This window comes from Leiobunum rupestre, chromosome 6 (assembly GCF_980474605.1).
Source record: "Leiobunum rupestre chromosome 6, qqLeiRupe1.1.hap1, whole genome shotgun sequence".
Lineage (NCBI taxonomy): Eukaryota > Metazoa > Arthropoda > Arachnida > Opiliones > Sclerosomatidae > Leiobunum > Leiobunum rupestre.
Window position 1 is genome coordinate 1,148,489 of NC_143389.1, and position 72,089 is coordinate 1,220,577.

The window sequence follows — 72,089 nt, forward strand, 5'->3', positions numbered from 1 at the left end:
GCAGGGACGCACCCTCGGTGGTCTTGCAAAAAAGGGGATAAAACGAAAGAAAGATTTAAGAAATTTTGAACGAGAGGAGAGAGCGGGTTGGATGCGAAACGGCATACGAAACCAGGACGAAAGGGCCGAAGAATAGAAAGGGATATTAGAATTTTGAGTAGAGACATTTGATAGGATAGCTTCCGGAGACGGGAAACCGGGGAGAAAAGAGCCAAAAAAAGCGGTAGAGCACTTAATGTTGAGGGAGTCGCGATCGGTAGAATTTAGAAAATCGGTAATTTGTTGAACTCGGAAGGCCTGAATTTTGAGATTAACATTAACGAGACCAATGCCCCCCGCGATAGCCTGGGGGTATAAATAATGGGAAGGAACCCAATGAGTTCCCGCCCAAAGTAAGTTAATTAATTTAGATTGCCAATCGTGAATAAAAGAGGGAGGCGGGGAGATAATTTTTAACCGATGCCAGAGAATAGAGGACGCGAGTTGGTTAGTAAGTAGAACTCGTCCCGAAATGGAACAAAGGTGTTTAAGATGAAGCCAGCGGCCGAGAACGCGACTAAGGCGCGTAGTCAGTTCGGGCCAATTTCGTAATTCGTACTCGGGCGAGTTTCCCAGATGCTCGCCGAGAAACTTGCCGCCGTCAACGCTAGTGGGAAAAGGAACGGTGAGAAAGGGTGGGTTGGTATGCCATTCGCCACACCAAAGAACGAACGATTTATCGTTATTAACGATAGCCCCGGAAGCGAAACAAAACGCGTCAAGACACCCAGTCATGACGGCGAACTCCGACTCGTCTCGAAGAAGACCGTTTAGGTCATCCGCGAAAGTGGTATCGGTTACATCAAAATAACCAGGGCCAGAGGGCCTGCGTAAAGCGGCTCGGAGATGACACAAAAGCGGCTCGAGAGACAAAACGAAGAGTAGCCCCGAAAGAGGACACCCTGACGAATGCCTCTCGTGAAAGGAATTTCGCGGGTAAGCGTGTTATTTACACGAACCCGAAAAACGGGGTCCGAGTAAACCACGTTCAGTAAGTCAAGGAAAGTGGTCGGAAAGCCGAACCGAGCGAGTGTCTTAAAGAGGTAGGTGTGGTTCACACGATCGAAAGCTTTGCGGAAATCAATGTTAACGATAGCAAGTTTCTCGTTCTTCGATTTCGCGGGAGAAATAAGGTCGCGCAGAACCGCGAGTGAGTGGTATATGCACCTCCCCGGAATGGAGTAAGTCTGGGAGGGGTGAATTAGCTTAGCGATGATAGAATTTAGACGGTTAGCCAAAACTTTAGAATCAGAATTTGTGAGAGAAATAGGGCGCCAATTAGCGAGGTTCATAAGATCCCCCGTCTTCGGAAGCAGGGAAACGACGGAGCGGGATAATTTTGTCCAAAAAATGGGGCAAGTTAAGAGACCGTTGAAAACATCGACTAAAATGGGCCCGAGAAGTTCCCAAAACGCGATGTAATATTCGACGGGGATCCCGTCAAGGCCACAGGCCTTTCCACGAGAGAGCCCCTTCAAGGCGCTAGTAGTCTCAGAGAGGGAAAACGTACCGGAGATGGCATTTGCGTCATCAAGCTCGAGGGTTGGAACGTTGGCCGATAAATAATTATCGATGGTTGCTTCGCGGGTATCGGAAGGGTCGTTATAAAGGGTCTCGTAATAATCGGCGACTACTTCGCGAATAGTATCGGGATCCGACACGGTGATACCATGCGGGTCGTAGGCGGAAGGAATGATATTAACGGCGTTAGCTTTCTTTTCGAGCCTGTAGAAGTCGCGAGAAGGGGTGTCTATACAGTTGAAAAACGATTCTCTAGCACGAATGAGAGAATCGGTAGAGCGTTCTAATAGAAAAGATTTGAGGTTTTCTCTATGTTCCTGGTGCTCGGGAGAACCGGGAGCGCAAGCGGAAACCATCGCTTCGTAGTGGTGAATGGCCGCCGTATTGCGGAGGTTGCGGCGGTGCCAGAATAACATGTAGAAGGATTTAATTTCGGGTTTCAGGACACGGAACCACCACGAAGTCCAAGACTCCGTCGGTGGCTTAGCGTCGAGAAGACCCGAAAGTAAATCACGAGACTGGGAGAGAAAAACGGGATCTTTTAAACACCGCGGGTTCATACGCCAGAACGGCGGTGACCGGGGTATCGCGAAAGTATCAAAAAATTGGCATGAAATCGCATCGTGATCTGAAAAACCGGACGGGATATGACGAACGTTTTTTAAGCGGAAATTCGAACGAACGTACATTCGGTCTAAACGAGCGGAGATTAGTTTGCCGTGATTTTTCGCACGCCAGGTGAAACTTTGAGAGTCAGAAATTAGATGACGAAAAGCGTCAAAAAGGTCAAAATCGGAAACGAGGTCATTTAAATTTTGGCAAAGAGAAAATCGGTATTCGGTACAATTTTTACGATCAATAGGAGATAAACAACAATTAAAATCGCCAAAAAGAATAACGGTATCCGCAGGATTAATTTTGTCAATAAAATTTCGAATGTAGTTCAGGGTGTCAATCGCAACTTTATCACTCGAGGACGAAATGTAAACGCAAAATAGATGATCCGGGGTCTCCGAGGAGAGAAGCCCAGCGTTAAATTTAATATATATACAAACGTCGCGAAAAGAATTAAAGTAATTTACGTAAGGATGGAGAGAGGGATGAATCGCGATTGACACACCTGAACTGAGCGGCGCCAGTGAAGGCGCGTGGTAAAAAATGTAGGGCCATTGAGACCAAATGTAAGAGTTAGCGAATTTTGAATTTACGTAAGTTTCTTGAAAGCAAATAATGTCCGGATTAAAACGGGTCACGAAATAACGCGCGCGGATGGACGTTAAGTCCTGACTAATGCCGCGAACATTTAAAGACAACAATTTAAAAACCATAAATAAAATAAAAAATATATAAATAAATAAATAAGAATAACAAAAAAATATACGTTCGAAAAGTTAGTTCTCTTGAGAGGACTGCTCGATGTCTGAAAAGTTCGGAAACATGCCTCGAATGGCATTGGCAAGACGATAGTATTTGTTGCGTTCATTCCTTCTAAGGTCATTAGGAAGTTAGGAAATTTCAGGATCGGTGTGACCGATGACTAGAATTTGTCGAGATAACGCGTAGGTGTCGGTAGCGTCGTTAGTAACTTGTCGACAAAAATCACGAGCAACTTGCGCGGGAAAACCGAGGGTGAGGCTTATGCACTGCTTCACCTCGTCGCACGAGAAAGCGGGTTTAAAAAGCCCTTTGGGGTCAGCCCATTCATTAGTAGTAGAGTTAAAACGGTATTTCGTACCAGAGGTGCGCTTTTTCGGAGGTTGAGAACCAGGTGGTCCCATGTCCGTTTTTCGTTTGGTAGAAACTTCAGCAGAAGCTTTCGGCCGATTATTTTGGCGCTTTCTTCGAACCACCTTAACGGTGGGATCATTATCAAAGTCCATCTCTGCGTCTTGAAACTCGGTGTCCGAGCCAGAGACGATCTGCGATGGGGAAAGGGCAGGATCGGGAAGTACCTTGGCAGTAGTGTCGCTGGTAGTAGCGGGTGTTGTGACGATGACAGGACCAGACGCACTGGGGAGTTCAGTGCTGTCAGATGAGGTAGATGCTTTATTCTCAGTAGTAGGCGGTAAAAGCACTCTGGATTTGACGAAAGTAGTCGCATTGTCGGGGTTATTAGTAGCGGACGAAACGATTTTCTTTGGCGGCACTTTTTGGCAATCACGCACAATATGACCGGATTCTTTGCAATAAACGCAACGAACCGGTTCATTTACTGAAATCAGACATTTATCGTTATCAACGATAACCATAAAGTACTTTGGTAAGGCACGATAATCTTCGTCAGATTCGAAGATTACAGATACTTCACGACGGGCGCTCTTAATGTGTTTAAACTCAGGAAGAGACACGGAGGCAGGGAGGGTGCGGACCCTTCCCTGAACGAGACCAAAACGCGACATTATGGAAACAATCATCGAATCTTCGACTACTGGTGAGACGTTTGAGAGCAGAATCCTTTTCGGCGCTATGCCAATCGGGAGACATTCCAGACGTTCATTACGAAAGTCAAGGCCATCTGCGATCAGCTGACGAGCCCATGTAGCGTCAGAGAAATAAATGAAAATGAAGCCATTATTACGAAAAATATCGGTAATAATTTTTGATGGTACGACTTTAGAGATAGCCACTAGGTAGTCTTCAATAGTGGTATTTCGATACGCAGAACGGATACAAATACCTCTATCGTTCGGGTTTGCTAGGTGAGAAGGTCGACTAAACGAATACGTGTGTGGTAGTGTAAAACTCTCACTTGTAATACGCTCGGAGTTATAGTGTCGTGGCTGGACGGGAACGGTTGGCGGAGAAGGCGGCAGAACGGAAATAACTGGCGGTGAAGGACGGAAACATTTGGCGGCGGTTTCGGTAGACGGAAATGTCTGGCGGCGGTACTGGTTGGACGGGATCAGTTGGCTGTGGTGGAGGCTGTACAGCAACGGCTGGCGGCAGCTGTGACTGGACGGAACCGCTGGCGGCGTCAGAACTCGTTGTAGAAGCGGCTTATTAGACTCGGAGTCGGACTCGTTCTCCCTCCCAAATAATATTTTATTATAAAAATCTGATTAGTAATTTGAGAAAGAAGACTAGGGAGTCCGTTTAAAGGGGAGAATAGGTATTCGGGTTAAGGGGGTGGCTGGGGAATCCGGTTTAGGGGTGGAGGGCAATCTGGTTAAGGTGTAGGCTAGGGAATCCGGTTAAGCGGGGGCCTAAGGAAACGGTTAAAGGGGAGGCTAGGTAATCGGGTTAAGGGGGTTGCTAAAGAATCTGGTTTAGGGGTGGAAAGCGAATTTCCGATTTGTTAAATCACCCTTTTGAAATAAAATAAATATATAAATAACACAAGAGAATGGAGGATAAAGATAAAATTTCGTTATTGTCGATGGTTAATTTATAAAAATTCTTGTTGTTTTTTAAATTCATAAAAATTGTTTTAGTTTACATCACGAAACTACAATTCACCCTTCGTCTGTTTCTCGCACTTTTTCTGTGTCGTGGATCATCCACTCTGGTACCTCTTCAGGCAAACCTTTTCTAGCGTCGTAGTCAACAAGAATTTCCGTGAAAGCGTCAATGTTTTTGGCTGCCACGAAAATTAGCCGCAAATGACCATTGACCATTCTTTTTTGGTAGGACATTAAACTGTTTTCTGCTGTGATTAATATTTCTCCCCAGGGGAGCAGTATTCTCGGTCGCAGCGAAACATACTGTTACATTATTAAAAAAATTGACAAAATAAAAAAAAAGTATTTCCCAACCGTTTTCTTAAAACGGGTTTCTCCCTCTTCATTGTTTATTAACTCGCCTCCATATTCAGTGACAAAATCACCTGGAAAAATAAATTTGTTAATGAATTGGACGTAATTGTTTTTTATCAGTTTCTTTAGTTTGGGCTTGGAGTTTGGTGTTAAAGTTTGGGTTTGGGTTGTGAATGGGTTTTTAAGTGTTTGAAATTTTGGAAGTTGTGGTTGGCTTTTACATTTTTAAAGGTCGGTATATAAGTCTACATGCCTTAAGTTCATAGGGGATAGTGTATATTTTCACTATTGGTAAATTAAATTGTTACTTATGTGTAACATTTATTTTATATGAATTTATAAGTTTTTAAATTTTATGATTAAATTGAATCCTACCTTTCTCAAAAGATTTGGTAGTGAAGAGACCACTCCCTTTCTGTTTCATTTTCGTTTCTCGGAAACTATACCCTTCCATTTCATTTGGCGTATTTTTTCGTTCAACTCTTTTTCGAGTTGGGCCGCTGTTTTCCTTACGGGTACTCTCTGAAATGTTTTAGTTCATCATAAGCATTTTATTTTATTAAGTCAATTGTTTTTTATTACAATTTCGTCCCACCATTCCAAAACCTTCTTAACTAGACCCTTTTTATTCCATTTGAAATTATTAGCAAATTTCGGCCTAGGTTGAAGGGATTTTTTGTATTTGTAACTAAAATTGAAACAAAATATAATATTTCTGTAAAGTTAACAGCTATTTTGGGTTTATTGAATATTTACCTATTAGCTAGCAGTTCTACCCGTTGTTGCATCTGCTTCGGGTACCATAGGTCCCTTAGGTTTTTGAATTTTCCTTCTTCAAGGTCGAAGTCGTAAACGTCTTTCAATGTTTTCTTTAAATTTTCCTTAGTAGGATATCTTGTTTGGGGACTTGGTGGCACAATGAATGAAAGTTCATTCCTTATCTTTTTGTACATCTGGTTGTCTGTTTATGTAAAAATTATAAAACAAATTAAACTTTGTACATGCACAAATATGGGTCGTTTTAAGCCTGTGTATGAGGGAGATAGAATCTATGATTACCACTCGTATTAGCGCTGCCTGTACTTTCTGAGGCGGTGCTAAAATAACAAAAATGTTGTAATATTTAACCTTATAAAAACTAAGTATAATTAAAAAAAATTGTTTAACCCGATTTCGACGACAATGGCGAATCCGAGTCGTTTTTCGTTACGACGGCGATTTCGTTTCCTGTAATTTCTACTGGTGAAGTTAGCTGCGCAGCTAAAATTAAAAAAATATTTATTGATTAATCAGTGAAAATTTCGATTGTTGGTTTAACAAAAATTATTACATTGCTGTATATTTCTCAGCACAGCCACTTGCTCAACCACTTTCTCCACGGTGTGGTGCTGGTAGAGTTTTTTGGTGGTTGCAACAGAATGGGATAAAAATCCAGACACCAGCCCTATTCGTTGGCTGGTTGGTTAATCATGGCCGATTGCAAGGCCTTCCTATTTTGGGTAGAGATTCGGCTTCTTGCAATCTATAATCCAATGTTAAATATAAAGAATATAAAAAAGAAAACCTTTTGTTACCGGTGGATTTCTTTTGATGCATTTTTAATTAGGTGCCACTCTTTAGTCACGAAAAAATGCGGATCCTTTTTACTTCCAGGTATTGATTTTCGAATAGCAAGGTACCTAAATATTAATTAATTAAAAATGAGTTAACTCTATAAAAATTGCAACTTATTTGAATTTAAAAAATTATCGCAAAAGTGTAGCTTATCTCAATTATTTTTATTAATATTTTATTTTAAAAAGGGTCCAGTAGAGCATTGCACCATTTCCCCCCAATAAAAAAGACTTGTACGCTACTACACATGTATTATTTGTCCGAAAAATTCCGTGACGATTCCGTTAGCGTTCAAAATTATATTATTCAGAAAACTGCCATGCCTTGCCTTTTTCTTCGAGGACATCTATGAGCCATCTAGAATCATACCTACTGATGGTATAACACGTGCAATAGTTCTCACAACTATTGTCCAAAGCCATTAAATTTAATTTCAATAATTTTAAAGGCGAAAAGGAGTATGCGACGGGTAAAAATTAAAATATGTTTAATGGTTGATCTGTATTTATCCGAAAAAATAGTTTTCGAAAATGCATATTTCTGCCAATAGCTGCTAAACTTTCGAACAAATATTAAACATAAATGAGGATGCAGTGGTCTACTGTTATTCACCCAAAAATTTAAAAAGTACATTTGTTCATTATATATTACTAACCGGTCGAAATGTTTCTTAATTTTTTTCGTCAATGGCAAACTTGCCAACTGTTGAAAGGCAAGATTTGTGGTCTTGAACATATACAATGAATGTTTTAGTTCCGGTTTCTTCAGTTCCCCAGGACCCTTTCTCGTATTCGGAAATTAATAAATTTGGTGGGATTCCGGATCTTTGGCCCGTGGTTAGCGCTGGGTAGCACGTAAGATATCTAAATACGGTGTTAAATATCAGTTTTAAATACTTGATTTGTTTAGTTTCTTCAATATAGATTCAGCGGCACTCGTCTAAATCTAATTTCTTTCACTAACTAAAAATACTGTTCTGTTCTATTAAATTTATTTTCCGTTTCCAAATTAAATTTTATTTTCAAGTACTACCTCGACGTTATTATTGAAAGAAATCAAAAATGGTTGTTTCTTACCTTCTTGCGGTGCAAAACATTTCCACCCCAAAACCCTCTTCGCAGACTCGCAGAGCGCCAGATATTTTTCAAGAACGTCTGCATTTGAAAAAAAACTCGGGAGTATAAATAATTTTCGGAGTTTCATTACTGGTGTTCACCAAAAATGGTTTTTTCGCTGATTCCCGCCCGATGCCACGAGAGATTCCCAGTGTTTGTAGGTGTTCGATGTGATTATAGAAAGGAATTTCTGGATTTAAAAATTTAAATGAATAAAATCATTATTATTTTAAAAATTAAAATTAATTAATTTTAGATAACCAAATTATTACCAGTCACAACCACATCTGTGCCAACTCTTATGTAAGAAAGGAAGCGCTTTAGAGCCAAGGAAATATTTTTGACACTACCCGCCAAGATCTATAAAATAAATTATAGGTTCACAATTAGAAATTAACTAACAATTGAGCTACACGAAAAGCTGTGCTTTGAAATATTCTACGAAAAGCAAGCTACTTGTTAATTGTCAATCAACAAAATCTAATTAATCAAAAACCCATTAAATAAAAATGTTTAAATTTATTTAAACTAGTTCAATCCAAGGATGGGCTTTGTTTGATTAAAAAAATTTTCTAATACTAAAAACTAACCAAATTTTAAAGTTTTAAGTTAGAGTTATAAATAATATATTTTAAAGAATAAAGCTAAATTTAGTTTTAGTGGTTTTTCAAATATTGTTCTAGAAAACGTAAACACTTGATAATAGAGCTATTTTTTATTTAAAAACGCTTGACAAAGGAACAATTAAAATTTTATTTGACTTACTTTGCTTTCTCTGTATTCCGGGATAAAGCTGTCAATAAGCTGTTTTTTTATCAATTATTTTCATGTGGCAGTGGTCCGGGTTGTCTAATTTAATTGCGATATATTTGAGCAGCTTAGCCATGTGCCGTACGTAGTTCTTTCTGGCGTCTAAGTTAAAAAAAATTGTTTTTAAAAGCATAATAAATATAAATGGTTTAATGTGAGAAGTGTAACCCTTCAGGTTCATTTTCCCCGCTTACTTACATTTTTTTTTTAATAATTTTTGTGTTTTATTTACTTTTGTTATTACGTTTTCCCCGCACTCTTGACCCTCCAGGGGCGGCTCAAGGGCCGGGCAACCCGGGCAACTGCCCAGGGCGCCAGTTTGAGAGGGGCGCCGAAATTGAGTTATGCGCCTTTTTGGTTTACCAAGAATTGTATTTGTTTGTAAAAAATTTAATGAAAGCATAACATAATTTGAAAAATCTTTAGCTAATTAGAAATACAAATCGTTTTCCCAACCAAAATGTCCAACATCGTCGATGAACGTTTTTTTTTGCGACTATATATTTTACAATATCAAATAAATCATAAAATTACGGTGCATATAGTTCTGACGGATGAAGCTTTATCCAGGTATTTTCATTATAAACCAGAGTATATAATATTAAGAAGAAAAAGTAGTAGCGATACTATAAGAATAGAAGTGTGCCAGAGTTTTTAGCCCGTTGTACCTAGCAACAGGGGCCATATCACCGGGGGCCTATCATCATAGTGCCCTACGCCAGCGTCCCCAAGCCCGGACAGGTGACAAATCCAGTACCCTACTACTGATGGTCGCACCTTTGACGCAAACCACTCAATCCAGCAGAAGGTGCAGCAATGGGTGGACCAATTCTCACTTCGCACACAGCGGTGGGATTAAGAGTGGATGCTATAGCAACTCCGGCCGACAGCCTACCTACGTAGGTCAAGAGTCATACCCTTTGGAGAGAGCTCCGAAAGTTGATCGATGGGAACACAGCGGTCCACATAGCCCGGCACAGCTGGTGTGCTCCAAAAAGCCGGGAAACAGGACCCCCGTGCCCTCATACGGAGGGCCGCCACCCCACAGCAGGCTACCCAATCCGCCGAGGTGGCCAGTTTGCACGGACCCTCTCCGTTAGCCTGAGCCGAAGATCAGTTTCCAGCCCTAACCTGACCGAAGTCGGAGGTGGAGGTAGGACCATTTGATCAGAGCTAACATCTCCCAGAGCGCCACCGCCCTTACGGGTTCCAAGAGCCGGACCCCGACTCCCCGGTAAAGAGAAAAAATCATCCCGGCCTTGCTTCTTAAATGGCGTAGCAAGTCCCTTCCTGTGAGAACCTTGCACAGGGGGCATTGGATGTTTGCCCTCCTTTTCGGCTGAGCTTCTATACAAAATAAAAATTAATAAAACTCCTTCATAAGTTTGTATCTATATTTCCAAACTAAGAAAAAACCATAAAAATCAAATATGGAATTTTTATTTTGTAAGATAACTTACCTCTTATTAAGTATTTGAAATATATATTTAAATTTAAAATATTATTTAAATAAAGCAATTAGCTTGATTTTCCTATTGGAATTAACATGGGGAAATATTTTGTACCTATTAAAAATTTGAAATATATATTTAAATTTTGAATATTTTTACAAGTAAAGCAATTAGCTGAAATTTTCTATGGAAATTAACATGGATAATTTTTATTTTGTAAATTTACTAACTACTTATTATGTATTTGAAATATATATTTAAAATTGAAATATTTTTAAAAGTAAAGCAATTAGCTGGATTTTCTATGGAAATTAACGTGAGGAATTAATATTTTGTAAGGTTAGCTAGGCTATCTTTTAAATATTTGAAATATATATTTAAATTTTGAAATTTTTTAAAAGTTAAGCAAATAGCTGGAATTTTCTATGGCAATTGACATGGGAAATTTTTGTAAGGTAACTAACTACTTATTAAATATTTGAAATATATATTTAATTTGAAATATATTTTAAATAAAGCATTAAGCTGGATTTTCCTATGGAAATTAACACGAGGAATTACTATTTCGTAAGGTAAGCTAAGCTATCTGTTAAATATTTGAAATTAATATTGAAATTTTAAATATTTTTTAAAAGGAAAGGAATTAACTGAATTTTCTATGGAAATTAACATGGGGAATTTTTATTTTGTAAGGGAACTAACTACCTATTAAGTATTTGAAATGTATATTGAAATTTTAAATATCATTTAAATGAAACAATTAGCTGAAATTTTCTATGGAAATTATCATGGGGAATTAATATTTCGTAAGGTAAGCTAAGCTACCTATTAAATATTTGAAATATATATTTAAATTTTGAAATTTTTTAAAAGTTTAGCAAATAGCTGGAATTTTCTATGGAAATTAACATGGGAAATTTTTGTAAGGTAACTAACTACTTATTAAACATTTGAAATATTTTTTTAAATAAAGCAATTGGCTGGATTTTCTATGGAAATTAACATAGGGAAATAATATTTGGTAAGGTAAGCTAAGTTACATATTAGGTATTTGAAATGAATATCTAAATTTTAAATATTTTTAAAAGGAAAGGAATTAACTGGATTTCTCTATGGATATAAACATGGGAAAATATTTTATAAAGGAACTTCCTATTAATTATTTGAAATTTATATTTAAATTTTGAATATTTTTAAAAGTAACGCAATAAGTTGGAATTTTCTCAACTAACACTAAAGTTACTTAATATAAGAGTTAAGTTTATTTAAACCAAAAACCTAATACCAATAACACCCAAAAATGCATAAAAAGTAAGATAATTACAATAATCAATAAACACTACACTATTAAAAATAAAGAAAATGCCCAAAAAATTTAAACCTCAATAATCCCAAAAATAACCTTTTAAAATCACCAAAATCACAAATATCCAAAGAGCGCTGTTAAAATATCAGATGCAACCCAACTAATGACTCGAGATATTTTTTCGCCGGCTATATAGCTAGATTAACCGGATATTGATCGTAAAACCCGAGAGATTGAAGATTCGAGATAAAGAAGGGCTTTTTTGGAAAAGCCAACAGGTGTTTTTACTCAAATCTTCCTTTTCTTGGATTTTTACGTGCCAGATATTGGACTGAGAGACGCTTCTGAAGAAGCTTCTAGATGTCCCGATTTTAGGAACATAAAAATGAAAAAAAAACAGCCCTTTTCTTATACCCGAAACTATAGTAAGATTACACCCTTTGATAAACTATAAATAAGTATGACCAGAAGTAAAATATATTATAAACATTGGTTTAATTTTTTAAATTATTAAGTATTATTAATTTTTAAAAGTAAAGCAATTAGCTGGATTTCTCTATGGCAATTAACATGGGCAACTTATATTTTCTAATCTAGCCGTGCGCCATGACACTATCGTTTAAATAACATTAACGTGTACGCGTAGCCCATTTCAATTAGACTCCCTCTAATCTAGCCGTGCGCCATGACACGTTATCTTTTTTAAATGCTATAACTTAATTTTGCCACTTTAAAACGCTGGTCCAAAAACGAACGCACTGGTGCGTTTTTTTCACTAAATGAAATTATTTATTAAAAATACGCGTTAAGTTACAATAAGGTTATTTAAGCCGAGAGGAAAGCTTTCTTATGAAGATTTAGTTGTTTATTGTGACAGAATGTTAATAAGTCAACTTTTAGGTTAACGCACATTTCCGATTTAATATAAAACCCTTAATTGAAGCTAAAATATATGCAAATTCTTGAAAAATAAGAGGCCCTTGTGAAAAGCAACTTGTTATCATTACAAAGAAGCCTTTATTTTATGTCTAATTTATAATTTCGTTTGGTTATTTAGGAAAACCAGATCAATTTCCACAAATTACGTCATCAAATAAAATTGATTAAAGAGGTAAAAGTTAAGATACACTATTTTAATAAGTTCCAGAACTTAAGAGGGCCATGTAATTAAGTTTCTAAAATGCTGTGAACATTTTCCATTAATTAATTTCAAATCAAATGACACGCGTATGTGCGTTAAAAGTTTAAAATAATTTTTTTTGTTATATTGCATTTAAACCCGTTTATTACCTTAGCTATGTAAATGTTATATATAATTTAAAACAAACTTATCATTATTTAATTGAGTTAATGTCATTTTCACATGTTTTGTAAAATACGAAATTATCAAAAATTCGGATTGTTCATTTTATTATTTTAAAATGCTATAACTTAATTTTACCACTTTAAAACGCAGCTCCAATAATGAACACTACGTATGCGTTTTTTTAAAATTGCTTTAATTAAATAATATAACTTGGGTTTAATGTTTAAACATTAATTAAACGTTTCGATGGTATTTATAAAGAATCTTTATCGAACGCACATGTGCGTCCATAGGAATAGCATTAGTAACGCGCATATGCTTTTTTTTTAAATTGCTTAAATTGAAAAACTCGAATTGGGTTTAACGTTTAAACATTAATAGAACGTTTCTATGCTATTTATAAAGAATCTTTATCGAACGCACAAGTGCGCTCGGTCCCGCACATTTGCGTCCATCGGAATACCATTAGGAACGCACATATGCGTTTTTTTAATTTCTTAAATTGAAAATTAATAACTAGGTGATTGGTTTGAACATTATTTAAGCCATTTAACCCCATTTCTTATAAAACTAATTTTGTTTACTCAAGGGAGGAGCTAATAGCGTCGTAGTAGTATAAAACTAAATATGAACATGTAAAAATCCAAGATGGCCGCCAAGATGGCCACCAAAATAACCCCCCACCCCCCCCCAAAATATTTTCAAAAACAAAATTTTTGTCCCTGGAAAAATCGAAAATATTTTTCACTTTAAATTTCACCTTGAAGATGATCTTTGACCTCGACGCCTGACACCTGTCCACAACCACTAAGCCTCGGTCTATCACCCCAACAAGTTGGGACACGATCGAACAAGGTCGAACCGAGATATCGGTGGTAATATGTAACCCCACCAAATACTTCCACTTATTTACTTTTGGTGTCATTTTTTTCGTTTTTTCGTTTTTTCGCCGTTTAAAATGCTAATTAGTTATTTGCGAGATGGGGAAACCTTCGCTTTATAGCCTTGGCAACGTTTGGCCACACCCAATCACGTAATATCCAACTTACCCCTGTTGAAAATTAAACTTTATTTACTTTTTGGAAATAAATAAATAAACAATAAATACATAGTTTGCATCCCTACGTCATCAATGACGCAGTTCCAAGTATAGATATAAGAACCAAGAATAAATATTTAATTTGAGCTAGAATGAACTATGCCGCCATTTTGCCGGTGTAGATTTCTTAGTAAAACGGGAGGGTTAACAGTTTCAATCGTCTGTTTGCGGATTTTAATTATTTTCAAATGATTAAGAAATTAGTTTCACGTTAAAACTGGTTATCTGCCTGGTTAAAAATTGTTCGAGTAGTTCAATTACCAAGGGAGAGCGAAAATTGTTTATTCGATAGCGAAGGTAATTGTAAAAAGGATGACTGCAAAGGCCTAACTTTGATAAGCTTTGTCAACTTCTTTTCGTAGATATTTCTGTCGTAATTTGATATTTTATTTAAATAACCCGGCCTTAGAATCTTATCTGACTTTGTTTAGGGCCCATTTAAAATGTGAAAGCATAAATCTAATTAGTTTTGTCGCTTTGACGAGATTACCAACAAAATGGCTACCTATTTAGTAGCTACGCGCGAAATGGTTTGAATTTTTGATCACCCTCCCAGTTTCCTTGGAGACCATAGGCCCCTCCCTTCGGTGCAAACTATGTATACACATTTTAAAACAAATTACAATGGGGCTGGTCAATATCCGCCCGAGATATAGCACCTTATGTATAACCCCGGTCGAAATAAAATACAATTTAGCTTACCCCTGTCGAAATAAAATACATATTTTAAAACACAACAAATTGCAATAGGTCTGATTGGTCAATATCCGCCCAATAACTTATGTTTTACCCCTGTTGAAATGAAACTTTATTTACTTTTGGAGATAAATAAATAATACAATAACGACATAATAAACAATCAATACATATTTTAAAAACACAACAAATTACAATGAATAAAAGCGGTATTTATTTAAGTAATTGTTTGTTTTTATTTAAATAATAGGCTTATTCACTTTCAATTATTTAAACATTTTGCAATTTTTATTAAACTATTAGTTATTTAAATAAATATTGAAATATAGCCGATCTTATTTTATTCATGGATTAATCTACTGCCGAGCACTAACTTTTGCAACTCGAAAGGCTATAATTTTACACAAAGGGATGTCTGGTTAATTTTTAATAGTAAAATAATATATTCTAAAGTTGGAAAATCATTTTTAAGTTACATAATCAATAAAAATTCCAAAACCATTTATTTAAAATAAATAAAAAATAATTAACTTTTTAAAACAAAAATAGCAACATTGTAGATAGAATTTTCTCTGACTATACACAGTAAACGAACGGGTGTTTAACGGTGGCTAAATTAAAACAACATTAAGTTTAATAATTTGAATTATTTTCAAAATTTAACATTACTTACATTGATTGATAATTTTAACTTTCTGCTGAAACACGTTACCAGAAACACGCTCTATGAAACTCTGCCGCATTGTGAACTATAAAAAATAGCTATATATCTTTAAATTCATAAATTAAAAAATTACCTCTAGGATAGAACAGGTTCAATTGCATTATCCTTGTAAAACTGATTTGATACCCACCCTTAATTATCGTCACGTGTAAACGTTATCAACTACAGTTACAGCCTTGGAAAACTAGTTTGGATTTTTCAACAATTGACTAATTATATCAATTAAACGCAAAAATGTTTATTAACATCTGGTATTATTGATCCTACTCTATTTTTTCCCAACTTTCGCATCTCCGCGCCAGATTGAATTAATCAATAAAATTATAAACGCAGATCACGTTTTGCCAGGAGACATTCCACAGAGCCAGTGAGAAGAAAAAACTGGTTTTTACAAACAAATGCTAGATATTAATAAAATATCAATTTATAAAACCTCTAATTTGAAAAAAATTGTAAATAAAATTGAATGGTTTTAAAAACAAAGCTTATTGACAATTTACTTTTTGAAGATAATTGTTTATATTACTTAACAACTATTAATAATAATAGTAATAATAATAATAATACTTCTTTCGCAAAAGACTAAATGTATTGGCTACCAGGATATTGCAATAAATAAGATAAAAAAATTTACACCAATAAAATTATTTTTTAAACAATTGCAAATTAAATTATAAAATTAATAAGCATTTTAAAAATAAGACAATCTCAAAATATGTACAAACTAGCCTATTTAATTAAGAGATAATTAGTAATATGAAAAAAATTAAAGGTTGTAAAAATAGAACATTAAAAAAATTATAAATATTATAAGGATACAATTAAATATATTTATATTTACCTTAATCCGTAGAAGATATTTCTTTACTACGAAATTAGGTATCAGGTTTGAAATTCGGGCTAAAACTTGTAATTGTTAATTAGTATAATTAAATAAATATAATGATAAATATTAACTAACAAATTATTTGATATTATGCTGTTGTAATGTGTTTACGTTGTTAAAAGAGCGGTTTTTATGCTGAATTCCCCTACACATTTGAACAACAGCATCATTGCTAATAATGGAATGGATTTGGTTTTGAATATAAAATGTTTTTAAATTTAATTGTTTTCTTAATTTTACATTAACTGTGGAATTCAAAATAGAAATATTAATTGCAGAAGCATGTTCCTTAAAAAAGAGGATATTTAAATCTATTTTTTTAATTTTAAACCTTAATTAACGTGTCATTATTAATTCTGTTTAATTCACAATGCGCTTCTGATTTGATCTGTCTGTTTTAAAATTTAAATATTCAGTTTTTCATGTTTGCAGATTGAATTTCGTCAAATAAAATTAAAAAATACTGGTAGAGATAAAAATATTAAATTAAAATTGATAAAAAGTAAATTAAATCTTATAAAAAATCTGGAGACTTTAGTTGATTGAAGAGTAGGTTGGTTTCTTCGTAGTACACCTCTGACAGGTGGCTCAAAAGTTCTTCCTCTTCTAGCAAAACGTATTCAATTAATATTTCACACATTTCAATATTAATATAAAATTACTCTTTCGTGTTTATAATTTCAATTCTTAAATTACACAACTTAACAATAAAGAACCGATATCATATTAGTGTTCTTTTCGGAAATGTGGTACTGTAGAACTCAGGATTAAACTTTTTAAAGGCTTAGACTACACTACAGTAAAACCCAAAATTTATTAATAGGGCGTGAATCACCAGATATTATCTATCACACAGATAACACTTCTATTTTTTCGAGTTAAAAGTATAAGAAATAAAAGGTAATTGCCATGGTACATACATACGTCTTATTTTATTTATTATTTATTTATTTATGGTTATTTACTGTTTATTGCTTTGAAAAGCAAGTTTTCTAAAACCACCTCAATTTGTCAACCATTGGATAAAATATTTATTTGAACCGTGTTGTATTTAATAACATTTTTATATAATTTCACCGCTAGGTTTAATTATGGATTCATATTGTACCCGATTAATGTTTTTATTGCATTTATCAGAATTACGTTAACATAACATGAAATATTTGACTTGATTTCATATTGTCTCGGATATATTTTAGAATAAAATGTTTTAATTTTTATTAATTTTGTGTAAAACATTATGGATTCATATTTTACCCGATTAATGTTTTCATTGCATTTATAACATGAAATATTTGACTTTATTCCATATTGTCTTCACGCGTACGGATATTTTTTTAGTATAACAAATTTGTATTTGTATTATTTTTGTTTAAAACATTTGCAGTTAAGGATATAAAAACAGATATAATTGGATTGAAAATATTGCAAGATAGTTGGAAGAGAGCAGAAAACTAGAAAGCGTGTTTACAAAAGGTTCTTTTAAACGTAACTTAGTACATTAATTAAGTATTTTTAAATATTTGAATATCGGAATTGTATTTTGTTTGCATTAAAAGTAGAGTTTAGATGTTTTTCTAGTATTTTTCTATGTATTTGGATATCTGAAATATATTTTAACCGATTTAAAGTAGAGTTAAGACATTTTTGTAATATTTTCTATGTATTTGCGTATTGGAAAAGTATTTTAACGTATTAAACGCCAAATTTAAGTGTTTTTGTAGTATTGTTCCACCTATATTTGCGTATTGAAATATATTCTAACGTGATGAACGTAGAGTATTTTCCGACCTTTATTTACACATTGGAAAGTTAATTTATCGTATTAAAGTTGATTAAAGAGTTTTTATAGTATCTTTCTGACTATATTTGTGTGTAAAAATTGAATTTTACCGTATTTAAAATATAGATAAGTGGTTTTTGTCTTATTTTTATAACTATATTTACATATTAAACATTGTTTTTAATTTTAATTTTCCTATTTACAACACTATCTTTAATATATAAGTTTATTCCTAAATTTATAAGCTTATTACAATTGACATATCATTTTCGACTAATCTTACAAAAATTCATTAAGAAATAATATTTGTAATAGGAAAATCGTGGATGTTAAATTACTTGAAATACCGTAAGCCTATGTAGTATTTTTCTACCTATATTGGCATTTCGGAAATATATTTCAACGTATTGAATGTAGAGTATAGAGATTGTTGCAGTATTTTTCTTCCTACGTGACTACATCAGAAACGTCAGTGTTATTCTCTTTATTAATCAAGCCGACCCTGAACATATGTTTTACACTTTGTTCTACGACGTTTTAACATACACCATTTCAATACATTCTTAAGTTATTCCATACACTATTTAAAACACATGAGATAAAGATAACGAGGAAACAAGTTGACTCTGAACAAATATGTTTTACTCTACGGGAAATATGTTGTAAGATTAAATTCATAATGGTTAATGTGAAGTATTTTTCTACCTTTTTTAAATTTTGTGGTATTTCTTTATCTATATATGTGTATCGGAAATGTATTTTAAAGAATCGAACGTAGAGTAAAGAGTTTTTTTTTAGTATTTTCTGTCTATATTTGCGTATCGGAGTTGTGTTATGTCGTATTGAAAGTAGAAGAAGAAGGAATTTTTATTTTATTATTCTACCTATTAACATATCGGAAATTTATTTTATCAAATTTAAAAAGGGATTTTAGTAGTATTTTTCTATCTATATTTTCATATTTGAAATGTATTTTAAAGTATTAAAAGCAGAATAAAGTTCCATAAGAATTCATCTTTCTAACAAGAGTCTTACCAATCATACATACATCATCTAATCTGGAATTTATGTTTAACAAATGGATGAATTCGTGTTTACAAAAGGTTCTTTTAAACGTAACTTAGTGCATTTATTAAGTATTTTATTAAATTTGAATATCAGAGTTTTTTAATTTTAAAGTGTAATACCTAGAAGGATGTAAAACAATTTTTCCGAAAAAATAATAACAATTTTGCAAGTATATTTAATTTCAGGTTCCGAGTTGAAAATTATCTTATAACATTGTATTATTCATTTTGAATTTTTTGTTAAAAACAAAATTTGGAAAAAAGTTATGTTATTAATTTTATTCAAATAAGCAGCACTCGTTAGTTGTAAACTAGATTAATTGTTAAAAACAAAAACACAAAATTTTTTAGTAAAACATGATTTTCCAAAATTAACATATTAACCTCACAGAATGCAAAGCTTATCAGACAGAAAAGTGAGTCATGAAATCGATTGATTTAAAATATATTATAAATCAGACAAAATAAAGGTGTTTCGGGTAATTGATTTCTTACTATTTTGTATGATCGCTTAAATGTATCGACTGCATTTTTTAAATTTCAATAAATATGGTTTTGTATTGAATTTAAAAATTAAATATACAATTTTCATGATATTTATTATAAAGAAAAAATATCCAAAATAGTGCAATAAAACCTTTAAATAATATTTTACCTCCGCTAATCTCGTAATGAGATTTTATCAAACCGCAAAATCTTCGTCACGAAATTTAAAAAAAATATATAAAATATTAAGAAATGAAACATCTACATTTTAAGCAAAAAAATAAAATATTGTATCTATCTTCGGGGCAAACGTTTCTAATATTACGCAAACATTTAAAAAATTTCTTGTGGTTTCGGGCTACTATTTTTTGCATTGTAACACATTTTTCGTATACAGTACCTGTTTATTTATTTGATCTGCTTTAAAATTCAAATTGTCTGATTATTATAGAAAATTAACACTTCTACGAAAATATTAGTATATTTTCTACTAAATCATGTTTAGATGGATTATGAATTAACCGTTTGAATAAAACGTATAAGAATTAATCGTTATCGAGATGATTAGGGTTATTTCAAACTTTAAATGCTTTTATTCGTAAAATATTTTAAACGTAACAAGGAAAAACTAAGTAACATTTACCCGGAGAAAACAAAGCGCATTCTAGCCAAGGGCGGTACCATTAAGGAAACGTAATTGACTTCTTGTCGTTTTTACCTGAGAGTAAGAGTGAAGGAAATGGAGCCAATCAACCCTATGGTAATACTGTGAGGTTAGTGGGTGGCCGATTCTGTCCACCTTGGTATTAGGAGATTATTAATGTATTATTTTTATGGTCCGTTATTCAACGTTAACATTTAACGCTTAAATAGGATTTATTGACCGTCGTCTTGATTGTTGGCTACTGTTATAATTACTACAATGATTACGATATGTTTTATTTATTCCGAGAGATTGATTTGACATACACTTTACAGCGATAAGTTATTAATGCTTTAAATTTTATTAAAAATGGTGTCCTAGGTAAAATATTTCTAAGTCAAAAACACCCTTAGATAAATGGTCAAAGTTTAAATATTTTATTTAATTTAAAAATATAAACTTTATTATAACAGATTTGACATATTATATATTACATAGAGTTGAAATCTTTGAAAGATGATATAATTATTTTTAGTGTTTTTTAATGAAAATTATAATAAAATATCGCATTAAGAAACATTTTCATAGAGTGAGTTTTTAATGGAATATGCAATTATCAATATAAAACTATCAATTTGATATTATAGGTTATGTTGTTGCAAATGTGATTATTAAATTTTATTCCACGTGAAATCATTTTTTAGTTATTACAACTACTTTAACACTAACACAACTTTGATTATTTTAAATAATGTTTGGAATATAGACTATTTTCTAAATCTTCCAGGTTTTACTTGTTTTATTAAAAATCTATTGCTTTTAGTCCCAGTTTAATAATATTTTTGTATATAATATTTTTTCACATACAACGAGACAACCCGAGGTGTTTCTCACTGATTTTCTTCAAAGTTCGGGAATAAAGTACGAAATGTAACACGAAAAAAATAAAGGGAAAATTACGCTAGGCTTCCGTTTTGTTATGGAAACCAAAAAATGCTTCTGACAACTTAAAAGAAAAGTTCAACGTAAAAAAACATGGGAAAATAACAATGTTTAATTATCTGACCCAGTAAATCAATCCTATTTATTTTGAAAGAAATCTTGTTTCGTTTTGCAAATAAGCGCATATTAATGTATCTCTTTGTGTGATAAATTCGATATTATCATTGTTATTAAAAATTATGTCAAATTCATATTAAACGAGTAAATTTGAATACATTTGGGCAAATTAAAATAATATTGAGTAACTTCTTATATTATTGAATTAAGTTAAATATTTTTTACTTGAATTCGTATTAAATTGGAAAATTTCGAATACATTTAGGTAAATTCTTGTATCTTGGCTAAATATAAAAATATTTTGTATATTTGATTAATATTGAATAAATTCAAATAATACTAGGTCGATTCAAATATTCTAGTTAACATTTAAACAGTTTTGAGTAAATTCCAATAGTATTGTGTCAATTGATATAAAGATAAGTAAATAAAACGTTGATTATATTTATATTTTTATTAGATTCCAATTATATTGGGTTATTTTAATTTTTTATTTGTATATTCGAATAATATTGTGTGAATTCCAATAATATTAGAACAATTCAAATATTGTTTTTTTATACTCAAAACTGTTTAAATGTTAACTAGAATATTTGAATCGACCTAGTATTATTTGAATTTATTCAATATTAATCAAATATACAAAATATTTTTATATTTAGCCAAGATACAAGAATTTACCTAAATGTATTCGAAATTTCCCAATTTAATACGAATTCAAGTAAAAAATATTTAAGTTAATTCAATAATATAAGAAGTTACTCAATATTATTTTAATTTGCCCAAATGTATTCAAATTTACTCGTTTAATATGAATTTGACATAATTTTTAATAACAATGATAATATCGAATTTATCACACAAAGAGATACATTAATATGCGCTTATTTGCAAAACGAAACAAGATTTCTTTCAAAATAAATAGGATTGATTTACTGGGTCAGATAATTAAACATTGTTATTTTCCCATGTTATTTTACGTTGAACTTTTCTTTTAAGTTGTCAGAAGCATTTTTTGGTTTCCATAACAAAACGGAAGCCTAGCGTAATTTTCCCTTTATTTTTTTCGTGTTACATTTCGTACTTTATTCCCGAACTTTGAAGAAAATCAGTGAGAAACACCTCGGGTTGTCTCGTTGTATGTGAAAAAATATTATTTACAAAAATATTATTAAACTGGGACTAAAAGCAATAGATTTTTAATAAAACAAGTAAAACCTGGAAGATTTAGAAAATAGTCTATATTCCAAACATTATTTAAAATAATCAAAGTTGTGTTAGTGTTAAAGTAGTTGTAATAACTAAAAAATGATTTCACGTGGAATAAAATTTAATAATCACATTTGCAACAACATAACCTATAATATCAAATTGATAGTTTTATATTGATAATTGCATATTCCATTAAAAACTCACTCTATGAAAATGTTTCTTAATGCGATATTTTATTATAATTTTCATTAAAAAACACTAAAAATAATTATATCATCTTTCAAAGATTTCAACTCTATGTAATATACAGGGTCTTTTTTTTTGCTCGTAAAAGTGTTTTTTTTTTCAAAAACTATTTATAGTACCGATTTCAAATTTGGAAGGTCAATTCTCTATACCGGGGGACATCAGTTTGAGAAATTTGAGCGTTTTCGGTAATGTTTTTCACCAATTTTGAAAAATTATTTTTCGACCACTAGGTGCGAGATAAAAAATTTCTATTATAAAGTTGTAGGCCGTCATCGAAAACCCTTAAAAATTGTTCACTCGACGAAAAACAACTTATTTATCAGTGAAAATTCGAGCTTGAAAAATTTACAAGTTGGTGAAGCCAAATTACGATTGTTTGAAACGATAATTGAAAAGGGAACAAGTCTAATACAAACGTAGTAGAGTTTTCACACTTGAAAAAATGTACACGTTTGGTTTTTAAATGCAGATATTTTATTCACATAAATTTTTACAAAACATTTTCAATAATATCACCATTGGCTGCAACACAGGTTTGTGCGCGGACAATTAAGTTCTCAAACGCTTTCTCTACCATTTCTGGTGTGACGTCTCGGCAAGCACTGATTATTCGTCTAATGAGTTCCTCCCTAGTTTCAATGGGCGTGGCGTATACCTTTGCTTTAACGAATCCCCAGAGAAAATAATCCAGCGGTGTTAGGTCAGGTGACCTTGCTGGCCAATGCACTGGACCATTTCTCCCTATCCACCTTTCAGGAAACTCGTTGTTGAGGTGCTCAGTTACTTGCCGGGAAAAATGCGGAGGGGCGCCATCTTGCTGAAACCACAACTGACGTCTTTCAGCCAATGGAAGGTCGTCGATTGCGTCACTCAGTTCGTTCTGTAGAAAATGTAAATACCTTTGGCCGTTGAGGTTCGTCGGCAGGAAAAAGGGACCAATCAAACGGTTTCCAACAAGTCCAACCCAAACATTGACCCGTTCAAATTGAACCTGGTGATGATATTCAAAACCCCAATGTGGGTTGATGTCAGACCAAAGATGGCTGTTTTGATGATTAAAGGGCCCATCTCTAGAAAATGACGCTTCGTCGGAGAACAAAACATGGCGCAAAAATTGTCTATCTTCTTGGACAGCATTTAGTAACCAGTTGCTAAATTCATAACGTCTTTGATGGTCTCCGTCAATTAGTCCTTGGTGGAGCGTAGCTCTGTATGGGTGATAGCGATTCTTACGAAGAATTTTCCACACACGATTTGCAGAACAACCCAAATCAGCAGCGGCGTTAGCGCAACTGTGACAAGGACATGCCACAAAGTACGCGAGTACATTGTTCTCCAAGTCTAAATCCGGTTGACCCAATCCGCGAAACCTAGGTTGCAAGTGACCAAATTGATTGAAATCGTGAATTGCTCGTCTTACTGTATTTACAGATGGTGCTCCATTTGGATGTCTTTCTGCGAAGATTTCAGTCACTCTTCTAAGGTTTTGCGCTGCTTCTCCATAGTAAATGGCAACTATCTCGGTACGCTCAGCTACTGAAAACGAGGCATTGTTCGAAATATTATCAAACACTGATAATAATCTCCCAAAGTTTTCCTTTAAATACAAAATGCATGTTTAGGATTGACCTATAGCCTCGTGTTTTTTAAATCCGGTCGTTTTTTTAACCAAAGTTTCAACTGGATTAGGTAATTCGGTTTCAATTATCGTTTCAAACAATCGTAATTTGGCTTCACCAACTTGTAAATTTTTCAAGCTCGAATTTTCACTGATAAATAAATTGTTTTTCGTCGAGTGAACAATTTTTAAGGGTTTTCGATGACGGCCTACAACTTTATACTAGAAATTTTTTATCTCGCACCTAGTGGTCGAAAAATAATTTTTCAAAATTGGTGAAAAACATTACCGAAAACGCTCAAATTTCTCAAACTGATGTCCCCCGGTATAGAGAATTGACCTTCCAAATTTGAAATCGGTACTATAAATAGTTTTTGAATAAAAACACTTTTCCGAGCAAAAAAAAGACCCTGTATAATATGTCAAATCTGTTATAATAAAGTTTATATTTTTAAATTAAATAAAATATTTAAACTTTGACCATTTATCTAAGGGTGTTTTTGACTTAGAAATATTTTACCTAGGACACCATTTTTAATAAAATTTAAAGCATTAATAACTTATCGCTGTAAAGTGTATGTCAAATCAATCTCTCGGAATAAATAAAACATATCGTAATCATTGTAGTAATTATAACAGTAGCCAACAATCAAGACGACGGTCAATAAATCCTATTTAAGCGTTAAATGTTAACGTTGAATAACGGGATAAAAATAATACATTAATAATCGCCTAATACCAAGGTGGACAGAATCGACCACCCACTAACCTCACAGTATTACCATAGGGTTGATTGGCTCCATTTCCTTCACTCTTACTCTCAGGTAAAAACGACAAGAAGTCAATTACGTTTCCTTAATAGTACCGCCCTTGGCTAGAATGCGCTTTGTTTTCTCCGGGTAAATGTTACTTAGTTTTTCCTTGTTACGTTTAAAATATTTTACGAATTAAAGCATTTAAAGTTTGAAATAACCCTAATCATCTCGATAACGATTAATTCTTATACGTATTATTCAAACGGTTAATTCATAATCCATCTAAACATGATTTAGTAGAAAATATACTAATATTTTCGTAGAAGTGTTAATTTTCTATAATAATCAGACAATTTGAATTTTAAAGCAGATCAAATAAATAAACAGGTACTGTATACGAAAAATGTGTTACAATGCAAAAAATAGTAGCCCGAAACCACAAGAAATTTTTTAAATGTTTGTGTAATATTAGAAACGTTTGCCCCGAAGATAGATACAATATTTTATTTTTTTGCTTAAAATGTAGATGTTTCATTTCTTAATATTTTATATATTTTTTTAAATTTCGTGACGAAGATTTTGCGGTTTGATAAAATCTCATTACGAGATTAGCGGAGGTAAAATATTATTTAAAGGTTTTATTGCACTATTTTGGATATTTTTTCTTTATAATAAATATCATGAAAATTGTATATTTAATTTTTAAATTCAATACAAAACTATATTTATTGAAATTTAAAAAATGCAGTTGATACATTTAAGCGATCATACAAAATAGTAAGAAATCAATTACCCGAAACACCTTTATTTTGTCTGATTTATAATATATTTTAAATCAATCGATTTCATGACTCACTTTTCTGTCTGATAAGCTTTGCATTCTGTGAGGTTAATATGTTAATTTTGGAAAATCATGTTTTACTAAAAAATTTTGTGTTTTTGTTTTTAACAATTAATCTAGTTTACAACTAACGAGTGCTGCTTATTTGAATAAAATTAATAACATAACTTTTTTCCAAATTTTGTTTTTAACAAAAAATTCAAAATGAATAATACAATGTTATAAGATAATTTTCAACTCGGAACCTGAAATTAAATATACTTGCAAAATTGTTATTATTTTTTCGGAAAAATTGTTTTACATCCTTCTAGGTATTACACTTTAAAATTAAAAAACTCTGATATTCAAATTTAATAAAATACTTAATAAATGCACTAAGTTACGTTTAAAAGAACCTTTTGTAAACACGAATTCATCCATTTGTTAAACATAAATTCCAGATTAGATGATGTATGTATGATTGGTAAGACTCTTGTTAGAAAGATGAATTCTTATGGAACTTTATTCTGCTTTTAATACTTTAAAATACATTTCAAATATGAAAATATAGATAGAAAAATACTACTAAAATCCCTTTTTAAATTTGATAAAATAAATTTCCGATATGTTAATAGGTAGAATAATAAAATAAAAATTCCTTCTTCTTCTACTTTCAATACGACATAACACAACTCCGATACGCAAATATAGACAGAAAATACTAAAAAAAAACTCTTTACTCTACGTTCGATTCTTTAAAATACATTTCCGATACACATATATAGATAAAGAAATACCACAAAATTTAAAAAAGGTAGAAAAATACTTCACATTAACCATTATGAATTTAATCTTACAACATATTTCCCGTAGAGTAAAACATATTTGTTCAGAGTCAACTTGTTTCCTCGTTATCTTCATCTCATGTGTTTTAAATAGTGTATGGAATAACTTAAGAATGTATTGAAATGGTGTATGTTAAAACGTCGTAGAACAAAGTGTAAAACATATGTTCAGGGTCGGCTTGATTAATAAAGAGAATAACACTGACGTTTCTGATGTAGTCACGTAGGAAGAAAAATACTGCAACAATCTCTATACTCTACATTCAATACGTTGAAATATATTTCCGAAATGCCAATATAGGTAGAAAAATACTACATAGGCTTACGGTATTTCAAGTAATTTAACATCCACGATTTTCCTATTACAAATATTATTTCTTAATGAATTTTTGTAAGATTAGTCGAAAATGATATGTCAATTGTAATAAGCTTATAAATTTAGGCATAAACTTATATATTAAAGATAGTGTTGTAAATAGGAAAATTAAAATTAAAAACAATGTTTAATATGTAAATATAGTTATAAAAATAAGACAAAAACCACTTATCTATATTTTAAATACGGTAAAATTCAATTTTTACACACAAATATAGTCAGAAAGATACTATAAAAACTCTTTAATCAACTTTAATACGATAAATTAACTTTCCAATGTGTAAATAAAGGTCGGAAAATACTCTACGTTCATCACGTTAGAATATATTTCAATACGCAAATATAGGTGGAACAATACTACAAAAACACTTAAATTTGGCGTTTAATACGTTAAAATACTTTTCCAATACGCAAATACATAGAAAATATTACAAAAATGTCTTAACTCTACTTTAAATCGGTAAAAATATATTTCAGATATCCAAATACATAGAAAAATACTAGAAAAACATCTAAACTCTACTTTTAATGCAACAAAATACAATTCCGATATTCAAATATTTAAAAATACTTAATTAATGTACTAAGTTACGTTTAAAAGAACCTTTTGTAAACACGCTTTCTAGTTTTCTGCTCTCTTCCAACTATCTTGCAATATTTTCAATCCAATTATATCTGTTTTTATATCCTGAACTGCAAATGTTTTGAACAAAAATAATACAAATACAAATTTGTTATACTAAAAAAATATCCGTACGCGTGAAGACAATATGGAATAAAGTCAAATATTTCATGTTATAAATGCAATAAAAACATTAATCGGGTAAAATATGAATCCATAATGTTTTACACAAAATTAATAAAAAATAAAACATTTTATTCTAAAATATATCCGAGACAATATGAAATCAAGTCAAATATTTCATGTTATGTTAACGTAATTCTGATAAATGCAATAAAAACATTAATCGGGTACAATATGAATCCATAATTAAACCTAGCGGTGAAATTATATAAAAATGTTATTAAATACAACACGGTTCAAATAAATATTTTATCTAATGGTTGACAAATTGAGGTGGTTTTAGAAAACTTGCTTTTCAAAGCAATAAACAGTAAATAACCATAAATAAATAAATAATAAATAAAATAAGACGTATGTATGTACCATGGCAATTACCTTTTATTTCTTATACTTTTAACTCGAAAAAATAGAAGTGTTATCTGTGTGATAGATAATATCTGGTGATTCACGCCCTATTAATAAATTTTGGGTTTTACTGTAGTGTAGTCTAAGCCTTTAAAAAGTTTAATCCTGAGTTCTACAGTACCACATTTCCGAAAAGAACACTAATATGATATCGGTTCTTTATTGTTAAGTTGTGTAATTTAAGAATTGAAATTATAAACACGAAAGAGTAATTTTATATTAATATTGAAAACATGTGTGAAATATTAATTGAATACGTTTTGCTAGAAGAGGAAGAACTTTTGAGCCACCTGTCAGAGGTGTACTACGAAGAAACCAACCTACTCTTCAATCAACTAAAGTCTCCAGATTTTTTATAAGATTTAATTTACTTTTTATCAATTTTAATTTAATATTTTTATCTCTACCAGTATTTTTTAATTTTATTTGACGAAATTCAATCTGCAAACATGAAAAACTGAATATTTAAATTTTAAAACAGACAGATCAAATCAGAAGCGCATTGTGAATTAAACAGAATTAATAATGACACGTTAATTAAGGTTTAAAATTAAAAAAATAGATTTAAATATCCTCTTTTTTAAGGAACATGCTTCTGCAATTAATATTTCTATTTTGAATTCCACAGTTAATGTAAAATTAAGAAAACAATTAAATTTAAAAACATTTTATATTCAAAACCAAATCCATTCCATTATTAGCAATGATGCTGTTGTTCAAATGTGTAGGGGAATTCAGCATAAAAACCGCTCTTTTAACAACGTAAACACATTACAACAGCATAATATCAAATAATTTGTTAGTTAATATTTATCATTATATTTATTTAATTATACTAATTAACAATTACAAGTTTTAGCCCGAATTTCAAACCTGATACCTAATTTCGTAGTAAAGAAATATCTTCTACGGATTAAGGTAAATATAAATATATTTAATTGTATCCTTATAATATTTATAATTTTTTTAATGTTCTATTTTTGCAACCTTTAATTTTTTTCATATTACTAATTATCTCTTAATTAAATAGGCTAGTTTGTACATATTTTGAGATTGTCTTATTTTTAAAATGCTTATTAATTTTATAATTTAATTTGCAATTGTTTAAAAAATAATTTTATTGGTGTAAATTTTTTTATCTTATTTATTGCAATATCCTGGTAGCCAATACATTTAGTCTTTTGCGAAAGAAGTATTATTATTATTATTACTATTATTATTAATAGTTGTTAAGTAATATAAACAATTATCTTCAAAAAGTAAATTGTCAATAAGCTTTGTTTTTAAAACCATTCATTTTTATTTACAATTTTTTTCAAATTAGAGGTTTTATAAATTGATATTTTATTAATATCTAGCATTTGTTTGTAAAAACCAGTTTTTTCTTCTCACTGGCTCTGTGGAATGTCTCCTGGCAAAACGTGATCTGCGTTTATAATTTTATTGATTAATTCAATCTGGCGCGGAGATGCGAAAGTTGGGAAAAAATAGAGTAGGATCAATAATACCAGATGTTAATAAACATTTTTGCGTTTAATTGATATAATTAGTCAATTGTTGAAAAATCCAAACTAGTTTTCCAAGGCTGTAACTGTAGTTGATAACGTTTACACGGGACGATAATTAAGGGTGGGTATCAAATCAGTTTTACAAGGATAATGCAATTGAACCTGTTCTATCCTAGAGGTAATTTTTTAATTTATGAATTTAAAGATATATAGCTATTTTTTATAGTTCACAATGCGGCAGAGTTTCATAGAGCGTGTTTCTGGTAACGTGTTTCAGCAGAAAGTTAAAATTATCAATCAATGTAAGTAATGTTTAATTTTGAAAATAATTCAAATTATTAAACTTAATGTTGTTTTAATTTAGCCACCGTTAAACACCCGTTCGTTTACTGTGTATAGTCAGAGAAAATTCTATCTACAATGTTGCTATTTTTGTTTTAAAAAGTTAATTATTTTTTATTTATTTTAAATAAATGGTTTTGGAATTTTTATTGATTATGTAACTTAAAAATGATTTTCCAACTTTAGAATATATTATTTTACTATTAAAAATTAACCAGACATCCCTTTGTGTAAAATTATAGCCTTTCGAGTTGCAAAAGTTAGTGCTCGGCAGTAGATTAATCCATGAATAAAATAAGATCGGCTATATTTCAATATTTATTTAAATAACTAATAGTTTAATAAAAATTGCAAAATGTTTAAATAATTGAAAGTGAATAAGCCTATTATTTAAATAAAAACAAACAATTACTTAAATAAATACCGCTTTTATTCATTGTAATTTGTTGTGTTTTTAAAATATGTATTGATTGTTTATTATGTCGTTATTGTATTATTTATTTATCTCCAAAAGTAAATAAAGTTTCATTTCAACAGGGGTAAAACATAAGTTATTGGGCGGATATTGACCAATCAGACCTATTGCAATTTGTTGTGTTTTAAAATATGTATTTTATTTCGACAGGGGTAAGCTAAATTGTATTTTATTTCGACCGGGGTTATACATAAGGTGCTATATCTCGGGCGGATATTGACCAGCCCCATTGTAATTTGTTTTAAAATGTGTATACATAGTTTGCACCGAAGGGAGGGGCCTATGGTCTCCAAGGAAACTGGGAGGGTGATCAAAAATTCGAACCATTTCGCGCGTAGCTACTAAATAGGTAGCCATTTTGTTGGTAATCTCGTCAAAGCGACAAAACTAATTAGATTTATGCTTTCACATTTTAAATGGGCCCTAAACAAAGTCAGATAAGATTCTAAGGCCGGGTTATTTAAATAAAATATCAAATTACGACAGAAATATCTACGAAAAGAAGTTGACAAAGCTTATCAAAGTTAGGCCTTTGCGGTCATCCTTTTTACAATTACCTTCGCTATCGAATAAACAATTTTCGCTCTCCCTTGGTAATTGAACTACTCCAACAATTTTTAACCAGGCAGATAACCATTTTTAACGTGAAACTAATTTCTTAATCATTTGAAAATAATTAAAATCCGCAAACAAACGATTGAAACTGTTAACCCTCCCGTTTTACTAAGAAATCTACACCGGCAAAATGGCGGCATAGTTCATTCTAGCTCATATTAAATATTTATTCTTGGTTCTTATATCTATACTTGGAACTGCGTCATTGATGACGTAGGGATGCAAACTATGTATTGATTGTTTATTTATTTATTTCTAAAAAGTAAATAAAGTTTAATTTTCAACAGGGGTAAGTTGGATATTACGTGGTTGGGTGTGGCCAAACGTTGCCAAGGCTATAAAGCGAAGGTTTCCCCATCTCGCAAATAACTAATTAGCATTTTAAACCGCTAAAAAACGAAAAAACGAAAAAAATGACAGCAAAAGTAAATAAGTGAAAGTATTTGGTGGGGTTACATATTACCGCCGATATCTCGGGCCGACCTTGTCTGATCGTGACCAAACTTGTTGGGAGTATAGACCGAGGCTTAGTGGTTGTGGACAGTGTTCGAGCGTCGAGGTCAAAGATCATCTTCAAGGTGAAATTTAAAGTTAAAAATATGTTTTTCGATTTATCCAAGGACAAAAATTTTTGGAAAATATTTTTAGGGGTGGGGGGGGGTGTTTTGGCGGCCATCTTGGCGGCCATCTTGGATTTTTACATGTTCATATTTAGTTTTATACTACTCGTCGTGCCTGGACGAGAACGGCTGGCGGAGGAAGTGGCAGGACGGAAATAGCTGGCGCTGGCTGTACGGGAACGGTTGGCGGCGGTAGCGGCTGTACGGGAATAGCTGGCGGCGTCAGAAATCGTTGTAGAAGCGGCTTATTAGACTTTGAGTCGGACTAATTCTCCCTCCCAAATAATATTTCATTTTATAAATCTGATCAGGAATTTGAGAAAAGTTCGAGGTCGGAAGTTAAAGCGTCGTGGCTGGACGAATACGGCTGGCGGAGGAGGTGGCAGGACGGAAAGAGCTGGCGGTGACTGGACGGGAACGGTTGGCGGCTGTACGGGAATGACTTACGGCGTTACAAATCGTCGTAGAAGCGGCTTATTAGACACGGAGTCGTACTCGATCGCCCTTCCAAATAATATTTTATTTTATTAATCTGATCAGGAATTTGAGAAAAGTTCAAGTTTGGAAGTTATAGCGTCGTGGCTGGACGAGAACGGCTGGCGGAGGAGGTAGCCGGACGGAAATAGCTGGCGCTGGCTGGACGGGAATGGTTGGCGGCGGTAGCAGCTGTACGGGAATGGCTAGCGGCGTCAGAACTCATTGTAGAAGCGGCTTATTAGATTCGGAAATCGTACTCAATCGCCCTCCCAAATAATATTTTATTTTATAAATCTGATCAGGAATTTGAGAAAAGTTCGAGGTCGGAAGTTATTGCGTCGTGGCTGAACGAAAACGGCTGGCGACGGTTGCGGCTGGATTTCTTGTATACTTTTGGTAATAGTGTTTATATCATAGATAAAAACTAGCCCTTGTTGTTTAAAAGTGTTTAAAATTAAAATTACTTATATTCTAAATAAATTTCGAGCAAAACTTAAGAATGAAATATAATTTACACATATCATAGGATCAGTGCTTCCCTAGCTTTTTAAAGGTCGACAACAGAGATTCCATTTTCTCGTGCACAAATTTAGACCCCCGTTAAATTGAGTGACAGCGTCGACAGCTTGACCGACGGCTCTGACTGTTTTTGTATATAATATATACAATGACTATGTTTTCATGGAGGTAGGAAATATGGATTTCCTAAATCTGTATTTCTAAATCCGTGCTACGCTGAATGAAAACACTCGTATTTGAGAAAACACGTATTTTCTGAAATGCGGGAAACGCACCTGTATTTCCTTGGTAAATCTGGATTTTCTTCGAATGAAAACGCACGAACACGTGTTTGATACACTGGGGGTTTATTTAGTCGGAAATGTAGTTACTAATAAGTAGTGCTCGGACTTTTTTTTATTCACGAATAAATACTTTTAGCCTTAATTTAAATAGTAATATTTCAAGATGAAATACCCGAATAAAAGAAAGTGGATACACCTAAAACTTAATAAAACAATTATTTATTTGAATAAGTAGAATGATTAGTAGATTAAAGAAATCGTTGATTACATAACAAGTTTATTTCTTCAATACGATGAGGAAAAAAAATATCGCAATTTATGATAATGAATAAATAATTCCGAGCACTACTAAAAGGTTGTGGTTTCACATGTTTTAACCTAGGTTTTAACGACACTTTTTAAATTGAAAAATAAATGTAAGCAGAAATATAAAGATATAAACAACAATACACTTAATTGTTGATGTGATTAAATTAGTAAATTTTGCGAATACGTTTTTGTAATCGTACGCGAACATTTCAATGTTTACATTTTTAATTTTTATTTAAAATAAGCCGCAGAAAAGGGGAGTTAACCTGGTAAATTCCCAGTGACGTAAACTACAGATAAGAACTCGAAAGGGCTCAGTTAACTTGCCCCCTCCCCGCCCCCCCCCAAACGCTGTTTTAAAAAATTAACAATTTGATTGAAAGGCACCCATTATACACCATTTTGCACCATCAGAAAACCGTTACGCACCCCCCATGGTATTCAGTAAGAAATTGCAATTTCAAGGGGGCGGGGGCAATTTATCCTAAAACTTGTGAACCAATAAAACGCACCCATAACGCACCATTATGCACCACAGTCGAATCATTACGCACCACAGTCGAATCATTACGCACCCTTATCCCTATAGCTGCATTACACCAAATATTAATTTGGGGGGGGGGTAGGTTAACCCCAGCCCCCCATTTCACCGTCTGTTTTCTAAAATTAAGGATAGATCAAAATGTAAAAATTAATTATTTCCTTAACTAGTATGGTGCGTAACGATTCGACTGTGGTGCATAATGGTGCGTAATGGGTGCGTTTGAATGGCACCATTCTCGATGTCAATGGTGAATAAGGGGGCTGGGGTTAACATAGCCCCCCCCCAATTATTATTTGATGTAATACTATAGGGATAAGGGTGCGCAATGATTTGACTTTGGTGCATAATGGTGCGTAATGGGTGCGCTTGAATGGCACCATTTACGTAGCCAATGGTGAATGGGGGGGGGCTAGGGTTAACCTAGCCCCCACTTTTTAATTCGACTGTGGTGCATAATGGTGCGTTTTATTGGTTAACAAGTTTTAGGGAAAAGTTTAAGTGGGGGGGGGCTCGGATAAAGTTGTACCCCCCCCCTTGAAATTTCAATTTCTTACTGAACACCATGGGTGCGTAATGGTTTACTGATGGTGCAAAATGGGTGCCTTTCAATCAACTTGTTAATTTTTGAACACAGCGTTTTGGGGGGGGGGTGGGCAAGTTAACTGAGCCACTCGAAAGTAGGATTGGGCTCATTTGAAGAAGTAAGTGCTTAGTGGAACCTAATTCTGAATATAGCTTAATTTTAGTAATGGCCAACGAAAGAATGCTTCTCCTTCTTAGGATTGAGTTTTGTGTTCGTTGACATATTTATTTTCCTAAGCTAATAAATTGGGAAATTAATAAAGCTAAAGCAGTTTTTAGCAATAAACTGGGATCGATTTGCTTGGAGTTTACAGTAATCACGCGCTACTGCAAGATTAATCGACCGGCCAGCTGCCCTTATCCGAAGGAAGTCGAGAGAGTAGTACGAAAATTCCAAGTGTAGAGGTTTCTGGGGTGTGAAACACGGTTGAAAGTCGAGAGTAGATTTCCATGGGGTGGCGGAGTGGTTAGCACTTTCACCTCGCAGCAAGAGGAGCCGGGTTCGATCCCAGATTGTGGCACTGGGTGAAAACTCGGAACAGCTCCTTCTGCGTTGAGTTTGCAAGTGCTCTCCTCACTGGTTTAAGGGGTTTTCCCCCGAGTTCTTCGGTTTCCCCTTCCATAAAAACTTGTCTAGGTTAACGGTAATAGTTAGTGTAGGGAGCTGTTGGCTCGATCTCGTGGCATGCAGGGCTTGCCAGCACCCTCCTACGCATTGTAACCCGGCCACCTGAATTAAGGGCTGATTATTTTTATTATTATTATTATTATTATTATTATTACTTCCAAATACGAGTTTCTTAAAAAGCTCCCCGCTGAGAACAAAATCGGGATTTCCTCAAATCCGCATTTCCTACCTTCATGAAAACATAAAAGAGGTAAGCTACAATACATGGAATTGTCCAGGCGGTCACTCAAGCTGTCAGAGATGTCAATCAGTTGTCGTCAAAAAATTAAGTACTTGATAAGTACTTAAAAACTTGTCTAGGTTAACGGTAATAGTTAATGTAGGGAGCTGTTGGCTCGATCTCGTGGCATGCAGGGCCTGCCACCACCCTCCTACGCATTGTAACCCGGCCACCTGAATTAAGGGCTTCAAAAGTCGCATGATGACTTAGGCCTAAGGTGGTGCCTTGGGTATTAGCCGAGCTGATTATTAGGGGTTGAAATTTAAAGTCTGACGTATTGAACATTCGAATTACATGTAATTATAATTTACTAAACATTTATATATTATAATCGTTGGTGTAGGTCAAGAGTATATGTTATTAACATTAATGGCAAAAGTATACAAGAAAATCAAAATAGTACGTTCCTGTCTTGACAGCGCCAGCCGTTTCGTCCAGCCACGACGCTATAACTTCCAACCTCGAACTTTTCTCAAATTCCTGATCAGATTTATAAAATAAAATATTATCTGGGAGGTAGAACGAGTCCAACTCCGAGTTTAATAAGCCGCTTCTACAACGAGTTCTGACGCCGTCAGCCATTGCCGTCCAGCCGAAACCGCAGCCCGCCGTTTTGTCCAGTCGCAGCCGCTGCCAGCCGTTCCGTTCAGCCGCAGCCATGTGATCAGAATTTATATACCGGTGCTCCAAACCGCTGCAGTCGCAGCTTGCCGTTTCATCCAGCCACTCCCGTCCAGCCGCAGCCGCCGCTAGCCGTTCCATCCAGCCACCGCCGCAGAAAAACATTCCGTCTAACCGCAGCCGCCGGAGGTCTATCATCATAATACCTTACGCCAGCATCCACAGCCTGGACAGGTAACAGAACAGCCAAGGCAGGTAGAGAACCCTACCGCTGACGTTCTCACCTTGGGCGCAAGCCACTCAACCCAGCAGAAGGTGTAACTCCAGCCAACACCCTACCCACGTATGTAGATAGCCATACCCTTCAGAAAGAGCTCCTAAAGGGGAACGACAGGTACAGAGAGGCCAACGTTACCCGGCACAGTTGGTACCGGACACCCGTTGTTACCCCAAAAGGTCGCGAAACAGGACCTCTGCGCCTCATACGGAGACCCACCGCCCCACAGCAGGCTACCCAATCCTTCGAGTTGGCCAGTTTGCCTCTACCCTCTCCGTTAGCCTGAGCCGAAACCCAGTTACCAGGCCCTTCATGACCAAAGTCGGAGGTTGAGATAGGACCATTTGAACGGAGCTTACATATCCTAGTGCGCCACCGCCCTTATGGGTTACAAAAGCCGGACCTGACTCCCCGGTAAAGCCACCAGTTATCGAACAATCTGAACCATTAAGGGACCGCTGCCGCCGGCATCAGACTATTGTATTTATACACGCCGTGCACTGCCTAAGCATTACAGGGGCTATCATAATTTGTCGTGGCCGAGCCGCCGATCTGTATACGAAGTTAGGAGTCACTTCCTAAAAGACATGTCCTCTCATTCCATACATACCCAGTGTGTGATTTTATCCGAGTAAACGTGGCCGGCGTCACCATCCGTTTCAACATCTTACGCATTTAATGTCATAAGCCATGATTGTTTTTATGATTGCTTATTGCGTTAATAGCAAAAAGACAATCCGTAAAAACCCTTGCAACATCACCTGGACGTTGACCTTGCGTCCTTAACCAGCAAATACTTTCATATTTGGCTAAGAACTCAAGAGAAAACGCATCCACCTTTTCATTAATGCAACTGACCACGTTATAGACCTCTACACCGTTCCTATACACAACAAAAGCAACGCTGGCACCCCTACTGGACAACGAACCGTCATTAGACACCTCTACCCTATTGGTAGTTACTCTTTGATGTTTATAATTCCCTTGACCGCTGGGTGGTCCTCCCGTGGTTCACCTGGGTAGAGGTAGTTACCACCTTGTAACTTCATCTCACAATGCTTGCTGTCTTCTCTGAAACAGAAGGACATGAATACAGCAGCTTCATGACTCACCACCAGGTCTAACGTTTGTATACCAAGCAAATAACCTTAGCACATCGCTCGAGACAGTCCGGTAAGCACAAGTTATACGTAGGGCAGCAATTATCTGCCGGCAGCCGTTCCCGTACAGCCACGACTAAAGTTTTTGTCTCCAAGTGACCGGGAGTGGCTTGCGACTATTTGAAAGTCAACCGCTTAGTTGAGGTAGTTTCAGAGAAACAGAGTTGCAGACATGAAATAAAAGTTTTCACTAAATTTCACGATGGTAGGATGAACAAGTCAATCTCTCGTGGAATTACCTATAATATAGTGGTGATCAATACCTATCTAACAAAGTATCAATTGAAATATCTTTATACACCGTTTCGCGGCACGTTTTAAATCCGTCAGTGCGGCGTGAAGTGATCACCACTACCACGAACATCATCTTAGAAAATAACAGCCTCTAAAAAAGCCGAGGAAAGAGAGGAAGAAATATATAATGTTACACTGAAGAAATTAGCGAGGGAAATTATGGGTACGATTCGACCAGCTTGTTTATATGGAGAACAACGCCTTTAAAATTCAGTTAGTGGCGACTTCTAGCAACGCCAAAAGGAATCTTTTCCACGTTTTTCCGTTTCCACGCTATTCAGGTTTTACTAACTTTTCCACGTAAATCAGGATGCACGTTATTCAGTTTCCACGTTATTCAGTCGGTCCGATACGGTCCTAACGAATATAAAATCGGGGGGCAAGAAAATGAGGTGAGAGAAAGCATGTTCCCAACGCGTCATGAACGACGTCATCAGCCGCGTTTGCCAGAAATTTTTTAAAGCTCGACGAAATTTGACGAAATTCTTCAAAAACGTTTTAAGCGGCTTAGCGGGTTTTTTTGATTTTTTGCCTGATATAGTAGACTAGACGAGAAGTTTTATTTATTAATTAAATAAAACAAACTGCTCAAAAAGCCACAACTTGAGCAATTTTGAGCATCAGAGTATAGATATTTTTATACAATATCAAATAGTATACAAAGTAATGAATTACATAAAACAGACTAAAAATATGTTGTATGATATTTTTATGGAAATAACCAAGTTAAATCTTTTAGATTAACTTTTTTAATATTGTGTTAAGTAACAAAATTCAATATTTTTAAATACAAATTAGGTTCTTCATAAAATTTTGTGCTATAAAGGTGTGTAAAATTTAATTTATTCAAAACTTAGCTAAGGCTTAGTAATCCTAGGGTAAATGAATAGATTAAAAATGTTAATCAAAGCACTTATTTTTTATTGAATTTAACATTTTCATTTCTAAATCACCACTGTAATTTTAGCGACAGATAGCTCTTTCTTTAAGAGTATTGCAGGATTTTCCAGGAGTGTGTCGAACGATATTTTAGATAGACTTCCTTGTGTTTTTGTTGCGCTCCATGTTCGGGTCTTTTCTCTACAAACTTGGTCATCAGGTACAAAGGCTTTATCTTGGCATTTGCAATCTGAAATATACCAGAGTACAGCTCCAACGTGCTTACAATAACCGCTAACTCCGGGTTTACAGCCCCACAAAACTGATTCAACTAACACAGTTTGCGTACTTGATTTAACAGCAACGTCATATTTAGAATGCAATGGAATGAACCTTCAACTTTGCTTTTAATGAATATGCTTGTAGTAGCAGTTGAATTTACAATGGAGCATGATGTTTAGTAATAGAACTTTTTTAGAAAATCTGTGCCACTATCTTTTGCTGTTTGGTCCTTTCTTCTGGCAATGTTTATAGCTTTAGCTTTATCACACTTCTTTCGGCTAAAATTACCAACATCATGGTTATTGAGAATGTTTTATATGTATATAGATTTGTAAAAGGGTTAACTTACTTCGAAATTGTCGAGTTCATTATCAAAATACCAAGGATAATAAAAAATTGTTAGCACACATGCAGCTCCAGTACCCTTGTAGACTAGATTAATAGTATTATAAACTGCATTTGTTTTGACCTAGGCTTAGCCAACAAGGTCAAAATCTGGGCATTAATTTATCTTCATCGTGCTATAAGAGGGGGATTTCTACGAAAATTATATTACTAATAATTATGTAATAATAGAAAAGTAAAATAATCGACTGACTTACTTTTAATTAATATTTGGTAATCAGATACGACGTGAAGCTCTCTAACCCGAACATTGCCCTATGTTAAAAAAATATCCCTAACTCCCCCAGTAAATGACGTTTTCGTGACTCGGCGGGACCCATGTCTAACAAGTTGGACAAGCATAAAAAATTTATAGAAAGAACTATTGGTTTGGGCTGACCCCGTGTATCCCCCTCACCCCCTTTTTTAACGATTGTACGGGTGTCCGAGAGGGCGATTTCTCGTTTTGTTTATTGTTCTCTTCCCGCGCCTCACGAGAAGCGGTCATGAAATTTTCTTATTAAACTTTTAATTTATTTTAACTTTCATATCGACATGTTTATTCAGTCTTAATCCAATAAATAATTGGCCTAACAATTGCGTTAACGTCGCTAACATCTCAGAAGTGGGATTATTACTTGAAAACGCCGGAATTCACGGAGATGAAACTCGATTGCGAAAACGAGGCTTAGGAAATCTACGCCGTTGGAACGGGACCACGAGGACGATGAACAATAACTAAAGCAAAGCATAGTTACTACGTTCACGGAGGACGAGTATTTGCGAAGCAACGATAAGGCAAGGCATTTAATTTCCTCGCCACGAATTTTAAGATTTAATCACGTCCACGATTACGGTTATAGCGTTGCGACTACACAACAAAAACACATTTTTTAAGTCAGTTGAATTTAATGAACGAACTTTTGGAAGATAGTATACATATAAGACGGAGCCAGCGAATAGTATAACGACGCTTCCGTTTTCGTGGCCGAAATCGGGTACAATTACGAACGAGGGGATTTTATGTTTAAGGCTTTAATAGAGCATCCCACGCCAATAAATGCAAAGAGAGTTTTTAGGCTTTCTTTGGCGTCGTGTACATCACATTTATTTGAGGCTCGAATTGCCCGAGTTGCCGTTTTGGTACCAAGTGTAAATGAATTGAGGAAACACAACCAATGCAATGATAATGGAGTTTATTGTAACTCAACAGTTCAACTTAATTAATACAATACACTGGTTAAAAATAAGGACGTTATGCTAACTTACTATTCCAGAGGGGCCAAGGGTTCAACTAAGGTTACGGGAGGACTGGTTCTGGAAGACACAGCTTTGATAATACAATTAAGGGATCTGGTACTGGGAGACACAGATTGATACTAACTAAATTAAGGGATCTGGTACTGGGTGACACAGATTTCGGATAGGAAGAGTACTTACTAAATTGTGGGTAGAACCGCTGGTTTCTCTTGAACAAAATTGGTTGGGGGGACCAGTGGTGTAGTCGGGCCAGGGCGGGGCAGGGCGTCGCCCCGGTGCTTTTTTCAAAGGCAGGGCCCCGCCCCGCCTTAGTTTTTCCATTTTGCCAGGGCGGGCCCTGCCTCTTTTTTTCAACTTGCCAGGGCGCGCCTTGCTTCTATTTCGTATATCATTTTTTGGAATAAAGTGTGTATGAATTTATGATAAATTTTGCCCGCAGAAAAATACCATAACAATTTCAAATCGTTACCTAGGTACGGCCAGCTTCGATCACGTTAAAAATTGAAGTTGGACGTACATTTATAGATTTGATATTTAAGATTTATTGGTAAACACATACAAAGTACAACCCCTTGAAATCGGGGCGGCGTCACCAAATTGAAGGGAGCACGGTTTAAAAACAATACACAACATATATAATATAAAGTACTGGAAAGTATCAAATATAAGTTACAGAATGCAACAATAAAATTATACTACAGCAGCCCATTCTCTCTCGTTCGTCGCTGTATTCCGGGTCGTGCCATTGCCATAGACACGATCAAGCTGTGCCATACGCTTAAGTAGCCTGGTCTCAACTCCTTTAAGCCTCAGCGATCTAAAAACTATACCAGGAAGCATGGACGCCGGCATAAGTAACAGCCGCCCTAGGTATTTCAGCTTATTCGTAGCTTCACGTTCCTCCATGCTGCTCCAACCCATTTCACCTTTATTTGCAGCCTTAGCTGCGAAAGGGCCCGTCGAAAGTGCAGCACGGCCAACTTCTCTCTGAGCATATTCAAAGGCTGTGATTGAGACCCGGGAATACGGTAGAACATCGTTTGCATACATGATGGTGGGTACCGCCACAGCTTTCCACAAAGTCCTAGATACACTGTATTTGTTATATGATCCATCCGCCATATTCTTGACCGCCCACCGTAGACGAGTAGCTTTAGTTACAAGGTTGCGCTCATGATTTTCCATATAGTTAGGCTTGGAACAGAACAGGACACCAAGATAGCTTTACTCTTCCACCACTTCCAAAGAGGCGTTTTGCAACGTAAAGGAGAATGGGCTAGCTTCCTTTGCGAACCAAACATCAAAACTTTTGATTTCTCTGGGCTAAACCTTAACGCCTTGGAATCAGCATAAGCAGAACATCTATTCAACAGCTCCTGTAAATCCGCCCTAGAATATGCCAAAAGAAGAATGTCATATGCAAACAGTAAGCAAGGGATCGCACTTTGCTAACAGAGGCACCTTTATCCTTCTCCACCTTTTCGATCTTAGCGCCAACTTCCGACTCGGACAAACTCACCGCAAGGCCATTGATATAAGAAATAAACAGTACGGGGGACAGTGGACACCCCTGACGCAAAACCTACACCACACCTCAATAGTAACACCTTGGGCTGTGTATATATACGAGCTATCAGCGTACAGTTTTTGAATTTGGCGAACGACACTCGGGACAAAGCCGAAGCCACGCAACGTTTTCCAACACTTATCATGATTGACACTGTCGTACGCCTTGTGAAGGTCAAGAAACGCAGAATATATAGAGAGCCCCTGCTTCTGATAGAGTTTAACCGGCTGAGAAAGCACAAAAATAATGTCCGAAATCCTTCTACCTCTTCGAAAACCTTACTGAGCTTCATCGAGCAAGCCGTTTAATTCCGTATACCCGCTAATGCGTTCTTTCCAAAGAATGGAATACACTTTGTAGAAGACCGACGTTACTGCTATAGGACGATAGGAACTGAGTTCTTCCTCAGCCTTTCTCTTTCCTTTGAAAACCATAGTAACACGTGACTCTTTCCAGCTATCCGGAATATCATCTTGATGCATAATTTCGTTAAACAGAAACAAAATACAATCCTTTGCCGGTACAGCCAACTTCGATTTCGCGCGTAATCGAAGTTGGCTGTACCCAGGTAGCGCCCCGGTTCTTTTTATTTTAGGACTACACCACCGGGGGACCTACCCTGCGGCTAGAGGTTTCAAATATCTGAATCTACGGGGTCGAGATTAAGAGTTCAAGGGCGTCGCAAAAATAATCATCTAATGTGGGCCTCATATAAGCAGCTCTTATCCAATATACACTTCAAAACACTAATACCAAATAATGCAAAGAAATAACAAAAGTTTCGATACAATTACCGCCAACTTCTGGCTGGACTTCTTGTCCTTCCGCGCACAATTCCTTTAGAGAACACAGTCTTTATATTCACACTACCGCACTACACAGTCCTTTCTTCAGGGACACGATTCCGCACTCACTTCTCGCGTTTGTACCACTTCGACTTGGGCCCACTGCCCTCGCTCACCGTTTATTCTAACTTCCTTGACTCTCTTGTCACAAAGAACTCCCTCCTTCTGCCCAGGCAACTATCTTTTATATTCCTGGCTTATCTAATCTATCTCTTATCTTTAAAACTTCATCGGGATGCCTCCCGTAGCGTGATTAGTAAAACAAATATTTACAACGCGCCTCCTTGTTAGTAGATGGCGCTACCATCTGGTTCCCCTTGGCCCGCTTGGCGAAAAGGACAAATAATACTATCGTCTGCTTTAATCTAAGCAGCTCGTATCCCCTACAATACCTCTTATTTCACCCCAAAAAATGTCAGGTCCCTAACAATAGCCCGATCCGTTCTAGCTGAAATCTGTCGCGATTGCCGAAACGTTTTGAACCGATCCTTGCGGGAAACACAAGCTGCTACAGACGAATTTTCCGGCCAAGCGGGAAACCCAACGCACGACATGCCTGGCGACGACATACCGGTTCCGGCCGGATATATTTCCCTCGCCACGTTTGAGGAGTCTCTAAGGGCCGCAGTCTCAGCGGCCGTGCAGCAGACGTTAGCGGCGACCGGAGAAGTTCGGCCCCCGCAAAACCACGCGGAAGCAAGCAAACTAATACCGGACTTCGATCCCGTAGCGGCCCCACATCAAAATATTACGATGTGGCTCAAAAAGGTAGACGATACCGCTTTTTCCCACGGGTGATCGGAAGCCCTTACGATAAGTTGTGCTCTTCTGAAATTAAAAGGTACAGCTTAAGTTTGGTACGAATCGCATGACGTGGTTGTCCGTACTTGGGAAGACCCTACTAAGAGAATTGTTCCCGCCCGCCAAGAGCTCGCAACGTCTATATCGCGAGATAGAACAACGCGTGCGGCGACCAGCAGAGAGCGTGGAGGTACATTACCACGATAAGATTTCCAAGGCCAGACAATGCGGTTTATCGGACACGGCGATGATAGAGTACATCATCATAGGCTTGAACGACGACACGTTAATTTCGGCCTTGAGCGTGCGTTAGTTCACGAAACCTCCCGAACTGTTGCTGTGTATTAAACAACTAGAAGAACGTCTGCAATCTTCTGGACGAAATAGAGCCAAGATCTCGAGCGAACGCGCGCTAGAAACCAACGGGGAAATGGTTAACCCGCCGGTAGCGAAACATATAACAAGGCTTCGAACAGAGTAATTAAGAAACCTACGAATTCCACACGAAAACCCCGCGTAAACGAGAAGCGAGAATTTCTCTGCTTCAACTGCAACGATTATGGTCATTACTCGAAGCGTTAACTAAGATGTACCTTCTGCCAGAAAACCGGGCACGATTCCCGAGTCCCCGAGTCCCGTTCTCTCTGCAATTTTTTTTAGTTGCATTAATCTTCATTGTTTTTGGTATCGAAATTGTTATTATAATCCCTATCCCTATCAGAGACTTTCTATCAACAACAATGGTAAAATCCGTGATTATTCTAATAGTCATCTTAATATTAGGACTCCTACATGAGTGAAACCAAGGAGCACTTAATTGACTTAAGGTTAGTATTTAAAAAATAATATTTAATTTGCAATTAAAAATTGTAAGTCTACCTAGCCTTATCCCTTTAATAGTAGTATAAAATCACATTCAGTTTCGGCCTGAAAAAAGGACAACCCCCTATTAATTTAATAAAACCAAATAGAGGTATCTTATTGTTAATAAGAAAATTGAAAATACTCCTATAGATCTTTTTCGTCTGCTTAGCTAGGACCGTATAAATTGTCTGCTACGTAAGTTATCGGAAAGGCTTAATCAGTTTAGGTGTAAAACACGATTTTCAAACGAGATGGATAGACAAAACAGGTAATTAATAATAAATATTTTCGCTTATTTTATTGAATGTTCAATTTTTAATGATAGTATATTATTTTCAGTTCTTCAGAAACTCCCAAAAGGGGAGGAACAAGATGTTGTGTTATCGGCTGTGGGAAAAACAGTTACAAGAGTAAAGCTAGCTTTCTCATTTGTTTCCAAGGGACAAGACTTTGAAAGAGGAATGGATTAGTAGGATTCAATCAGCTCCTCATGATTTTAAAACCATGCACAAGTTCAAAAGCAATTTTTGAAACTGGATTCCTTCAGCAACTGGCAAAATCGGCGGATACCATTTCAACCCAGCTGGAGTCAAACATTACAATGACTTTCTCGCTCGTTACTTTCGTTGGAAATCATTTGAACATGTTGTTTTATAGCCTTTCAAAGGTTGGAAATTAACTTATAAATCCATTGTCATTTATAACATTTTTACCGTGTTTTTAATTACAGAACGGTTAGGTTATAGCTAACCGGTTCTTCCTCCGGATGAAACATCGTCGCTAGGAGCAGATAATGTTATTAACAACAAGTACGTTACCAGTACCACAAATGAGCGTGAAGAATGAGTTTACCATCAGCTGTGAACATTCGTACATAATAAAAGACCATTACTCATCAATTATCAATGAAAAGGATGCTCTGATTAAACAGTTGATATTTGAAAATAAGAAGCTTAAAGAGAAGGTTTCAACCCTAGAAAAAATAACAAAGACACCTTAAATGAATTAACGAATTCATAAATATTGAGATGCAATTTGAGGTTTACAAAGCAACTAATAAGTCATTCAACGTAAGAAGTAGTTACAGTTTTCGAAAGCAAAAAAAGTGTATGGGATTTTATAAATTTGTAATGGCTGGTTATGCTGTAGCTCGTGAAAAATTAAGGAGGCAAGTTACAGGCGTATTAGCAGATGTAAACAATATCAAAAGTAGAAAACAATTCTATACTCCTGGTACTGTGTAGGCTGCGTGTTGGTCTACTGGAAAGTGATCTGCGTATCAATCCTAACTTTCTTTGATCTGGCCATTTTATATCCTTTCGTAAAATGTTTACCTGACTTACGATTGTTTTTATATTTTATTATTTCCTGTTCACTGAAGGTTTTAGGAAATTTTGCCAACTGTTTTGTCTAATTTCCAGTTGGTATGTTTGGTTTCGCTATATCACAGTTATTTGACGAAAAACTAACCACTAATCTACAAATAAAAACATTTTCATATTAAAAACTACAAAGCAATAGCAACGGTAACTATATTTACAGCCGAGGCTATCCACTATAGACACTGTTTACACTGTAAATGCCACTTACTGGTTTTGGTTTTCCATGTTTGAAATATGTATAAGATATTTCTATTCCTCACATTACCACCTAGGCTTAGATACAAATTTCAACTTTATCTATAAAATTTTTATATTTTGTATAATTTGATGTACGAAAACTTTAAAGAATAGTTTAGGAATAAATTGCTTACTTGTTTAAAGTATTCACCTTTTTCATTATCATTAAATAACCCTTTAAATTACTAAGATAATGCAGGAACGATTTAAAAAAACTATTCTTAAGCAGACGATATTTCTGGAAAAATTTCAAAGAACTCTGGGTAAAATGCGATTTCCCATAATTCTCTAAATAGTTTGAATTTATTTCACCAGGTGTCGTATTCAAACGATAAAGAACTATTAAAGAGACTAAATAAATAAAGCCGCTAACTTTAAAGATGTTAATCAATAACATAGTTTTGGTTTTTATGGTGTAACAAACACGTGGGATTTTCAGACCCAAACTACCACTGGTTAAAAATACTTACAAAATTCTTACCCACGTTGCTTCAAAACGATATTCTAATTGAACTATACAAGTAATAGAGTAAACAACAAACTATAGCTAATAAAATAAAACCTAGCTGTGCCCCTAAAAAATTATACTGATAATTTTGCATCTTCACTCTTTTCACCTAAAATCCTAAAGGCTCCCACACCTCCTATCAATTCATTCCAGCCTAAGTCTCCCTTGACCATTAATCCCCCAATTTTATCCCCTATTAATATTACCGGGTAAGAACTAACCCAGCTTAAAAACCATATCCCTAAAAAAATTAATATTAAATTAAAATTTTTTATTAAAACCCCCTTTAAAATAAATTTAACACTACCAAGAAAAACACCAAAATAAACACAGGTAAGAGTAAAGATCTTTCTTCAAAAAGGTAGGTAAATACCAGAAGCATAGTCTAATAGAAGTAATTGAACTACCCCACCAAAAATCACACCTAATAGTCTTATCTCGCCAATTGAAAAGTTTATAATATTATCCTCCTTATAACTAACTAAACATCCACCTTGATAAACACTTATACATAAGTAGACAAGTAGCAGACCAAACGCAATCTGTATATTATAGTCATAAAGACCCCAAAAAAATCCAAAAGCAATTAAAAAAACTTTTGGAGCCTATAAGATACAACTCGATAATTAAGTCTTTAGAATAAAATCCACAAGAGAAAGGAATCCCACATAATCTTAAAAACTTACTAATAGCCCCAAACCTACGAGAGGGTAACTCTGTATCAAGCCCAACAAAAGGCGAATGTCCTGAAAACCAAGCATACGATGAATAACAAAACTTGCACACAAAAATAATAAAGCTTTAAAAATAGCATGAGTCAAAAGATGAAAATAAGCTATTTCTCACAAACCAAGAGAGAGCGTAAATACTATCAGCCCTAACTGGCTCAAAGTAGAAAGTGCAATCACTTTCTTAAAATCCATTTCCACACCCCCTATGATGAGCGTCAATATAGAAACCATTATTAAAAAAACCCTCAATTCCAGACTAAGCAACCCTTCAGAACGAATTATTAAAAATACACCTGCCGTTACTAAAGTGGAGGAGTGTACTAAAGCAGAAACAAGTGTAGGAGCAGCTATCGCGGCTGGCAATCTACAAGAAAAAGGTATCTGTGCTCTCTTAGTCATAGCCTCCAAGATAATTAAGGCCCCAACAACACTTAAATTACTACCCAAATCTTCAGGAAAAAGCCAAATAAAATTTCAACTCCATCTTGAAGCCAGAAAAGAGATACCTGATAAAATTCCTACATCACCTACACGATTCGTTAAGACCGTGATCATCCCAGAATTAAAAGATTTCATATTCGGATAAAAAATTACTAAACAATAAGAAATCAAACCTGACCCATCCCAGCCCAACAACAAAAATACCAGACATACTTAAGACAAATAACCCTATTCTTAAGACAAATAAAATCACTAAGTAAGAAAACCGCCTAAAATTTAAATCGACCCCCATATATCTCCCTCTATAATAGCGAACATAACAGAAAGGAAAAATAACCCCAACCAATCAAACAAAAGCACAAAACTTACTCTGGCACTACCCTCGTATAACAAATACTCTAGAACAAAACTGTTACCACTTATTAATAAATTCAACCAAAAAACAATACCCCAAAACAACAAACTCTCAATAACATTAATAAAAATTTAAAAATATTCACTACCTAAAAACTTCATATTATCTTCAACACCCCAAATTGAAATTTTTCTTAAACTATTTAAGGCTAAAAAACATCTAACTTCAAAATTAAGTATAAAAGAGGAATAATATGTATTAAAAGAACAAATCTTCCTCGTTAATTAAGACATCTAAAAAAAACTATAACTACACAATAAAGCCCCATGCTGCACCAAAGAAAAAAAAATACAAATAATATGCTGCCCCCAAAAAAATATTAGGCCCAAAGGAACTATGTAAAATCTTTCAACCCCTAGAATTCCAAAGGACAAAATCAACTCTCCCGCCAAATTTAGAAAGGGGGGAGCTGCTATATTTCTCGCACTTAAAAGAAACCAGAATAACGGTAACCCTATAGAAGGATTTACTAATAACATTCCACGAATTAGCATAAGACTACGAGAGTGCAATCGTTCATAAACTATATTAATTAAACTGAATAACCCAGAAGATGTGAACCCGTGAGCAAGCATTATAATCCCCCCCCCATTATAACCATATACTATCAAGCTAAAAACATCATTATATGATTAACAGAAGAATACGCCACAAGAGACTTTAAATCTCCCTGTGATAAACAAATAAATCTCGCCAAAACCCCACCTAAAATAGAAAAACTTACTACTAAGTCTAATCAACCTTTAAGCACATTTAAAAATAAAGGTAAAAAGCGAATAAGACCATAACCCCCCAATTTCAATATAAAACCAGCTAATACCATGGAGCCAAAAACAGGAGCCTCTACATGAGCCCTAGGAAGCCATCAATGAACTATATACGCAGGTAACTTAACTAAAAAAGCAAAACAATTAAAGGAAATATAATTAAATTAAAGTCTCTATTAATATAATACAAATAACTGTAGCCTAAACTTCCTATATCTAACCCAATTAATTGAATCCCAATTAACAAAGGTAAAGACCCAAAAATAGTAAAAATAGTATATAGAGGCCCGCTCCAACCCTCTCAAGTTGTGAGCCATACCCTACAACAATCACTAGAAGAGGAACCAAAGACACTTCAAAAAAGATATAAAACATCATGAAGTCATTTACACTAAATCTCAAGAATAAAAAATTCATAAGAACAAGGCCTAAAAAAAGAAACACCCCCCCCCAATTTGGAATAAAGAATAAGAACTCAATAAACTTAACACTGTAATTACAACCGTTAAAAACAAAAGGATACAACCCATACTATCCAAACCAAAAAAGCCTCTAAAAGAACCTCTCACCCAAAGGGTAAATAGAAACTATCAACACTGTTAAAAGTAATAAATAACCCACAATAATATACTATATACGCTGGCTGAGGTGAGAGGCCAGGAGATTATGTAGAAAGCTCGTTGCCACTGACGCGGAAATTGTGTGCATAACCCAGTCAATATTGGGAAAGTTAAAGTCGCCGGTGATGATGAGATCGGACTTCCCCCCGGCAAGAGATCCAAGGAGGGAATTAAGTCTCTTGGTGTACGTGAGGGTGGCTGACGGTGGCCGATAAATGCATGAGGAGCCGATGGTCACCCGGGCGGCGACCGTTTCGACTTCAGTCTTCAGGTCCAATGGGTAGGACTTGAGCTCCTTGTGGACGGCCAGGCAATCACCACCTCCGTGTAAGTTCCTGTCTTTCCGGCCATTTTTGGAAAATGTTGTACAACCTCGATGCGTGGACCGATCCAAGATACTTAGCTATGAATAGTAGAGAATTGACCCGGAACAATTTGAACACTGTGTTTCATCGGAGGCAAATTATGCCCAAATGTGTTTTAAAATGTGTAAGGAATAGGTATCCTAATCAAGACGGGGTGGACTCACAAATGGCAGTCATTTTTAACATGTTTTTATTGAATAATTGTAGTAAACCAATTGTACTAATTAAATAAAATTTAGCTGCTATTCAAATTGTGTTCCTTTCAATATCTTAATTCGATATTTTATTTAATAGTGAAACGTCCAAAACGATTTAAATTTACATAAAAATATTTTTAAAATTCCAAATTTTTAGGAAATGATCCTTTTATACGTCGAAATATCAAACGGATACACTTTAAAAAATAAGTAAAATTCCAATAATAAAATATATATATTTTCATGTTTTATTTTAGAACTAAGAATATAAAATTCTCGCACAATATTACAATCTAGAGTTTCTAGACTCGCCCTTTCTTTTTCCGATTTAACTACGATTTAAATACGGGGTGAAAATCTTAACCCGCCCAGCATATGGCTGCGCTAACAAGTTATCATGTTATTTGTACACGAATTGCTATATCCTTTGCGACAAGTTAATTTGGTAGTGCAGTTAACGCAAAAGAGCGCGGGAGAGATAAACCGATAATTGGCGAGAGCGGGACGGTCACCGTGCGTCCAAGATGAATAGAAGGGGTAGCCACATACCCGCCTGAACCCTTTTTTCCAGATTCAAAGTGAAACTAGGGCTTTAATTAGTCGACTGAAAAGCTAACTAACATTTAAACCTACGACTACATTTAAAGAGACCTATTTTGTACTCCTTAACCAAACTTTATTTTATTTCTCCATTTGGGAGCGACCTAAATTTTTGAGCCCTTTCACTTGGCCTTCTCGAGTTTTAATTTCCACATGTGTTGAGTCCGTTGAAGACCCACAAATTCGACCCCTTCTACCTGTCCGTCAATGTAGAGCCTACGGGCGACTAAGATAAGCCCTTCCCGTCAAAACCTCCAGCAAAGAGGCGAAAGTCCAAAGTCGAGTAAAATAAAACTGAATTAGATATAATAAAATTGAATTAGATTAATAACCATGTCAGGTATTTTGAATTAGGTGCGTTTAGTTGCAAATCAGGCCCTGAACATTGAGTTAAAATTTCAAAGCTCTAGAGCTAACCGTTCTCGAGTTTTTATGAACACGACATTTACAAATAACTAAATAAATAAATCTATATAAATAAAATCTGATGTTTGTATATATCTATATATATTGGTTTGTTACCTTCAATGCACGCCCAAGATAATTGTCCGATTCGCACGAAATTTGGCCTGAGGCATTGTGGCCCCTGCCGTTAGGTTTTAGGGGTGTCTTGAGATTGCTTACCTTTGTAGTTTTTAAACACGGGACCAATAACCGGTGACCCCAAGACCGAAACCCATGACCTCACGCTGTCAAGAGACGCGGGTATTAAGAGACACGGTAGTTTATCTCTCTGGCTCTAATTGCCTCACTTAGCTGCTGCATGGCACGACCTTCGACTCTTTTCGCTTGCGTTCGTTCTCTTTTCTCAGCCCCCCCCCCCCCCCCATCTGTGTCACGCAGACACCTTTGCCCGGACCGTATTCATTCCATGCAGCTTCGCAAGGACAGTCACTTAAAACTGCGGGAATTAATTTAGAAAACCCATGCTTTATGTGGCGTGTTCAAGAGTAGGAGCTGCAAATAACCTGTACATACTTACTCCAAACGGATAAACTAAAAATATTGTGTACAAAAACGCTTTATCATAATTACATCTTAAACTAATCAAAGAAATCAAATATATGTTAATATTACAAGATATGATATTTTGCACTATTAAACGTTTGCAATTTAAAAAAATGCCTATTTACTATTTAAAAATAATTTAATTTGCATATTAAAAGTAAACCCCAATTTACTCAACTAGCTGAGTACGGCCCCAAATGATCATTAAATTATACATACTATATTTTGAAAGCTTATATTTCAATCTACAATATGGAAAATTTAAAAAAGTGAGTATTAAGCCTGATTCCCACTTAGCGCGAAATTTAGTTTTCGTGAGACGAATTGACGGTCGCGGATAAAATTTGCTACGGCAAAAATTAAATTCGTCGCGAAAATATAGTCGTAAGTTTTCTTCGTAGACAACATTTAAAAACTACAAAGAATTTGGAGCTAAAAATTTAGTTTTCTCACTAAAATTATATATGTTAATAACCTGTACATTTTCATCAAAATTGGTTATGGTGCCGTGGGGAACTTTTTCCAAAAACGGACGATTTGACGTGGAATTACCCAATTCCAAAATTCGATGGTTTAGTAAAATAGTATACACATTAAATTATCATTGTTTGTTTATACATAAATGTTTCCGGTTAAATCAGAACAATGAAACCATAAAGATCAAGTGAAAGTGTGAAACAACCATAGCGTTACTGGAACAAGGGGAGGGCTAACAGTACAAACAAATAACACTTATACATGCCACCATATATAACATAATAAAAATATGTATGATTATTATAAAAAGCATACTAAACTGATTTCCAGAGTTTTGCCCTAATTGACGTTTCTTTCAACACCGAGACCCATAGTGCCTAAAATATGTTCAGGCCGAAATATATATTACGACTACTACCCAATGTTCTGTCAGGAAATTCGTATTAACATTTTAGAAAGTGTCATACGGGTTATGATACCTCTGTAGCTAATCACTATACAACGATGAATATTAAAAATATAAATGTAACAATAATGTATCTACATCTGCCTAGATATTTTTGATGTAAGAGTATACAAATCGTTGTGAAAATAATACGTAAAATAATTAGTCGAGTAGAAACTGATTAAAAAAAGAATAGACAAATCGATGAGAAAAATAAAATATTTTCAATGTAGGCTCGCCACCCGGTGAGCGATTTTTGAAGAAAAAACCAGCCCATTGCTCAACGTGATCAAATCCGTGGTCTACGAGCTTTCAAAATTGAAAAAGCTGCCACGCCGCTAGAGGCAGTATCGCGTAAAAGTGAGCAGGCTAGCCCATCGATCGGCCGATCTTGCTCACCACGTCGTGAGAGCTTTCATCTGAACAAACCGCGACGCCGCTAGAGGGAGTATCACTTAAAAGTGAAAAGACTAGCCCGTCGATCGGCGGATCTCTCTCACCGCGTCGTGAACATTCAGCCGCTGAAAAGAAAATTCCGCGCTCGCCTTGAGCTTGCTCAGTTGCAGAGTGATAACATATTATCGCCTGCGTTGAGATCAGGTTCACTTGAATGCTCACGGAAAAAAATTCTGAGCGTTCACTTTGGAAAGCTGCTCAACATTTTTGCCCACCTCTGTAATATAGTACTCTAACAGGCCTAAAAAAAGAGTCAAAAACCATCTACATAAAAAACCTTTAACATTGTAACAAACTTATCAAACCAAATATCTCCCCACCATAACCTTTTACTAAACTAATCAAAATATAAATATTAAAACTTTTAGCCATGGTTTATTATAAATTGTTAAATTTTAAAAAAGCTGGTACTTCATGACTTAGAAAAAAACTTTATTTTATGCGGAGCTCCGAATAAAATAAAGTTTTTTCTAAGTCATGAAGTAGCAGCTTTTTTAAAATTTTACAATTTCTAATCAAAATACCCAACCCTAAACAGCCTTCACATACAACAACAAATAAATACAAAAAGAGAACAAAACTATCTAATAATATATAACCAACTCTATTCACAACTATAAGATAACCACTTAATATTAGAAACTCCAATCTTAAAATTATAGATAATAAGTGAGAGCGACTTAAAACTAAACTTATAAACCCTCCTATAAAAATTAAGTAAACAAAAAATTGAGATTTTCCATAATTAATGCTCTAGTAGTTTATTAAAAACATTGGTATTGTAAACCAAAATTCGAACTTAGCCCTTTTGCGAATCTCAGAAAAATCTAAAATTACTTCAATCCTTAAAACTGATATTATGAATTCACTATTGTATGATCTTAATCACCCTTCTCATCTACTTGACTCTTCTATTGATCATATTCTCAAACCAACCTATCACACTAATTGTAGCATTAATTCTTATTACAATTAGTTTAGCTATCAAAGCATTCTTTTTAACTAAAATAAGACTTATTAGTTACATTACCATACTAGTTCTCCTAGGAGGTCTTATCATTTTATTTCTCTAAATAGCTTCTCTTTCACCAAATGAACCCTTCTCAACAACCCAAAATAGGCACCTGTTTAAAATAACACTCCTTCTTACCCCCGCCATTATACTCTTTTCTAAACCTCTCCCTTAAAATACAATTACAATTATTAAAATTAACTACTTAATACTACATCTAGCATGAATAACAATGATTATAATCTATCTTCTTATTACTCTTATCACGGTTGTAAAAATCACAACACAAACACAAGGGCCTCTACGCTCAACTTAAAAAAATAACTTACAATAACACATTTTCGAAGAGAAGTACCTGAAAACTTAAAGGGCTGCCTTGATAAGGCAGATATTATCTCAGATTCTTCACTAATCCTAAATACAACACCAATTCGAATAACACACCCTATTCTAAAAGTCTTAAATTCCGCATTAATTGATTTACCAGCCCCATCTAACATTTCCTATTGATGGAATTTCGGATCACTTCTTATTCTCTGTTTAATCATTAAAGTAGCCACAGGTATTTTCCTCGCAATTCACTATACCCCTGATGCCAATATAGCTTTCAACTCTATCTCTCACATTATACGAGATATTAACTATGGTTGACTTTTCCGTTTTTCACACGCATACGGTGCAAGAATATTTTTTATCTGCATTTACATACACATAGCTCGGGGAATCTACTATGCCTCATATAAAAACTTAACCACATGAATTTCAGGGGTTATTATTCTTCTCCTACTAATAGCAACCGCTTTCTTGGGGTACGTCCTACCAGGGGGACAAATATCCTTTTAGGGCGCAACAGTTATTACAAACTTATTTACAGCTATCCCTTATGTTGGCCCTAACCTAGTAATCTGAATTTGGGGAGGATTTTCAATTGATAACGCTACCCTAACTCGATTCTTTACTCTACATTTTCTTCTTCCATTTATTTTAATTGCCTTAATTTGTATCCACATTTTATTCCTACACCAAAAAGGTTCCAATAACCCCCTAGGGCTGAATAGAAATTTAGACAAAATTCCTTGCCACCCTTATTTTTCAATTAAAGATATTTTAGGGTATACAATAACACTCTAAATTTAAATTATAATCCTTATTAATCCTAACTTTTTTAATGATCCAAAAAACTTTAACCAAGCTAACCCTCTTGTTACACCTCCCCATATCCAACCCGAATGATATTTTTTATTTGCTTACGCTATTTTACGTTCAATCCCTAATAAATTGGGGGGAGTTCTAGCACTAATTTCCTCAATCTTAATTTTACTAACACTTCCACTAAGAAAGAGAAAATTTCAAGGTTCTACCCTTTAAACCAAATTCTATTCTGAATATTCCTTACACTAGTAATTCTACTCACATGAATTGGGGCCTCCCACATTGAGGAACCTTTCCTCAATTTAGTACAAATTTTGACAATCGCTTACTAAATCCTTTAGATATAAAAATTCAAGATAAGAGACTAAGCTAATCATTTAGCTAAATAAAGCAATTTGCTTTGAAAGCAAAATATAGGTAACCTAATGATTTATTTAATTCAAAACTAGATTCTTAACCACTCTCAGCAAAAGAGATACAGAGAGAAAAACATTCTTATTAATACTATTACCTGACCTAAGCCCTATTTAAATTCTAAATTTCACTCAATCTATCTGACAAAGTAATTTAAACTAATACCTCATACAAAAATCCAAAATACCCTAAAACTAAATTTAAAATACACTTTCAAGCTAACATCATTAGTTTATCATAACGATAACGAGGGAAAGAACCTCGTACCCGTAGGAAAAAGAATATAACCAAAAATAGCACTAAAAAATTCTATGTTAAAAAACAAATAACAACTAAGGAAACTTATAAAAATAATATTACCATACTCAATAAAAATTAAAGCAAAACCCCCAGAACCATACTCCACATTAAACCCCGATACTAGCTCAGATTCCCCTTCGGCAAAATCAAAAGGGCTACGGTTAGTCTCTGCAAGACAGGATAAAAGCCATACACCCAATAAAACTAATAAAAGACCCAACTTTACTAAAGAAAAATCCCAACTTTACACCAAATTAAAGTTACCAACTAACTGAACAATACCTAATAAAATTAGAGCCAAACTAACCTCATAAGAAATAGTTTGAGCAACAGCCCGATAACAACCTTGCATACTATAAATAGAGTTAGAGCTCCAACCAGCCCCCAAAACAGAATAAACACCCAAACTCGACAAAACTTAAAAATAAATAAGACCATATTGGTAAAAAACAACACTTGCTAAATTAGATAAAGCCCTATAAGCCAGAGCCAAAAACAGGCCCACTACCGGTCTTAAATAAAAAATTATTTTATTAGAATACAAGGGCCAAATCTGCTCAAACCATCCGAAAAAGATTGAAGCAGACCCATATAACCCACCCTATTAGGACCCTTACGAACCTGAATATACCCTAAAACTTTTCGCTCCAAAAGTTTAAAAAAAGCCACACTAACATCAAAGTATAACTTAAAATTAACCAAGTTATTAAAAAAGACAGTCTTATAAATGAAGCTTAAATTCAACGCACTAATCTGCCATATTAACCAAATAAATTTTTACTAATTAATATAATATAAATAATTGATAGATTCTGGTCCTTTCGTACTAAGAACCTTTTTAAAAACTATAGATAGAAACCAACCTGGCCTGAACCGGTTTGAACTCAAATCATGTATTTTTTTAATAGTCGAACAGACTTACTAGCAAAGCTTCTTGACCGTACAATTTAATTAATTCAACATCGAGGTAACAAACATACTCTTCGATTAGAACTCCAAAAGTATATAATACTGTTATCCCTAAAGTAACTTAATCTTATTTCACCAAAAGTGGATCTCTATCAATTCTAATTTAACTTAGTTCATTAGCTACCGCCCCAGCATAATTAATTAAGCTATAAAAATAGAAAAAAATTTAAAACTAAATCAATTAAGCTTTATAGAGTCTTATCGTCCCATAGATTAATTCTAGCATTTTCACTAAAAGTTTAAATTCAAAAAAGACAGACTTACCCTATTTATCCCGGCCTTCATACAAGATCTCAATTAAAACTTAATCTATAAATAACAAGCTCTTATCTCTACTAATTAAATCATAATGGCCAATTTTTAAAAACTAAAACCTCCTCTTTATAAACCTTCAATTATTTACAAAAAAATGTTATTAAATAACAAGCCACTATTAAGCCTTAGTAATCACCCCTAATAAAAAATATAAAAATGATATGTTAAGCTTAACCCTAACAAACTTTTTGCTATTTTAGTTAAAAAATAACACCTACCTCTTTAGTTTCTAAAGAAACCAGATAACCTAAAATTCGAATAGCATCTCACTACTAAACACTTATTTCATTAATTTTGTCACAATTAACACCTAAGGACTTAACTCATTCTAAATCGCGAAGCTAAAATAAATCTAAAATTTTAATCTACCCTGAGACAAAAGGTTAAAATTTCTACTTTTAACAAAAATATTCATTAGAGTACTCTGGGGTACAGAGAACTATTTAATGTAAATAAATCGCTTTAAAGCTCTATTCTAACCTTAAGATGCAAGTTCCCTTACATCTACTTTGTTACGACTTATCTAATATTAAAATTAGAGTGACGGGCGATATGTGCATGTTCTAGAGCCCAATTCAACTCATCTTATTAATAAAAATTTACTAATAAATCCTTTTTCACACGAAAATTCAATTCATGGTCCAGACCTCTTCCAAAGTAACACATCTTAGCATAACTTACACCTTGATTTGAAGTAACAAATCTATTTCACTCTATAATGAAAACTAAAAATTTATTCAACTAAGTAATCTAACAACAACGGTATATAAACTCAATTATTTAATTAAACTAAGGTAAGATTTAACGGGGTACATCGATTATAGGACAAGTTTCTCTAGGGGGATAAAACACCGCCCAATTCTTTAATTTTACCATTATTCCTTAAAACAATATAAATAAGCATAAGAGGGTATCTAATCCTAGTCTTTACCCTAACTTTCTATTCGACAAACTATAAAATTTATAAAAGAGGCATATTTCACTATTCAAACCAATTTTTTTTAACTCAAAGTCAAAATGCGCATAAACAAAATTTATATAAACCTCACGTATAACCGCAGTGGCTGGCACGCTTTTAGCTGGCTAATTCACTTTGATCTATATATAAAAAAATTAGATAAACATAAATATTTCTACCCTTTAATTTATCAAAAACCACATAAAAGATTTTAGCTTAAATTAATCTATCCCGTAATCCAAACAGAACAATAACTCCCTAAAAGAATACCAAAGTGAACCACCTAACAATAATATATATATATATATAAATAATATATATATATATATTAACATAACCTAATTTTTCCTTTTTCTTAAATTGGGGGGGAAAGAATAAAAAAATTAAGTTTAATAAGACAATTATTCCCTGTGCCTTCAAAGAGCACTGTGCAACAACACCAAAACTTAAAAGTAAGCCAATTAAGCTTTTAGGCCCATAACCTAACGATGAGAATTACTCCTTTTATAGTCATAAAACCTGCTAACCTAATTTTCCCAATGATAGTCTTATTAGGCCCAATAATCTCACTTAGAGCTACATCCTGATTCTTAGTGTGATTCGGACTCGAAATAAACTTAATAGGACTAATCCCATTAACCATTAATAAAATAAATATTAGTAGCTCAGAAGCCGCTATAAAATATTTCTTTATCAAGGGAGTAGCCTCTTCTATACTTATTGTTAGATCTATCAAAATATTTAAAAAAAATCATCCTCATCTCTAACACTCTTAGCATTAATAACGAAAGTAGGAGCTGCACCCCTACATTTATGAGTCCCTACACTTATAGAAAGTGTGAGTTGGCTAAATACATTTATTATCCTAACTAAAATTAACGGCCCTTCACTGAACAACCCCACGAGGTGGTTGTCAAGCGGAAGAATAGCGTCAGAATTTTCGAAGAGCGACCGGATAATCTCGAAAGCGACAACCGTTTGATGAACTTGACTATCTCCGATTTGCCTGAACCCACGGTAAGTTTGTGGGCTCAAACGGCCACCGTAATTCCGCCCAAATACATTGGATTCGTAGATCTGATTTCCCGGGGATCGCGTTTTCATGATACCGACGTATACGTGGATAGAACCATGCGTATGGTTCCAGGTAATGAATATTGCCTTCCCCGAACGGTATGCTCCCTTGGAAGAGATGGCGCAACGACAATTCCTGTCTTTAACGTCTCCGCTAAAGAACTTATTATCCGAGCCGGACAAAAGATGGCCCGCGCTGTGGTTTGCGAGAAAGTACCAGAAGTTTCGGGCAAAATTCTAAACATGAACCCGAAATGAATATCGCCTCTTCCAACTGAAGACATGGTCGTAGGAGAAAACGTTTCTGACGATGCAAGAGCGCGTCTCCACGAACTCTTAAACGAGTATCGCGATTGTTTTGCAAACGACCTAAGCGAACTTGGTCGCACGAACAAGGCCGTCATGGAAATAGAGTTGACGTCCAACGAGCCGATCACCTATGGATCCTACAGGTTGTCTTTTGCCGAACGTGACCGTGTCAGGAGAAAAGTAGCTGAATTTCTAGCGGCCGGCGTTATCGAGGAGTCCGACTCGCCGTATTCGAGCCCGATCCTCATCGTCAAGAAAAAGACTGAAGATGAGCGCCTTTGTGTCGATTTCCGCGCCCTGAACAAGATAACAAAGAAAAACGCGTACCCATTACCGCTAATTGAATCCCAGCTCGAACGTTTGAGTGGAAACAAACGTTTCACGAGCATCGACATGATGTCTGGCTACTATCAAATTCTTTTGAGCGAAGATTCCAGAGAGAAGACTGGATTCGTGACCCCGGACGGGCACTATCAGTTCGTTATGATGCCTATCGGCTTGTCTAACGCCTGTTCGGTATTACAAAAGATGATCAACGCCGTATTGGGGTCATTGAGGTATGCCATCGCCTTGACCTACATGGACGATGTGCTGATTCCATCGGTGAACGAAGAAAAAGGTCTTGCGCACCTACGACAAGTTCTAGAGGTGCTGAGCAACTCTAACCTCTCCCTGAACCTAAAAAAATGCCGAATCTTTCTGGATAATATCGACTATTTGGGCTTCGAGATAAATTAGTTCGGGGTACGCCCAGGGTCAAGAAAAATCGAGTGTGTAGAAAACTTCGCCGCTCCAACGAATGTTCACGAACTCCGAGGATTCCTTGGACTTACGAGCTATTTTAGACGATTTGTCAAAGGCCGAAGCCGAGCCATTGACGACTCTGCTACGAAACGATGCGAAATGGACGTGGTAAGGAAACAACGGCGAGCATTCGCAACGCTGAAAACAAAACTAACGGAAAGGCCCATTCTAGCCCTTTACGACCCGAATGCGCCCACCGAAGTTCATACGGACGCGAGTCAACTCGGATCAATGCAACATACGAATGACAACAAATGGCATCCTATATGCTACGCGAGCCGCAAAACTACACGTGACGAAGCTCAGTATCACTCGAGCGAACTAGAAACTCTGGCCGTCGTTTGGGGTCTAGAGAAATTTCGCGCATACCTAATCGGTCGAGGATTCGACGTAATTACGGACTGCAATTCGGTGCGATGCACGCTCTCGAAACGACATCTGGTACCGCGAATCGGACCTTGGTGGCTGCGACTTCAGGACTACGTTTTTTAACGTGGACCAGTGCTGCCAAACACTCCGGAGCAACGATTAGGGCCGGAAACGGCTCTATCCCCCACTCCAAAAGACATGGTTTTATTAACAGAAAATTAAAAAATGAAAAACCAGGAGGGCAACAACAAACACACGACTGACGCACCTTGGCGACAACAAAAGAGTAACAATAGTCAATAAATATGAATAAGTGTTTAGTTGAAGGCGCGAAAACCGAAACCACGGGAAGTGCGACCGCAATAATTGGGAATGGGCTTCGGACGCTGACTCGAGAAACGCTTTGGAGGACGAAAACTGGTGGCCTGCATGTGAACCCGACGTGGCGGATGGCGAGGATCGGAGAACTTCGTGCTCGGAAGACTCCAAATGGAAGCAGTGTCAGAACTAAAGAGTCGTCGTCCACAGCTTCAGGAGATGACTGTAGATCGCCAATGGGAACGGAAACAGGAACAGCACTAGGAGGGTCGACACTAGGGTAAGGCATGGCATTGTTCTGGTCGGCGGCAACGGACAGGCTGGTAAGCGAACCGCTTACGCGTGACGGACCACGATCCCGGGGCAACAATGGACATATACGCACTTTATGGGCACCCTTGCAATGGAAACATAGGACACGGCGCGGCAATGGCACAAACGTGAAGGGCGTCACGCACGAAGGTATCAAGGGAATGGGGTCGAATCGGTAAGTACATTTGCGGAAGTCCATTAGCAAACCCATACGTGCCCAACTTCCCAGATCAAAATGAATTAGTTGCGGTGACCTGTCCTCTGCTTGTACGAAGAGGTACGGCAACACGAAATCGGACTGCGGCCAGAACACCTTAATGTCCAACAATACACCCACGAAACGAACGTTCGACCAACTACTGTAGTAGTCCAGCTCAGCGGCATCCAACAAATTATATCAGACGCGCAGACTCATGACACCAGCCGAAGTAATCCTGGGAACAGGAGAAAACCCCAGATCAACTGGAATTTCAATTCTATTGTCGGTTAACCTAGTACGTAAGAAACTCAAGCCAGGGCCCCTAGGAAAGGCATCCGGGAATGAAAGAAAAGTATTAATTACAAGAAACTATTGGGTTCACCGGCTGAACGGACGAACTCATGAGGCTCTCTGTAAATAGGTTTTTTAACAAACGTAAAATGGTCTAACGATAAATTATGGGTAGGCAGACATAAACTGCTCATAGTCTCCAGTTCCAAGGCGACGTCATTCAACGACCTTAATTTGACTACCCTGCCGACCCAGTCGGACCGAGGAGAAAAATAGAAAATGTCTAACGTGATACCTGTGACGGACGGTTTAGCCCGATGCACCACAGCTCTATACCAGCCATGCAAAATAGGGGGTTGGTGTCAACCAGGACCTCCGTACAACCACCAATACCCGGGGACGTCACACCCAGAACGGTCCCGTCGGATTCGCCCTCATGAGATACCTCCAGGGGGGGGGACACCATTATCTCCCTCGTCCTCAAATAACCCAGACAAGGCCTCCAATCCCAATGGCAGGGGTTGATCGTCGACATCCTCACCATCCTCGATTACCGGGAAAGTTGGCAAATCGGGATCTCTACAATAGAATTTCTTAAGTAGACTAACATGCCACGGGCCCACGCTCAGCCCGGTTCTCAAATCTACCAAATGGACAGTTACTAAATTATGAACCTTTTCAACGCGCTAGACTGCGGATGAGTCCGTTTCCAAACCAGCGACCGTACCTCTGAGGATCAATCAGTCTTATTTTGATCGTAATATTTTTTCTGCTTCTGCTTGGCTATCTGAACCACCTCTCTTATAGCGGCTAACCGCTCCTCCATGGGCTCTAAAATGCTGTTGGCATATTCAACCGCCCCTGCCTCAATGTCGGCACTCTGGTCATCACCCGTAAATTCTAACCACGTTAGCCGCACCTCCCGACCCTTGGTTACCCAGAAAGGAGACTGCTTAGTTACCTAATGGCGCGCGGAGTTATACCAGTTGTAATGAGGGGAGATATTTGTCCCACTCCCGATGTTGATTTCCTACATAAATACTGATCATATCACCAAGCACTCTGTTCACACGCTCGGTCTGGTTAGTTTGGGGGTGGTATGGTGAGGCATAAGAACACACTATTCGCAGCTGAGCGCAGGTACTTCGCCAAACGTGAGCAATAAACTGTGACCATTATCACTTAATAAGCGATTCGGGCACTCCCATTGCCGAACAACCCTCTCAACTAGGAACAGTGATCAGTAAACACCAGAAGAAAACGGTTTCTACGCCTACTCAACGGCAAAAGACCCATCAAGTCCACACCTACCAACGACCAAGGGGAGTTGACGAACGTAGTGATTAACCGGCCAGGAGATCTAAAATTGCGGCACTTACGCTGTTGACACGCAAAACATGTTTTATTGTACCAGGACACAGTCTTCTTTAAACCGGGCCACCAGAACGTACTCAGTATTCTTTCGACCGTCTTGTCGACGCCCAAATGACCGGACAACGGGTGGTCATGAACCTGACGAAGAACTGCCTCACGTAAATTAGGTGGAACAATGCGATGACCCCCACCCGCGACCGTACGTCGCAGGATGCGATCGACTATCGTATAATGTCTAGCCTCCATCTCTTCAGCTAGTAAAAAACCCGATTCTAAAACGTTGTATATTCTCTTGAGACCTATATCGTCTAGCTGACCTTTTAAGATGTCAGCAATAGTCAAAGTTGGCACGACCTCAACGCAACTAGTAGCCACAGCCAAAAACGGGGCTTGGGAGACAGACACCACGCTTTCCAAAATCTCATCCACCGGATGGACGGGCCCTACATCCTCCACCCCGCTAGACTCATGAACCCGCGACAAGGCGTCTGCGACGACATTGGCTTTGTCTGGTCTATACCTAACTCGAAGGTCAAACTCTTGAAGAAAAAGCACCCAGCGGGCCAAACGGCCATGAGGGTTTTTAATATTTAACAACCATTGAAGTGAGGAATGGTCAGTGAGGACCTAAAAATGAATACCCTCCAGGAAATGGCGAAACTGCTTTACGGCCCACACTATGGCCAAACACTCCTTTTCAGTGGTGGAGTAATTATTTTCCGCCGGCTGCAAGACGTGACTTATGTGCCAATAAGAACCTCACGTCCATCCTGCACCTGCAGCAAGGACGCGCCCAGACCCACATTGGAGGCATCGGTGGCCAACACAAATGGACATCCTTCCCTGGTGGTACACAAAGGAAGGGCATTTAACATAGCAGTTTTTAAACTCTCATAAGATTCATCGTGCTTTGTTGATGACATGACCCAACACCTTGGCCTCCGACCTTGCAAAGACACATTTCTCTAAACAAAGCGTAAGATCGGCATTCATGAGACACTGTAGGACATACTCCAACGCCGTTAAGTGTTCTTCCCACGTCCTATGCCCCAGTATGATATCATCGAAGTGTAATACCACCCCATAGCGACGCCTGTTCCTCAAAACGGACTGCATCATGCGATTAAAAGTTGAACCACTATTAACATGACCGAAAGGCATTCTCAAAAACTCGTAATTACCACAATGAGTAGTGAACCCAGTCTTCCCGACACTATCTGGGTGCACGGCCACCTGCCAGTACCCCGACCTGAGATCTAAATGGGAAACAAATACCGGTTGGCCAAGGACATCAATTAACTCATCTATACGAGACACTGGATAAGGGTCCTTAACAGTAACCGTATTGGCGCGACGGAATTCAACGGACAGTCTAGTGTCGGCATCCACTGACTTCTTACCAATACATTCAAAAGGGGGGCTTTTTTGGGTACCAGCACCACGGGCGACATCCAAGGATTGCACGAGCTACGGATGATGCCATTGGTTAACATCTCGTCAACATGCGACTCAATTAACACCTGCTTCTGTCTAGAAACCCTATAGGGTCTCTGCGCAATAGGCGCTGCAGTACCAGTGTGGATATGATAAGAAAAATGCTTAGCTAAACCTATCTTTGAAGTGAAGACGGCTGGGAACTTATTCAAAACACAATACAAAGACCTCTTCATTTCAGGAGCGACGTCTGTCCTATCAACCACCTTGTCAATAGAAGCTGTGACATCCTCAGACGACCCACCAACCTCCTCACCCGACAAGAAAAAAAAGTGTATGGGTTTAAACTTTCCCAGAGATACCGTTCCCTCCTCGTAATCGAGCTTACCATGATGCAGTACCAAGAAGTGGGGTGGTGGAGTGGTTAGCACTTTCGCCTCGCAGCAAGAGGAGCCGGGTTCGATCCCAGCTTGTGGCACTGGGTGAAAACTCGGAACAACTCCTTCTGCGTTGAGTTTGCAAGTTCTCTCCCCACTGGTTTAAGGGGTTTTCCCCCGAGTTCTTCGGTTTCCCCTTCCATAAAAACTTGTCGAGGTTAACGGTAATAGTTAGTGTAGGGAGCTGTTGGCTCGATTTCGTGGCATGCAGGGCTTGCCACCACCCTCTTACGCATTGTAACCCGGCTACCTGAAATTATGGCTTCAAAAGCCTAGCTGATTTATTATTATTATTATTTATTTATTATTATAATTACCGAATCGCACACATCACGGGGTTGCCAGTCTGGGAAAAGCATCGACCAAACGTGTTCCGACATAAATGAAAAATCAGCCCCCGTATCTATAAGACACTCCACCCTGATTTTATTCGGTAAAAAGGCCTCAACTCTGGCCATACGCTGTGGAAAATTGTAGATCATATTAACAGAGCTCACTCCATCTACCACCTTCGGCTTGGTGTCATTAACATCCCTAGACATCCCCCTTGTACTCTCTTGCGCCCGACACTCTTTCGCCATTTGGCCTTCTCCACCACAACTACAACACCGAACTGGATTGCTTCTCTGACCCCCAGCCCGCTGGTTGTAACCCCCAGGTCTGTTACTGATATTAGCTTCCTGATTCTGGCGCAACTGCGACGGACCACCCCACGTCAATGCCGCTGAATTAGCTTCCTTCTTGCGAGATAAGACTCGCCTAGCTATCGGTAACTCGCGTTCCAAATCATCCACAGATTTACAAGCGCTAAGATTTAATAATGCCGCCAACTCAGAGTTTAACCCATCATAAATCCGATCCAATAAATCTAACGACTCTAAGGGAATGGATAGCTGGTTATTCCACGCTACCATTTGCGCCATATAATCCTCGGGATCCTCATTAGGCCGCTGTTTCTGCTGAGCTAAACCAAGCTTCAAACCCCTTTCGTAGTCGCGCGAAAAAAATTTGTCCAAAAATAAGTCATGGAATCGACTAAAATTAGTAAATCTGGCTTCATTATTATTAAACCACAACTTCGCTTTATCTGTAAAAGTATACGGGACTGTCTTAATAAGTACCCAGGTAGCACGCGCACGTGTATATTAGGTTGATATTTAGTATTTTTCGTTTTTATTCCGTGTTGAGTAAAATATATACGTCGTTTCAACGTGTTAAGTTAGTATATAAGACACTTATTCAGTCATGTGTTACGCTACACATGTTTCCTACGTATAGATTTGGTTAATATATCACTAGATTGGCAGACAGGTAGTTTTTTCGTATATAAATAGTAGATAAATAACTAGGTTGGAAAAGTGTTAAGCTTTACGTTGTGCTTACGTAGATATATGCCTGATTTTCATGTAATCCTGCTATACCGGATATAATTGCAAAATATATCAGTAGATTGGTAATTGAGGTGAATGGTTCCTTTTAAAAACCCTTCCTTGGGCGTAGCTTTTACTACTCAAAATTGTTATCACCTTCCTTACCCCTCTTTAATTTCACCAGGTATTTTTAAGTGTTAAATTATGCGTACTTACCGATTATACAATGTGCTTATTAAGTTTAAATTACATTAAATCATACGTTATTAAGCTGGTATTTGGCGTGTAGTAAGGAGTTATTTTTCGTGTATTTACCGGTTAAATTTCATGCATTAAGATATTATTTCGAGTACATTTTTTTATATTTTTCGTGTGTCAAACGCTTCTTTTGCGTGCATTCATTGGTTATTTTTCACGTAGTTAGGGATATTTGCTGTGCATTAGTTCGTTATTTTGCGTTAACTTATTTTTTATTTTCCGTGTATTAAGCGATATTTTCCGTGTATTTATAGGTTATTTGTCGCAAATTATGTTGTTAGTTTTCGTGTATTAAGCGTATATTTGGCATACAATAATAGGTTATTTTTCGAGTAATAAGCACTTATTTTGCGTGCACGAAGAGATTATTTCAAATCTATTATTTTTCATGTATTAAGCTTTTTTTCGTATATAAAGCTGTTTTTTATTTATGGCGTACTGTTCCGAAGGATGGTTTGACTTACAAACGCTGAAAACGTCTCAATTTCAAGATTTCAAAAGCGATTTATAAATATATTTTTGATAGATTCTTTTCTGAGGTCTATTCATTAATTTAATGAAATTAACTATAAGTATATCTTAAATTGTAATATATAATTGCGTGGCGTATGTCCTTCACATACATTTTGTAAGATAATTGGGCAGAACTATAGAGAATGGAGATCTGTTGAAGAAATACTGCATTGAAGAGGTGGAAATTATTTCTTGGTCATATGTCTTTGATATTCAATAAACTTTCTTTTACCGTCTTCTGCATTCTAGTCCTGGAGATAATGAAAGTTAAGATAGGCACTATTGAAAAATCTATTTATCAATATAACACAAAATCAATAAGTGTAATGTGTCCCAAAAACTATAATCTATCTAGTATTAAATGAAAACCCATCCCATAATTAAAAAATAAACAATAAATACACACAAAATAATCAATTAATGCACGCAAAATAGCCAATTAATGTACCCAAATCAAACAATTAATATACACAAAATAACCAATTAATTCAACCAAAAGAGGCAACTAATGCACGGAAACTAACGTATTAATGTACATAAAATAACCAATTAATGTTCATAAAATAAACAATTAATGCATGCAAAATAACCGATTGACCAATGAAAAATAACCGATTTACACACAAAAAAAAAGAAATTAATGTACCCGAAATAATTCCTGAATTCACGGAAACTAACCGCTAAATACACACAAAAATAACTCCTGAATACACGCAAAATCGCTGATTAATACGGTATAATTGAAATATAAAAAAACGGTTATTGTTTTCAAACTTAATGCTATTTGAACTTAATAGGCGCTTTTTTAATCTAAATGTACGCGTAATGTAACACTTAAAAGCTACGTGGTGAAAAACGTGCTAACTGGTGACATGATCATTGTTTACCAAACGTGTTTCGTATACGTTTTAGAAACCTCGATAAAACACGTAATATGTACGTGATTGTGCTACCTGGGTAGCTCATCAAGAGACAAGTCGTAGGATTTTGCCAAACGCTTTAGCCGGTTAATATGCAGTTTCGGGTCGTCATCAGGTTTACCAGAGAACCAAAAATTAGGGGTAGGTGGACGCTTACTAGACACCCTTCTAGAAAATACCAGGTCCACCATCTCGACAACTCTACTCAAATCAGCCCCAATCGCTCCATCTGCCCCATCCACACTCATGCTAATACTAGATTTTTGTGAATTATCAAAACCACAAAGCCTATAAAAAGCAGTATTAAATAATTCAATCCGTAAGTCAGTAGAATCAATAGAAGAGCTATCGAAGGCAGGAATTATCTCTAAAACATTGCCCGCAGGCTTACTATCCATATGAGTTAATTATAACAACAAACTGATAAAATAAACAACTAAAGTAAAAGACGCTAACTTAATTTATCTATAAAAAACTAACTCCCAATAAAACTATAAGAACGTAAAAGAAAAAAAACGAAAAACAAAATACGCCGAACTTGGACAAGCAGACGAACAGCCGAAACCCAGGGGCAGGATCACTACACCGTAAAGCACCCAAACACCAAAAACAATATGGTGACCGCAAAAAGTACAAGGCTTAAAACCTCGCATGGGAAGCGCTACCAGAACGAGTAAATAAATAAAACCAAAAACTAGTAGAGTCTCACCCAGACACCTACCCTAATAATAATAATACAAGAAAATCTTTCCCACCGTTGCCACCAATTATGTAGCCACCCTTGCTCTCGAAGGTTGGTAACGTGCCTGCGGAGGCCTTAAGGCGAGCTACACAATAAATAACTGTTCCCAAACCACACATAGGCTAAGGGGATAGTATGCGAAATGACACAATACCTGAGGTATAACAAAGGTGCCGTTCTTGTCAGCTAGCGAGGATGTAGCCATTGGACGCACTGTACAACTCTCCCACTACCGAGTGATACCAAACTAGAACTGCGTCTATCCCCGCTCGGGCAAAGTGCGCCTGTTAATATTACCGTGGAGCAGTGCTGCCAAATACTCCGGAGCAACGATTAGGACCGGAAACTGCTACAAGGTCACCCGAGACGATTTCTTGGCGGCCGCCCAACACGAAGGTTCGGATTCTAAAGGAGAGCCTCGCGAAGCAAGAAAAACTGACCAAAGACGATCTGAAAAACCGCAAGGAATTCGCGTTGAAGCAAGGCATGCTTTTCAAGAAGAGTATCCCAACGAAACCGGACCAGGTCGAAACGTTTCTCTGGGTCGTACCGGAAAATTTGCCATGACGACGTAGGCCATTTCGGCGTGGATAAGACGTGCGCGAAAATACGCGATAAATTTTGGTTCCCGCGTCTTAAATGGTATGTCCGACGGTATATATTGTCGTGTTTGGAATGTCTATTCCATAAATGCCCCGCGGGAAAGCAACCCGGCCAGTTGTACTCCATCGAAAAGATCTGCATTCCTTTTCATACGATGCATCTGGACCATTTAGGTCCCTTCGTTAAAAGTAACCGCGGAAACGCGTATCTGATTGTCGCCATCGACGCATTTACGAAATAAACCATTCTACGTCCCGTACGGAATGCGGGTATGAATCTTGTGACGAGGTTTGTGGAAGAGTTAATTAGACTCTTTGGCGCCTTGACTCGCTTGATCACGGATCAAGGTACCTCGTACAACGGAAAATCTTTTAAAAAGCTATGCGAACTATCGCGCATAACTCACATAGCCAACGCCACTGCGACGCCGCGCGGAAACGGACAGGTCGAACGCCTAAATCGACTTTTGACACCCGCTCTCGCGAGTATGTGCGCACGCGACGACGATAAAGACTGGGACGTTCGTGTTCATCAGCTTCAGTGGGGAGTAAATTACACTTTTCACAAGGCTACGAAAGAAACGCCGTTTTCTCTCCTATTTAATTTTACTTCGCGTAATCCGACCGGGAGCGCGTTGGAAGACGCTATACAAGGGGTTTTCGATGAAGAAGTTCTGAAACGACGCGAAACGGCAATCGGATCCATCCGCGCGGACCAAGAAAAGCAAAGGATCCGTTACAACGCTAGGCGAGCGAAGGCGCCCACCTTCGAGCCAGGTGACCTCATAGTTGTCGAACGGCCGACGGAAGCCACTGGATTATCCCTGAAGACAGCGGCGAAATATATAAGATTTAACCGAGATCCAACGGAAACGGAAGTTCTACCGAAATACCGCCCCTGTCGACAAACTCAAGCGCTTTTTAATAGTCGCAAACGGCGAAGAAATTTCAAGCGAAGGTTCAGACGGTGAAGGAGAAAACCACGTTCGAAGAGAGGTTTCTGGCGACAAGGTAGCCAAGCCTCCAACCAGCGGATCACGAGAAACGAGGAACGAGTCTCAGGCAGATAAGGATGAAGTGCTCACCCCGACGTAGCTCGCGGCAGCGTAAAAAGCCCGACTACTTGCGTTTTTTTTATTGATACCTTAAATTATACACATTAACTTTCAAAGAATGTAATGTATCCCTCATTTAGCCACATGAGCAACATTGCTCGTGCGTGGCTGAGGGTTCGAACTTAATTAACTTTGTATAAATCAAAATTAATATACAGAAATAAGTTTATAAATAATAAATAATATCGAAGCGAATACCAAGAAAGATTTAAAAATCCAAAAAAAATATATAAATTAGATATTCCAAGATTGTTAAATTTTAAAAAAGCTGCTACTTCATGACTTAGAAGAGAGGCGACCGATAGTCTGGCACGGTATTGCAACACGCGATGAAAGTCCGAGAGTAGGGTTAAAGCTCATTGCCCAATGGTAGAAATATTTTTGGTTTTGTATTCGTGTTAAGGAGTCACTTGTAACAGTCACTCGCTGAAGAAGGACCACGGTCCGAAAGCTTCGAATAAAATAAAGTTTTTTCTAAGTCATGAAGTAGCAGCTTTTTTGAAATTTAACAATTTATAATAAACCATGGCTAAAAGTTTTAATATTTATAATTAACCAAGATGTTATTTTCTTTTTGAATAAATTATATGTATTAAATTTTCGCAAACTTATATATCTATAAAATTATACAGCTTTGCTCCAATATAATTTACATGCTTTTGTCCTATCGATTTATATGTCGTTCCTTCTAATACATTTCCTCTAGTTACCTTTCTAGTATTGTATCTAATATTAGTCGGAAGGATAGTATTGCGAATCTTATATGTATAGAGTAAAGTTATTTTAGAATACATTTGTCTAACCGTAAACACTTTAAAATCTCTATATATAATGCTAGAAGAGGTTCTAAGTTATTTTTTTTAAACATATACGGATTATTTTACATGGCAATATTTCAAGTTTTTCCACGTAAGTGCAATATGTTCCGCCCCAGCCAATAATACCGTACATTAAAATGGATTGGACAATTGCAAAATATACCATTTTTAACCAAGGTATAGTTAAAAAGTTTCTTAGTGT